The 72089-nt window shown below is 39.8% G+C and overlaps 3 protein-coding genes across 3 annotated transcripts; 1 reads left to right on the forward strand and 2 right to left on the reverse strand.

Moving 5' to 3' along the window:
* Positions 1-26175: 26175 nt before the first annotated feature.
* LOC149312133 (uncharacterized) lies at positions 26176-27536 on the forward strand. The gene is made up of 3 exons (XM_089527171.1): positions 26176-26680; positions 26793-26903; positions 26994-27536. Exons 1-3 carry the CDS (start codon positions 26387-26389, stop codon positions 27534-27536), a joined length of 948 nt encoding a protein of 315 aa, XP_089383297.1. The 5' UTR covers positions 26176-26386.
* A 10464-nt stretch (positions 27537-38000) lies between these two features.
* Positions 38001-38657, reverse strand: LOC149312134 (uncharacterized protein F54H12.2-like). Its single transcript, XM_089527172.1, has one exon. It carries the CDS (start codon positions 38655-38657, stop codon positions 38001-38003), a length of 657 nt encoding a protein of 218 aa, XP_089383298.1.
* A 2427-nt stretch (positions 38658-41084) lies between these two features.
* On the reverse strand, positions 41085-42441 carry LOC149312135 (uncharacterized). Its single transcript, XM_089526806.1, has 3 exons — positions 42023-42441; positions 41800-41910; positions 41085-41709 (listed from the first exon to the last, which is right to left on the reverse strand). Exons 1-3 carry the CDS (start codon positions 42314-42316, stop codon positions 41167-41169), a joined length of 948 nt encoding a protein of 315 aa, XP_089382932.1. The 5' UTR covers positions 42317-42441; the 3' UTR covers positions 41085-41166.
* Between the last annotated feature and the right edge of the window lie 29648 nt (positions 42442-72089).

The following is a 72089-nucleotide window of genomic DNA, read 5'->3' on the forward strand; positions in this document are numbered from 1 at the left end:
TGGCAGACATAGTGTCTAAAGATTGCACCTGGGGTTAAGAAAACAGTAATGAGAATTTTTATTAAACTTTCAGAAATACCTTGTTGCTGGGGAAGCAATAAATGTTTTTGCATTATTGTTCAGACAGCAGAGAAAAAAATCTCCCATTATACCTAGTGTAACAAATCATTTTTGGAAACTGCTTGTAAACGTAAAACCTGTAAAATCTAATGTCTGTGCATTCATCACTAGTTAATGAGCCATTCTCTGTATGAAAACTTTTCTGCCCGTCTTCTGAAAATTTCTGTCTCAAAAAGTGAACCTTTTCTTAAAGTGTCAAATGCTGTATATAGCTAGTGACAGTCACCAAATGGACTTCTCTGCAAGTTCTTCTTTATCACCCTTTAAAGCCAGATAGGTGTGGCTATTGACTGAAGGGAAGGACAAAGCCCTTTCCCTCTTCTGTTCCAACAAGGAATTGACCCTATCATCAATCCTACTGAAGTTACTTATGAGCAGAAATGTAGACCTATGCCTTTGGAAGTAAAGCTCATCATATCGGGATGTCAGAATGAAGATGGAATAAGCTTGTTTTCTGCTGTTTCAAGGACTGGCATAACATAAGTATATTACTTTAAGAACTGGACACAGATTGTGTCATGACCAGTGTGGCTATGAAGAAGGAGCAATCTTGTTTTCTGATTAGGACATGGAGCAATGGAGTCAAACTTCTGGAAAAGAGATTCCACCTATTGTCCAGGAAAGCAGCCAAATGGCTGATAAGCCAGATAGTTCGTAAACAAACAAACCCCAGATAGCAGGGTCAGTGCAAGCAACACAGTGTTGGAGATTGAAAGCAGTATCAGCAGAAGGATTACCAAAAGAGTTGTCAGATGGTCCGAGATTCAAGATATCAGATAGGCAGATTGATAAGGCAGTCCTACGTCAAGGTTTCCAGGTAATCAAGACAGTCAGCAATCTAGGAAACAAAGGCCCGTTCCGCACGGGCGTAATAGACTGGGTCCATACTAGGGTTAGAAAGGGGCGTCCCTTCTGGACGCCCCTAACCCTAGTACAGATTGAGTCCGTACAAAATGGCGGCGCCCGTTCCACATGAGGGCCGCCATTACAACGTCATGAACGCGCCACCTCCAAACAAGGCAGCGCGGATGTGATGTCTTTGCGCCGCACGAGGGTGCATAGAGCGCCCTTTCCACAGCGCTAGAAGGAGCTCTGAAACGGAGCTCTGAAACGGAGCTTCTTCCGTGATTTGCATCACTGGCATAGCCTTTAGACGGCTGTGCCAGCGACGCAAGGGAGAAAGGGGCTGAGCAGCCCCTTTCTCCTCCTCCACGCCTCCACTGGGTGTCCTTGGGGCTTGAAGCCCCAAGGACACCCATTTCCAGGCTGCGGGGAAGCGGCCTTTTGCCACTTCCCCGCGGCCTGGAAAGCAGCGGATCGGGACCCCAGAGGCTGCCGTTCTGGCAGCTGAGGCCCTGATCTGGCAGGGAAAGGAGCACCTACAGGCCGCCCCAAAGGGGCGATCTGTAACGCGCCAAAGATTTCTTCCAAGAAGTCACAGGAGACAGAGTCTTTCCTATAGAAAAGGCAGATAACCACTGGCAAAGAGCCACACATGCTCCAGCTGCCTAAATAGTGTCTGATCACAAACACACCTCTGATAAAGCCTCTGTGATCTTTGAACACCCTCTCTTTCGGCTCGGCGCTCCTTGAAGGTAAGCACATTTCCCAGATCCTCCTTTATGTCCACAGCCTCAGCCCCAGGCAAACTTGGCTGCTGAACCCCTGGAGGGGCCACAGACTCTGCTCCAGCAGGACTAGGGCCAGCCTCAGGCTCCCCAATTACAGGTTCAGGTCCCAGGGGCTCTGGCTCATCCTCTAAGTCCTTCGAGTCATCCTCCAGGCTGGGCATGACACTTAAACATTAGGAAAACTGTGAAGTTGAAGGCTTTCATGGCTGGCATCCATAGTTTTTGTGGGTTTTTTGGGCTGTTTGGCCATGTTCTAGAAGAGTTTTTTCCTGACATTTCGCCAGCATCTGTGTCTGGCATCCTCAGAGAATGCTTGCCTGGAAAGGAGTTGGGTATATCTATTGTGTGACTTGGAAAGGCAGGAGTGATTTGCATGTGGATTGTTCTGTTGCTAATGGCAGACCTCAGGGTGTGAGGGTCTGCAAAAGAGGATTAGTGTCTGTTTGATTAGTGCTCATTGTCTGCTGGAAAATCCCTGACCCTCGGAGATTTCTCATTTGCATTTGTTGAGTCTTCATCTTGCTATCTTTCAGGACTGGTAACCAAACCTTATTTACTTTAAGGGTTTCCTCTTTCCTGTTGAAATTGTCCAGGTGTTTGTGGATTTCAGTGGCTTCCCTGTGCATCCTGACATGGTAGTGGTTGGCATGGACCAGAATTTCAGCGTTTTCAAACAGTATTTTATGCCCAGGATGGTTTGTAACATGTTCTGCTACTGCTGATTTTTCTGGTTGACCCAGTCTGCAGTGTCTCTCATATTCCTTGATTTTTGTCTGCATCAGCACTGCAGAAATAATGCCATTTGACACCATTTTAACTGCCATGGTTCAATGTTATGGAATCCTGGGATATGTAGTTTGTTATGGCACTACAGCTCTCTAACAGAAAAGGCTCACAAAACTACAAATCCCAGAATTCTATGGCATTGAGACATGACAGTTAAAATGGTGTCATACTCATTATTTCTACAGTGTAGATCCAGCCTTAGTTAAGTCCTTTAGCTAAGTATAATCTGATATAGGATTCCAGCCATAATTAATTACTTAAAAAGTAAGTTCTATTGTCTTCCTAACATTTTGAAAATTTTGAAATCTGCAGCACATAATTCATGGAAGGGTGAACAATAACTGTGTATCTGTCTGGGAGGGGCAAATTAAGTTGGTTAGTATGCCAATACAAACAAAATTAATTTTGCTGTACCACCATATATATTCTAGGGCCTCAGTAAGTTTGGATGCAACCCACTGAAGGAAAGGAAGTTAAATATTTCACTCCTGTGCAGCGTGCCACGCGAGCTATTAGGTTTCTTTATAGAATTCAAGCCAATCTATTAAAACCAATAAGCATCTCCCAGTGCAAATAATTCTCAATTGGTGTTAGCTGCTGTCTCTGAACATTGAATGAAGGGGGGTATCCTTTGCTTTTCTAGCAATTTTCCATGTTTGAGATGACATTTTAGTCAGAATGTTGCAACAAGTGTGTAACCCAGGCAGAGGAATTTTCTGTTTATCTTACACAACAGCAGGAAATCCCCAGTTGGGTTTTCTTCCAAATTTCTGAAAGTGATTTGAAAGACCTGTAACAAAGAATTCCTTTGGGCTCTCAAACTAAAAGACTCATTCTTGCTATATTTCCATATTAATTGCTTGAGCTATTACAAATAGCATTTCTAATTGGCTTTTGAAGACTTATTGAACTTTAGTAATTGAGTCCATAAGGCACTCTTAAAAATGTTGGCTGTAGCTCACAGTCTACTTGTCTGCTCATGTGGTGAGTAATTCTTGTAGAATTAAATGCCCTATGTAGTCCATCCCATCCTTCTCATTATATTCTTTGGAATGTGCCTTTGTCTATCGTATCTGGCTGTGCATGCTATAAGAGGCACTGAGACAGGGGTTTTGATTAGTGGATAATATACTGGAGGTTCTTATAACCATTGGAAACCATGGCCTAAGTAAGGAAGAATGAGGTGGCAGGATAAGGTGCCACCATCTTTGCATGCTTATTTTAATGTGTGTTCTTATATCTAACTTACTCAAAGGTGAGCCCCACTAAGTCTAAAGAGCATACTATCATTTGAGTGAATTCAGACTCATTCAGTATATTTTGCAACATTTGCACATGTTGCTTAATCTTAAGAATGAAATTCTGATAATATTAACATATTAAACAATGAAGGTCACTATTTTTATGTTAAAAAGGATAAAACATTGCTTACATTTCTATTGCATTGGGTCTGATATAGGCGAGTTACAGATAGCCGAAAAGCGGCCCTCTGCTGCTGCCGCCGGTTGCAACATCTGGGAACCGCAGCAGCCAAACGGCGCGGATCCTGGATGCTGCAAAGAAGGAGTGCGAAAATCTCGCTCCTTCCTGGGCCCTGGATGTGACGCCATGAGGTGCTAGTTGCGCACTCGTGGCATCATATCTGGGGTGCGACGTGCGGACACAGAGCGTCCGCTACGTAAACATGGCGGCGGCCGTGTGGAACGGCCGCCACCATTTCGTACAGACTCAGTCCGTGCTAGGGTTAGGGGCGTCTGGAAGAGACACCCCTTTCTAACCCTAGCACAGACTGAGTCCGTCCTAGGGTGCCCATCTGTAATAGGCCATAGTTTTCTATTCTTAATTTTTTTTTTATCTCTTGCACTTTAAGCAAATAAAATTTATGTTAAGATGTCATTAGATCCTGTGCTGTAGAATAGTCTTCCTAGCCATTTCTAATCCAGCACAATTGAAAAGGGCCAATCTAGGGAAGGCAATTTGGAATCAGAGAACATTTTTGAAAGGGCCAATAATAAAATGTGCCACTGGAGGTCAAATGTGACAATCCACATGCCATTTGGTATAAACTTCATGTTTTGCTCTGAAAAGCAATAAATGGTAAAATTAATCAATACAAATTAAATTATTTTAGGTGTCAGTGTTACTGACAATGGGTTAAGAGCCTTGTTTCTAATATTCAACACCAATGACTCAACTTTCAAACCTAACCTTTCAAACTCTGTTCCATTGTCTGCAGGTGCATGGAACAATACAGAGGAATATAAGCAGCATATTATTCATTCACAGTAATATTAAAACTATCCCATGTCTGACTCCTGAATATGCATCAGTATAAATCCCACCCATATTTCAGTTTTAGGTATGTGAGTGATCTGTGGGGAACATCCTGTATCTGACAGTTATAATGCATGAAGACCAAGTTTTTTCACACTCCTTCACATCTGTGTCTACCTAAGTCTCAGTCCCAATGAGTTATACATCAGAAACCTCAATAAAAAGTAATGCTGGGGTGTCTGCCAGTAATGAGACATTCCCTGGCTGGAAATCAAACATCATCACATCCAGTCTAGGAGATGGCTTCCTCCCAGATATGTGTTGTTACACAATTCCCAGTTCCCCATGAAGTGAGAACTTCCAGGGGGAGCTCTACTAGGTTAAATTTCCCTTGGATGAGAGAAAGCCCTGGAGTCTCAGTGAACGACTGAAAAGTCATTGCAATATGTGCTTCATTGACAAATATAGAAGCAGAGTTTATGTGGAAGCAAACAGGCACTCCTACTAGGCAGATGATCCCTCCAGTGAAAAAGCTGGGCAGCTATCCAGTGCTGCATGCCCAGTTTCAGTTACTTCCAACCAGAATACCTTTTGTTGACTGTTTCAACCACAAAAACATCCAAACCATGTTCCCTCTCTCACACATATATCTACCTTCTCTCCTCATCTAGAAGTTATGGATATATGAATCTATCAGTTTCATGAAAGTTAGGGCTACCAATGATTACTTGCTAGGATAGGGTTATATCATATGAGTAATCAGTATTTCTTGGAGAAAACACAATAATAGGGAGAATACAAGATGAAGGATGTGGTTGCACCCATATCTTGTTGGCATGCTTTGCACAAACAATTGCTTGTACACTGTAAAAACACCAGTTGGAAAAATAGCCCCTGTGCAGTAATCAGTTGGCTTCTTCTTTCTATTCTACATTTCTAGGTTACATTTCACATTTTCCCCCATTCAGGTTGTTTAACTATCAGGTTTTTTCTAATCTGCTGATAAAGAAACTTTCACTAAGTTCTAAACAAAAATAAAATAGAAAATAAAAAGTCAACCCCAGTCAAATTCAGAAGTGCATATACAGTTACCCCTACTAATGCACGCATCTTAGATCTGTGACCTTGAATATACACAGAGGGATGACCTCCACTATTTGCTTGAATATTGGGGCTTGAATAAGTGTGAGCCTGCATTTGGGGGGGGGGGGGGGCTGGAATAGATCTCCCACAAAAATGGAGGGCCAACTGTATCATCTTCATATAGAGGGCTATGCTTTACTTGTACGCCGTATAGCTGTTAAAGGCAATGATCCTGTCAGAAAGAAGAAGTAGCAACACTTATTCAGCACTAGAAACATGACTGACTACACAAAGATTCAAGGTCAGACCTTTTAAAAGCCAAGCACACAAAGGCTTCTACTGAAATGACTAATTGTTAAATTTCATTTTCTTCCAAATTCAGTTTTGCAAAGGTAATTTCCACCATGTTGATGACAAACTTTGCAAATTTGGGAAAAGTCTTATTATTAATAGGCAAACTGAACAAAATTCCATCCCTTCTGGGATGTTACATGCTGAGTGTTTTCACATTACAATTATTGTGAAAGTAAACCATCATCTAACTATACCTCAAAAACCATCCCAAACTGTTAAGTAGTCACCTGCATAACAAAAAAAATTAGTCTGCAAGCAGCCATAACACTGTAATTGCTTTGCCTAAAAAATTGACATAAAGGTTGGGAAACCAATATTTTTAATGAGTAAGAACAGTGACAGAAGTGCTGAAAGCAAAATAATAAGGGAGGTAAGAAACTGAGATATTGTGTTCTGCTCAAGTGCATGCTCCTTGTGTAGCTAATACACATCATGTATTAGCCCACCACTCTGTCCTTGTTATATTTTTATTGGCATATATGTATATATCTGTATATGTTTTTAATCTCCAATTTTAATTGTATTGTGAAGTCAAAGGCTTCCATGGCTGGCATCCATAGTTTTTGGTGGGTTTTTCGGGCTATGTGGCTCTTCTAGAACATGGCCACATAGCCCCCCAAAAAACACAAAACACTTTAATTGTATTATTTTTAATCCTGTTTTAAGGGGGGCGGGATTTGAGACATAATATTGAATGTGGATATTTTAATGTGTTGTGAGCCTCTTTGATTGTCTCATCACAGAAAAGTGGGATAAAAATAAAAGTTTTATTTATTATTATTTAGACTCCAACCCATGTTTTAGAATTCACAATTAATAGGCATTTACTATTCAGATACTCAGGCTCCCCTCCCACCCCCACCTGCAACCAACATAACTACCCTTCTGGATTTTTTTAAAATCACCTTTATTAAACTTAAACACAAGCAAAATTTATATATTTAACTAAAATATCCATATACAAGTAGCAATAACAAAAACTAACTTACTTATACTATTAAACAAAAACAAACATACATTAATGACTTCCCCCCTCCCCAATTGAAGGATATATGCCACTATTACTATACTTCTTTATATGTAATAATATATTTATGCTACTACAACATACAAACTGTATTTTACAAAGCCTAAAACTGATTCATAACTCACCCACCCCAATTAGACTGTATATATGCCATAAACAATTCAGTCTTTCTTAAATGTTTATTTATCTTTGAACAGCATTGCCAATTTATCAATTTCTGTAGGTCTTAGCCAATCTTTTCCTGGAAATTCTAACATATTTTCCTTTCCCTCCAGGAAATTATAACTTTTTTTTCATGGAAGGGTGTTTTTCTTTTTCATCTCCTTCTCTAATGTTTCTGTAGTTCCCAAATGGTGGACATGCTGAATATTATGAATATGTGATGGGCATAAATATAAGACAAATTCAGAACAAATAGAAAAATCACAATAATTACAGTTGCTTAACAGTTAATATGTATTCTAGTTTTGTTCATAGCACCCATATAAACTCTTAATCTTTGGAGTGGTTTATTAAGAAAGATCATTATTCATGTGGATGCAGTCATACTGATTTTTAAATAAGCCATTTCTTCTGCTAGAGATGTGAAAATCATATTCATTTCTACTTGGATTGCATTATAAACAGAGATAGAGGTGACAGTACTGGAGGCTTAAAAGACTTCAGAATATTTCTGTAATTAGATAACTAGAGCAGAAGGTTTTATTTTCCTTAAACCTCAGGATGACTTCTCATTAGTTCTCTCTCTGATTTTTTTAATAGACAATGTTTTTATCTATATATAAAAAGGAGGAACTACGGTATTGGATGTAGTTTATCTTACTACATGAAAAAGTCTTCATAATTAATTTATCAATGAAAACGTAACTGAAAAACTAGTGGGCTTTGAAAACTGGCATGGTGTATTTTGTACCTTGTAGGCTATCCTAATAAAGGTAACACCACACAACATATATATTGCATTTGGTTCTACAATGAATCTGTCTACCATAGAGTCATAGAGTCACAGAATGATAGTGTTGAAAGAGTTAATCAGTCCAACCCTCTGCCATGCAGGAGCACACTATAAATCACTCCCAACCTTTGTTTAAAAACCTCCAAAGAAAGAGACTTCACCACACTCCAAGGCACCATAATCAACTGTTGAACAGCTATTGCTGTCATGAGGTTCTTCCAAATCTCCTTTCCTGTAGTTTGAATTCATTGCTTCATGTGGAAATCGACTGGGTGACCTTAGGCATGCTCTCAGACTCAGAGGAAGGCAAAAGCAACCCCCTTTCTGAACAAATCTTGCCAAAAAAAACCCTTAAGGGTTGCCATAGGTCAGAAAAGACTTGAAGGCACACAATAACAAAAAGTTGTTAAAAGTATATTTGCAGATAATTAAGGACAGCCAAGTGCAGATCATCCCTAAGAAAAGTATCCTCATGGCCAATGGAGATCCCTCAGAGCTCAGAGACCTTCCTTTAAAAACAAACCAAAAAGTGATTTACATTTGCATTAAGGTCCAGAGCAGGTGGATTTGTGTTCTCAGATGTAAAGCCAAACAAACAAACAAGCACCCTTCTTTGTTTCAACTACAGCAGTTGGCCTTTAAACATAAAAATCAGGGCTTAGAAGAGTCACTTTTCAAATGCTTTTTGAGCCCCCACCATGAAATGAAGAGACCAGACATGTAAATTGGATGTAAATAATGGGCCTTTATTAGACCTTAAACCTATTTAAACCCCAACTGATAACTGTAAACTTTTGAGACATCAACTGAGGGTGAAATCCTGATGCAGGTTTAGCTGAAGCCAGCTGTCTTTACCTCGACCTCTTCAGCCTTCCCATAGGGCAAAAACACCAGACTCTGAGGGCAACCGAATCCACGGATTGTATCTTCAGCCACTCATAGGGAGGTAGATATGAGGCACACTGTCCCAAACTCCTTCGAGTTTGTAAGAGAGGGCAAAACCCCCACATCTTCCCCAAAGGCTGTTTCATGAGCAGCCCCCATGGCCCTTGATATGTAAAGGCTGCCCTGATCCAGACCTTTCACCTCAAAGGGGTGCCTAGGTGCATACCAATCATTCCCCCAACCCCATTAAGGCCAGGGCAAACCTAGTTAACATCCTGCCCCAAGCCAATCACCAGTGGTTTTTTGTGGGTTTTTTGGGCTATGTGGCCATGTTCTAGAAATTTTTCTTCCTGACTTTTCGCCAGCATTTGTGTCTGACATCTGAAGAAAAACCCACAAAAAACCATGGATGCCGGCCATGAAAGCCTTCGATTTCCAATCACCAGTCCTTAGAAACAGTATGAGGTAGGCAAAAAAAAAAAAAAAAAAAAAAAAAAAAACCTAGGAAAGGGGGAGAAAATTCCTAACTGGCCTTGAAGCGACCGAACAAGTCCATACTGTCCTGAGGGCAGGAGGGTGGGATGAAATTTTCAAAAGAGGCCGATGAGGGGGCAAGACAGCTTAAATAGCTTTGGTCTTCTCCTTGTTGGCAAGGCTGGGCCCATGAGGCCCAGCCCTCTTTTAAAACCTCTGGGCTCTATTCATGGATGGCCTCAAACTCTACACCCAAGCCTATAGCAGCGAGCCACTGTTTGGGTGTCCATTATGCCTCTTTTATGACATCTTGTTTTGGGACTTTACACAGCACAGTCAGTATAGTGCACAATGTGAACTGGTGTATATGCATCACATTGGTCCTGATTCACCAATGTACATCAGGGATTCTTGCTGGTGTCTTGTTATGCATCTTTACAATTCAGTGAAGTGGTTTCTCAGCACATCTGCTACACAGCTAGGTATATTTGAAGGTACATAATGTAACATGTTATATAAGATTCCAGTGTATAATATACACAATGGTCTTGCGTCAGCCAACAAGACTTTCCAAGTAGCATTAAAACATACTAATACAGAGTTAGAAGGGTGTGGCGATGGGTATCTGTAGAAAGCAGAAGTGGCACAGTATGTTTCCATTAATCTTTCCATTAGGATGAAACTGTAGAGTAAAGGGATTTATGATATCATGCCTTTCTGCCAAAACATGTTGAAAAACTATAGCACATGAAGCCTTACCACTTGTATAATTTATTCTTTCCAAGTAACTTCAACCCTGTGATGATAGTGTTTCAAAGTATCAATGAACAGGCAACCATGCTGATTTAAATATTTAGCCTATAATACACAAAGATATCTTTTAACAAACACTAAAGAAAGCAAAATAAAACAAGTTTTAATCCTGTGATTCAGTTCTGTTTTTCTATCCTGGGAAACTTTACAAATCACTCATAAATTGTACATTCACAGTATTATTTTATCTTCTTTTCTATGTCCAGTCAAAATAAGCAATAACTTTAATTAAGAAAGCTGCAAGCAACCCAGTCATGTCTTGATGGAGAAAGAAAAGCAAGTGACTTTTGTATAATTATATGAAATGTGCTATGATCAAGGCTGGATCATAAGTGAAACATGAAACTGATTGACCCAGTGTGGGCTGAGTGGAATGTGAAGGGGGATGTGAAAGAATGCTTTAATGCATGTAAAGACTTTAAATGGATTCCGACGTGAATTACCAAAAAGAAAAAAAGAACAGTTTTCTTCAAGATAAAATTTTCAGTGTTCCCTGGTGAAGTGATTTGCAAATGTATACATATTAGGGGAAATATGTGTGTGTTCCTTATTATGTTTAAAAACAAATGTCCCAGTAGTGAAAAAAATGAATGAGGTTTATTATATGGAAATCTATGTATAGGAACCACTGGATCAATGGTCCAAGTGAAATTTTTGATGACTCTCCATCTATCAGCAAAGGAAGTTTACCAGAAACATGTGGATTGTTCATTTTAAGAGGGAGGGAGGGGGACAGATAATATAAAAGTTCATTTCTAGTACAAATAAAAGGAGCCATGTGTTATATGATCGTGGCAATCTTGGCAAATGTTCTATTTTTTATCATGACAATTGTTCAAATTTTAAAAATCTGGGGCAGAAAGTCTTCAAAATGCCTGTTGTCAGTATTTGACTTGATTTTTCCTCTAACAGATGGTTCAGCACATCACAAGAGCTCACTATATGACAGGATTAGTAATCTCTTGACTCATTATGTGTGATTTAATAATTAGGTTTGATCACCCTGTTACTCTATATGATCCAGTCAACAATATTATTCCATATATTTCTGTAAGAAGATCATGTGAAAATCTCAGTAAATCATTTAATGATATTTTTATCCAACTTCAAAATATAGCATGAGCTGTGCAAAAACCAAGCCATCAGCCCGATATTATAAGACCATCTTGCATTAGATTAGACCTGGGGACAAGTCATTTCCAGCTCAGTCTGAGGCTTTCATTGGCAGAAAGCCTTGATGATCATGAACATTTCTTTCCCCAAATTCAAAGACTCAAAATCATTCTTCTAAAGTCAACTGTAGACAAATTAATATTATGTTGGTGCAGTGTTCACAATTCTAGATCAGTCGAGAAATGTATTTAATCCTGTGTCTGCCTTAGATATTCTCCAGGACTAGGAGCGGTATGTTATGTTAACATTAATTGTACCAAAAATAAACAGTCTTCTTTGGTGAACACTCTTGGTTATTGTAAAAGACAAATAAATAGAGTCTGAATTGCAAAATTATACTTTACAGCTCATAAATGATGATTATATTCTTGTATACTCTCCTTTCTCCCAAGCTTTAAAAAGTTCCAAGGGCAGTATATCCAGATCTGATTAGCCCCGAATATGTTCAATAGATTTAAAATTAAATGTGCAATGTTATTTTTGCTAAATATGAAAATATTCAGTGTAGCAAACATGAGGAAGCAAATAAGAGACATACATACGTGGTGGCAAACCTGTCATCCTAGATTAAAAATCCAGAGAGTGTCCTTGTACCGTCCAAAATGCCTTCAGCCAACATACAGGACTCATTTGCATGCCAGTAAACATGTTCGCTTTCTACCTCTCTGTTTCTCCCTCTCTCTCATTGAAAATAAAAGCTATGGTCTCTGCACATGTACAAAAAATATGTTTGACTATCAGCCCATGAAATAACAAATAGACAGAACTTTGGATAAAATATGGGCCACTTTATTTAAACTATCACCTATTTAAATTTATTTCTTAAGAACTGCAAAAAAGGGTGGGAACCAGCTGTGGTAAGGGACCAGCTGAAGTCTCTCCTAGACTGCCTCCACAGTTTCCTTTTGGGAAAACACCTGTGTTCTGAGACAATAAAAAAATCTGGTTGTTTCCGGACCAACCATCTCCTGAAGATTAACCAGAGGATCCAACCCTCAAGTAGCACAAATTCTATGGCCAGACCCAAGGATAGCTTCCCTCTTTTCCCTCCTAGTCTCCTGACACATAGGGGTAGTTGCAGAGGCTTATTCTTCACCAAATGGGTGCCATAGAGGATCACTGAACTCGTTTCTCCATCTGCATTCCCTGCAAAGTGACCACCCATTTAGGACTCCACCCAGGTCCCCATTGCACAGTTTATAGGATAGGCAAAAACTCATATGGAAACAGGAAAAATTCTAGCACACTTACATTGTGTTACAGGCAGGAGGGTGGGTCAAAAAACTCAAAGGCAGGAGACGGGATGGTGGCGGCAGAGGTTTAAATACTTTCAGGTCCACTGCTAGCACATCTTTTCATTCATCACCAAGCTGAATGTTAGTATGGATTTTCCTCATTGGAGGGCATCAAATCCATAGCAGAGGAATACCTGGTTAATATAAATAAATTTAAAGGGGGGGGGGGGGTACAGATAGGCAGGAAAAACCGGCTTCAGGCAAAAGCTTTCTCAAGTTGAATTTAGTCCTGCCAAACACAGTGCAAGGTCTAATACCAGCCCCAATGCAGGTGAACCATCCACATCGGGCAGATAAACACAGCTTTGAGCTGCAGTACTCACTCTGTTAAATGTTTTTTGCTTCCGTTCTCTGCCTGCACATGATCAGAGACACAGGAAAAATGCTACAAAGGCCATGTTCCCACCCACAGCCCTATGATCCTATGTATCATCACAATGATGACATTCACATCAGTACCAGGAGCTAACCAATATCATGGATGCCATTTCAGCTGTGTGGCCTGCACTGGCACTAACCCTGAAATCTATGGGCAGAGTGGCCAACGCTACACTGCTCCAGTTACGCCCAACACAGAGAAACACTGACAGTGCACAGAGTTAATGATGTGCAGGTGCAGAGCAGCAATGAGAAAATGGTGCTGAAATTTGAGTGGGGGTCCAGCTGGGAAGTAAAAGTTAAATTTATGACTTTCTACTGATGTAACATCCGGTAGGCGAACTTCCAGCATCCTTTTATTCATACTGTGTATGTTCTTCCACTCATTATATAGCCACACCTCTTAAAACACATTTCTGCAATGATTCATTCACTCAGGGAAATATTAATCTTTTTAGCTTAAGAAGCATGCATCATCTAAATTTCCTGCCTCCAAGCGGGATTGAATCCATCTTATTTTGACTGTCTGTATCTCCCTACATCTCCAGGACCAGATGAACTACATCCAAGAGTATTAAAAGAACTGGCAAATGTAATCTCAGAGAGATAGGCAATAATCTTTGAGAACTCCTGGAGAACAGAAGTCCAAGCACACTGGAGCAGGGAAAACATTGTCTCCATCTTCAAAAAGGGGAAAAAAGAGGATCCCAACAATTATCGTTCTGTTAGTCTGATATCAATACCAGGAAAGATCATAGGGCAGATCACTGAACAAAGGGTCTGTGAACATTTAGAAAGCAATGCCATAATCATAAAAGGCCAATATGGCTTTCAGAGAAACAAGTCATGCCAGACTAATCTGATCTCCCTTTTTGATAAAATTACCAGCTTGGTAGACAACGGGAATGCTATAGATACAGCATATCTTGATTTCAGTAAGGCCTTTGACAAGGTCCCCCATGGTATTCTTGCAAACAAGCTAGTAAAATGTGGGCTAGACAAGGCAACTGGTAAGTGGATTTGTAATTGGTTGACTAACCAAACCCAAAAGGTGCTCAACAATGGTTCCTCTTCATCCTGGAGAGAAGTGACCAGTTGGGTGCCACAGGGTTCTGTCCTGGGTCCAGTGCTATTCAACATCTTCATCAATTTATTTTATTTTATTTATTTAGGTATTTATATCCCGCCCTTCAGCCCTAATGGCTCTCAGGGCGGCTTACATTTATTATTATTTTTTAACCAGACAGTTCCCTGCCCACAGGCTTACAATCTAAAAGACACGACACAAAAGGAGAAGGGAATGGTGAGGGGGGAGGGGATCAGGTCCAGCATTCTTCTCTCCCTCTGAGGCCTGGACCAAGGCAGATGGACCGGAGGGAGGACTCTGCTTCTTCCAGGCAGGCCTGGTGGAGCTAGCCTGCCTCTCTCTCCTTCAAGATGGTGGCTGAAGGGAGGGCTTGTCTTCTTCCAGGCAAGGCAGTTGGACCTCGCCTGCCCCTCTCTCTCCCTTCAAGATGGTGGCTGATCAATGACTTGGATGAATGGATAGATACCATGCTTATCAAATTTGCAAATGACACCAAATTAGGAGGAGTAGCTAATACCCCAGAGGACAGGATGAAAATTCAAAATGACCTTAATAGATTAGAAAGCTGGACCAAAACTAATAAAATGAACCTCAACAGGGAGAAAAGTAAGATATTGCACTTAGCTAGAAAACATGAAATGCATAGATATAGGATGGGGGACACCTGGCTGAACGAGACTACATGTGAAAGGGATTGAGCAGTTCTAGTAGACCATAAGTTGAACATGAGTCAACAGTATGATGTGGCAGCTAAAAAGGCCAATGCGATTTTAGGCTGCACCAATAGAAGTATAATGTCTAGATCCAGGGAAGTAATTGTGCCACTCTATTCTGCTTTGGTCAGGCCTCACCTGGAATATTGTGTCCCGTTCTGGGCACCACAATTCAAAAAGGATGTTGACAAATTGGAGTGTGTCCAGAGAAGGGCAACCAAAATGGTGAAAGGTCTGGAAACCATGCTTTATGAGGAAAGACCTAGGGAGCTGGGTATGTTTAGCCTGGAGAAGAGATGGTTAAGTGGTGATATGATAGCCCTGTTCAAGTATTTGAAGGAGTGTCACATTGAAGATGGAGTAAGCTTGTTTTCTGCTGCTCCAGAGACTAGAACATGGAACAATGGATGCAAGCTACAGGAAAAAGATTCCATATCAACATCAGGAGGAACTTCCTGACAGTAAGAGCTATTTGACCTTGGAACACACTCCCTTGGATAGTGGTGGAATCTCCTTCTTTGGAGGTCTTTAAACAGAGGTTGGATGGCCATATGTCGGGGATGCTTTGGTTGTGAGTTCCTGTATGGCAGGAGTTAGACTGGATGGCCCTTGTAGTGTCTTCCAGCTCTATGATTCTATCACTGCCTTCCATTTGTGAGTTGAATGCTGAATTTCCAGCATTCTTTATTCCATGGATAGCAAGTGGGTCTCATTTTCAGAACATCATCCTTCACATATTGGCCTGAAATGCACAGGCCAAATAAGGCTGCTTCCAGTGTTCAAATGATGCACACACTCAAAAACTGCTGCATGAAGCTCTGGTGCTGCGATCCGGTCCTTTGGACCAGATAAAAAGCAGAGGATTAAGTCTGATTTTTGGTGGCACTGGTTTTGCATGGCAGTGGCAGCTCACTTTGGGAATGGACCATGCAATCGCTACAATCCCAACCCAATCAGAGCTAGACCAGCATCTGGCCACTCCTTCCAAGCCATGTGCTTCAGAGGGTTTGTAGGGGAAAGTTGCTTCAGAAGAATCTGTGCCCTAAATACATCAAGATGTTATTGCAGTGTTATTGCAATGGGACATCCTTCCCATTTCCTTCCCCTTGGAACCACCTTAAAATCAGCCCTAGAGATTTTTCCAGTCATCCAATCAGGTTGGGAGTGTGTGTGCAGGTTTCCACAGTTGGGGAGGAAAGAGGAGATCCTTCCTGATTCCATTGGCAAAGGTTCAGTACTGGTTACTGCTCTGTGTCCTTTGCAATTTTAAAAGATAGAATTAGTGTATAAAAAATGGACTGTGGAATTTTCCCCCCAAGGATGTTAATTATACACAAAAACAGTTGTTCTCACATGCCATACCCTGGCTTTATCTCCCCCCCCCCATCTCCACTATTCACACTACACACATCTATACATTTCACATGCTGTTTTACATTCCAGACTCAGAAAAGTGGATTTAAAGAGCCCCCTATTTTGCAACCAAGCAAGATGTAATCCCTTATTCCTAGAATTTCCTTTAAAATTTTTTGTTAAATATCCTACTCCTAAAAACTGTATTCAGCATCCTATGAGTGAGTCACACATATATACATCTTTTTTCATGCAACACAGAGGGCTATCATCTTGCCTTTGCACTCCAATCAAAAACTTAACATATCTGGTAGCTATCATGTCCAGAAGGGGATGCTGCTGCTCTTAAGTATTGTAGGGGAATAGCGGGACAATGGAAGCAATTCAGACCATGATTATCTGGCTGTTCTGAGCTCTTTGGAGAAGGGAAACTAAGCTGCTTACCAAAAGCACCTTCTCATTTCTGAATATCTCCTAACTAAGGGGCTGTGCAGATAGCCCCGAAGGGGTGGCCTCCACCCCCCCTTTTACAGCCAGATGTGGCCTTTCCAGGGCATGAAAAGGAGCTTTTTGCAGCTCCGTTTTGCACCTTGGAAAGGGTGCAATAGCTATGGTGCTATGGCTTTATTGTGCTCCTTCAGTGCTGCGTTGTGCAGATGCAGCATCAGAGGAGCACCATGAGGCCACGTGCCATGCGGTGTGGTGTGCGGCATCACACCACCCTGGGGATGGAGCTGGGGCATGCATCATGTTGACGCTACACCCCAACTCCACCCCCAACCCAGCCCAATCTGCCAGTCTGCACAGAGCCTAACTAGAAGTAAGGGGCACACTGAGTTAATATTAAAGCTAAGTGTCAAAAGTGCTGTGCTGTTGATGCCTTCAAGTCATTTCTGACTTATGGCAACCCTAAGATAAATCTATTATAGGTTTTATTGGCAAGATTTGTTCAAAGGGGGCTGTCCCTTGCCTTCTTCAGAAGCTGAGAGAGTGTTTTTCCAAGGTTGACTAGGAATTCACACTTTCATCTCCAATAATTCTAGTCCAACACTCAAACCACTATAAAGTATCATGAGCTCAAAAAAGTAAGCTAAAATACTGCTTTCACTGTTTCCTTTCTTTCAGCTCTCTACAATGAAATGTTTGCTATATTGATGGAGAATACACTTACATAGATTCATGAATTTTTCTAAAGAAAAAATGTGCGGCAATCTTCTCTTCAGTTATCATAGATCCCAAATTCCATATAATAATAATAATGTCTTACTTTTATGAAACATATATTTCTCCCCTACATTGTGAAATCACAGATGAATACAAGGTACACCAAGACATTTTTCCAACAACTCTTTTCTAAAAAACATTCCAGATTTTTAAATTAATGATGATGATGATCTACATGAAAATGATTGGGGATTACAATTGCAAAAGATTGGTACCAAGGATCACTAGGCCAAGTCTCTGTAAAGCTCCAAGGATTTCTAATGCTCTCACTTAGGTATGGGAATTTCTCATTTATTCACAATCATTTTATGTTCTTTACTATAGTGTAGTGGTAAAATTTGAAGGCTGGGACTGCAACATGACAGTTCTTATAGCAAAAACCCTAAAGACACCCCCCTCAACCAACAAGAAGTGTTGATATCTATCATCTGTCTGTCTGTAGCAATTATAATCACTAGAAGACCTGGCTTTTTGTAAAGCTAAATGTGTCCTGCTAACTCAAGACCAAGCCACGCAATATATTTTAGATCACGAGAGAGATGATCATAGTAACACACTGTTGCTCAAAAAATCCAGGAGAAGAGACTCCAAAGAAGGTAGTGGTCAATGATTTCATAGTCCCTATTACTCAAAATTTTCTGTGGCTTTGTTGTTGTTTACTGCCTTCGCGTCAATCTCAGCCCATGATGACCCTGCTGATCAGACATCTCCAAGATCCCCTGCCTTCCACTGCTCTGCCCAACTCCTGCAAACTCATAGACCTAATCTCTTTAATAGAGTTAATCCATCTAGCATGCAGCTTTCCTTTCTTTCTACTTCCCTCCACCTTTAGTAGCATTATTTTTTTCCCCAGTGATTCATGTCTTCTTGTGATGTGTCCAAAATACACCAGCCTAAATTTTGTCATCTTGGTTTTGTTACATACAGTGGTTACCTGGATAAAGGACTACTCTTTGATATTAAGTGATAAGTGGGCATCCCTGTATGATCCAAGCCTCCATTTTCTCAGAGTAGGCACATCACATACACAGGCTTTCCTGGAATTGCCCAACAGGAGATGGCTCCCAAGAAGAGGTGGTAAGATAGTAAAACAAAGGGAATGACATCTGGCAGGGAACGTCGTACATCTATTTTGCCATCCTGTCTTGGAAACAGGCCTGTTTCATACCTTCCCTTCCTTGGAAGACTGGATTTCAAAGCATATAGATACATATCAAAGGCTTTATTTGATCTGGCCCATCCAAGCTCTGGAAGTTTATCGCATCAGTGCCTGAAACGTTTCTATTCTGTTCCCAAAACGTTTCAAGAGGTAACGTTATGGGAACAGATATTATCGCATTCCAAAATGTAAAACGTTCCGAGAACACACACACACACACACACATATAGTCAGCAATCTATATATACAAAAATTGATGTGTGTGTGTGTGTGTGTGTGTGTGTGTGTGTGTGTGTGTGTATATATATATATATATATAATATGCATATATATTATATGTATATATTGTGTGTAATATATTTATATTATATATAATATATATTTTGTATATATTACATATTTAAAATATGTATATTGTATATATATTGTATGTATACTTTTACACACACACACACACACACACACACAAATATATATATATATATATATATATATATATATATATATATATATATAATGTTATACATATACATAAACATAGGGTTGCCATCCCTGGGGACCTCCAAACCGGGGAAAATGTAGGACAAGGTTTTAAAATGTAGGACTTTAAAAAAAAATTCCTGGCCAGGAAATTAAAAAAAAAAAAAGTCCTACATTTTTAAACCTTGTCCAAGGCCTCGCTGGGGCCTGGGAGAAAGCCTCTCTCAAGCCCCAGCCAGGCTTTGGAGGACTCTGCAATCGAGGAGCCCCATCCAGGGCCAGGCTAAGGCTTGGGAAACAGAATGCAGGGAGGGAAGTCCTTTCAGCCAATCACAACAAGGCAGAGCATGGGAACGGAAGTAAGAATGGATTACATTACCGCTCTGACATTTCTTGGACCATTTTAAAAACGTTTCCACAAGCTTGGATCACTTTCTCATCCGTTCCCTCCGAGGAACACATATGGAATGCTTTCAGGGGTATGTAGAACGCGATGGGAACCCGATGGGGACAGAAACGTGCGGTAAAGTTGAAAGTGTTCCGTTCCAATCGGGTTCCAGAAATGTTCTCGGAACGCGATGCGATAAACTCCCTGGTTTCTTTTGCTCCAGGGCTCAAAATTCCTTTAAATATGGGAGCCTTTTCTTCATTCATTGTCTTGGTCTGGCCACAGGCAGAAACACTGTCCCCCAGTTTGGCCATGCTCCTCTCGGGTTCCCTCTCCTTGCTGGGAATCTTTGAGTCCCCTTCTCCTCCAGGATCTTCAGCAATAGAATCTCCAAACCTTGGGTAGTGTAATCCCTTTCCTTCCCTATGTAGGTGTGTGTGTGTACGCACAGATTTGTCTATGTATGTGTTGATGCAAATAAAATGTGTTTCATTGAGGATTTGCCTTTTGGTCTCTGTCTGCCTTGGACCTCCATAAACACTGGCTAAAAAAACCTATGGCTGAGTAAGCCAGCCCTAAATTTGAGCTAATACTTATTCCCCTAAGATTTTAGGACTATCCTCCGAGACAGGTCCCAAGCCCTGCTTCCAGCTTCCAGAGAGATTTCCAGCTTGATGTGCTCTAGGACCCATTTGTTTGTCTTTTTGACTGTCCACAGCATCCTCAGCACTCTTCTCCAGCACCACATCTCAAATGAATTGATTTTCTTTCTATCTTCTTTCTTAACTGTCCATCTCTCACATCCATACATGGTAATAGCCTTACTTGGAAGCCCTCCAAGGTTGTGCTAAATAACTGACTCAGGTGTGACATTGCAGTCTCCTTTGCTCATTTAAGACTTTGAGACCATAGACGTTTGAAACTAGGAAATACACATCAAGCCTCTAAATTCAAAGATAGTGTAAGTCTAGAAGTGCAGTCTTCAGGGTCAGGCAGTACAAGATTTAGGTGGTAGTGCAAGAGTTCGGTAGATTATTGGCTATCAAGTGAGTAATAACAGTTGGATGGCTCAATAGAAATAAGTACCACATTCCATAGGAACTGACAAATGTAGTTTAAAAGAAGCAAGATTTCACATCAAAGACAGCAACAGCAATAATGTATTTTCATAGGGACAAGAAATTTGCTCCAAACAAGCAGATAGTTGGTCAAAGCTAGGTGTGACTCAAGGGTCAGAGGAAGTAAAGACAATAGACAATGTCTCATAGCAACAACTTGTCCAAGGCTGCATCTGCAGTTCAGAAATAATCCAGTTTGACACCACTCAATTGCCATGGCACAGTGCTATGGAATCCTGGGATTTGTAGTTTGTTGTGGCACCAAAACTCTGACTGAGAAGGGTAAATATCTGACAGAATTACAGTTCAAATAATTCTATAACATGACAATTAAAGTGGTGTCAAACTGAATTATTTTTCCAGTGCAGATGTAGCCTAAGAGAATTGTGTTGTCAAACAACAATGGATAGAAACTATACTTTTAAAACATGGGTCTATGGTGCTCCCTGCCACTGATCTCAACAAATACTTACTGTTAAGTAGTGATCCATTAACTGTACAGTCCAAAAAAGTAACTATAACTACTGCTAGCAAAATGAACTCTTCTACCTTACAGAAACTGATTCCTATGGAGACAACCTTATAAGCTGGTTCCTATGGAGACAACCTTATAAACTGAACAGAATTAAATAATTTATTAAAGGATTTTACATAAAGATATAAACAGTAACTCTTCAAATAGTTGTCCAAGACTGCTTCAATATATTGTTTTAATATGCTTGTTACAGCTCTGAACGCATAAGAAAGTCTTCAACAAGTTAGTAAGTAGCTTCTTCCAAATATCAAATTTCCCTTAACTTGAACCAAGGGCATCACTAGGGTGTAGGAGGGCACAGACTGTGCTGGGTGACATCTCATCAGGGAGTGAATGCTCATGAGGTGTTTGCTGCCATCCATGCCAAGATTCTTCCTGAAGCTTTCTGGTCCTGGGTTCTGCAGCCTGCTTGAGGCTTCACAGAAACATCACAGTCCTGCTGTCCTCAAGAGCCAAATGTGGTTTCCAAATCCACTTCTAGGAGGATTTTCTCAGATTGGTGTGATTGTTCCTTTCTCAGATCTCTTAAACTACCAGCCAGCAACCAGCCATTTTGAACTGTCAATCATCAAAGGTCTAACTGACCTTTTCTGTAAAAAAAACAAAAGCAATATTATAAATGGAAAAATTTCTTGTGAGAATATTTGGCAAGTGATGGGTCTTCATAAAGAACTGATCATGTTTTTATGGATCTACTAATCAAATTTATTGACCCCTGGCCCACTTGAAATTTAACTTTACTGTCTTGCTTGGGCCTCAATAAACAAAGACACCTTCTTCCTATAGTCATTTCCACGCTCTCAGTTTAAATTCCCTCTTCCATAGCAACTGCAACCAAGACAGCCACTACTGTTTTATCTGAAGCCCAGCTCATAGGAATCACAGCTTCTGAACTGCCTGGTTTTATTAAAACCTCAGAAATATAAACATTATAACATGTATTAAAAGATAAAAATACTGGCTGGCATCCTGTTGCTGAATTATGATAGCATAAATAAATGATGTAGATTTGAGTCAATTCATTTGGACTCAGGTCAGACTCAAGTTACTTGAATGACTTGACCTGGACTCATCTTGACAGTAAATGAGGCAGTGACTCAACTCAACCCAAGCCTTGTATATTTTTAGCAGCCAACCTGCTGGCCTAAATTCATTCATAAACATTCATTCATGTTAGGAAATGGGCTTGATGTGGGGGATTGAAGTCTACTCAGCAGCTTGTCTCCAATGCACATCAGAGAAAATGTCTAAAGCTTTTAAAAAGCTTTAGAAGGATTCTTCCATCTCAAGCCTTTCCTCACACTCCACTACCTTTTTTCTGTTAAAGTTGGCCCCCAGATTTGAGATTTGATTTGAAAATATCTTGCAAAGACTTGAGACTCAACTTAAGACTTGAAGGTAGGAAACTTCAACTGGATGATGATGATGATGATGATTATTATTATTATTATACCACTTTTCCAAAAGATCAAAGTGGTGTACACAAAATTTAAAACCAGTTACAAACACATCATAAAATAGATAAAACCAATAACACAATATACAATATGCAAATCTAAAAACAATCATTCAAAAAGGTGAGGCAGAAAGTTGATGGGATCAAAGTACACTAGTTCATTTTCCAGAGGGGAAGGCTTGACAGAAGAGTAAAGATTTTAGCCTCTTTTTGAATGTTTCTAGGGGGATGATCAGGTGGAGTTCCTCGGGAAGACTGTTCCAGATTTGTGGGGCCACTACTGAGAAGGCCCTCTGGGATGTAGTAACATATGCTCAAGTTGTCTGACACTGTAGCCTATGTGGCATGTCTGCATTATGAGCAGAGAGCTGATGTTGCAAATTTAAGGCACTAGGATCAATTCTGGCAGTTGCAGTCCAAAAGGGGAATTGTTCCAAGCTGTGTCAGGCCTTACTATTAATTTGGATAGCAAGAGATAATGTAAAGAATAATTTCAGTGAGTTCCAAAGGACAAGGGATATTGATACAGTTTTATTATCATTGCAGAAAGGATGCAGCATTTGGATTTATTTATATTTTTGTCAGAGTTATGAAAATGGCCCTTGGTACTCTTCCAGTTGCTGTACTTAGTTCATTTCCTTTCTAAATATAAAGGTTTTCTGGATACACTGTTCACAGGCTCACAGATAACCTTTTTTGAGAAAAAAAGTTCTTTTTTCATTTGGAAAAGAATGTATGCTTACTAAAAGACAGGAAATGAAAGCAGAAAGCTTCCAGCAGTAGACACCTGATAGCAAATAGGCCATTAAAATGCAACATTCTTGCTTCTTTTATCTGTGATTTTAGAAGACATCAAAACACACGCATGTTGCTCAGAGATACTAAATGACAATTTAGCCACATGATTCTGGAAGTTGATCAGCTTGTTGTTTGAAATCTTAGGAGCATGTGTACAGCTATAACAGCAAGACAGCTACAAACAGTTTATGTTTAGTAACTTTCAGGTTATATAGAAGGGAATTAAACTTTGAACAGAGCTTTTTCTTTCCCTAGAGAGGGACTTCAATGAAGTATATAGACACTCTGCAAGCAAATATTCTGAAATTTTGAATTATTGCCATGGCTACTTCCAACAGTGCTATGTTTCTTTCAGTAGTCCCACAGAGTAACAAGAAATACATTACTCTGCAAGCAACCCCTCTTTTTCCCCCAAACTAAAAATGTTGCTTTTAAAAATTCCATCTAGGATACTGTAAGAAAGGAAGGTTACCTAAGGAAGGTGCAATTAGTATTCTTATTATAGAATCACATTTCTCAAAATAGTGATATGTTATCTGAAAGACCTGTAAACTTTGCGCAGCCCTTTGAAAACGTAGGTATATGATTTGTATCTTTCCAGATCCTTTTACATTCTATCTCATTTACCACAACTGTAAAAATATGCTATGTTACCTGAGGCTTTAATCTTACTCTGTATTGCATCTGAGAGCCAGCATGGTGCAATATTTTGAGCACTGGACTCTCATTCTGTAGACCAAGGTTTCAATAACTGCTCAGCCATGGAAAGCCACATTGTCTCAGCCTCAGTGGAAGGCAAAGGTAAACCCCTTCTGAACAAACTTTGCTAAGAAAACCCTATGATATGTTCAACATAAGGTGAAAATAATGTGAAGGCACACAACAACAATTGCATCTGAAGAATTGAGTATATATCCATAAAAGATTGTGCTAAAATAAAAACCAGTTAGCTTTAAAGGTGCTGCCACATTCCCTTTTTCCTGCAACTCATTTTCCTTTTACATATTAACATCAACATCCTCTTTTCCTAAAAGAAAATACAAGATGAATGTAGAAGTTGCTACACAGGCAAAATATCAAGATATTTCAACAAAAGTTTAAAGTGTTGCAATAAAAGTAGTAAAATATCCCAATGAAGTTTTAGAGAACTACTCCAAGCTAAAATTTATTCAAGGGAAATCTGAAGTTTCCTGCTAGGACAAAACATCTGCAGAATTCAAGGAAACCTGAAATGTTTTGATACAAGCAATGAGATTTCTCATAGGGATTGCAATAACATTGGCCACATACTGCCTCCTCATAACTCATGTGCTAATAATTGAACTGCAGCCTTCTTTTCACCAGTCCTGCCAGTTACAACCCAGTCTGTGGAGTCAACATGCCCAGGGTAAGGAGTGCCTCTTCTTAAGCTTTGATATTTTTCCAATTTAACAAAAGGACTAGGCAGACTGTCCACCATCTATAATGCCCACAAAGCAGAGACAAACAAATAAAATATATCTAGAAACTTGCTCAGAACATATAAAGCAGAAGTGCACAACCCTTTATATAGCCCCCCCACATCTGTCATTATATATGTCCCCCCATATTATCCATACAAGAATCTTAGTGGACGAAAAGGAATCCATCTTTACAACCTTGCAGTGGTCTCTCGTTTTCTTAACAAGTACAGAAGGAGATTTATATGTGTCTGTGTCTTTGTAAGTTTCTTTGTACTCCTGTGCATGCAAGTTTCTGCCCATGTGAACATACAGCCTCCCCTAGGTAACACTTAACACTTTTGATTTGTCTCTATATTGGAGGTTCACAGCCTTTTTGGAATCTAAGGGGCAATACAGATGGACAGCTCCGTGCTGTCCATTTTTGCCCCATGACTGTGCTGTATCATCCCCATGCTGCAGCACAGACGCACTGCAAAAAAAAAAAAAAAAAAAAAAAAAAAAAAAAAGCTGCCTGGAGAAGCTTCTAAGGGATGTCACATTGAGGAGGGAGCTAGCTTGTTTTCTGCTGCTCTAGAGACTAGGACCCAGAGCAATGGATGCAAGCTACAGGAAAAGAGATTCCACCTCAACATTAGGAAGAACTTCCTGACATTAAGGGTTGTTCGACAGTGGAACACACTCCCTCAGAGTGTAGTGGAGTCTCCTTCTTTGGAGGTCTTTAAGCAGAGGCTTGATGGCCATCTGACGGGGATGCTTTGATTTAGATTTCCTGCATGGCAGGGGGTTGGACTGGGTGGCCCTTGTGGTCTCTTCCAACTCTCTGATTCTATGATTCTATGATAAGGGGCGCCATCATAATGCCACTTCCTGCCAGCAATGTCTGATTGCTGTACAGCGGTGGCGGCATCATTGTGGCCCCCGTATGGATGGAAGGCTGCCATGATGCTGACGTCCATATGTATTAGGGTTTGGGAGTGTGTGGTGCCTGTGTGCTCCCGAACCCTAAAATTGCTGCTACCATACCACAAAGCGCCCATGTGTCAGGGCCTAGCTTTTCCAAAAAGGCTGTGAACCTCTGAAACATAGACAAATCAAAGTGTTAATTGTTCCCATTTTGTTGCTAGTAGTAAAGGGTGGCACCTCTCGTCAAACTCATAAGCCCCGCCCACTGACAGGTGCCCCGCCCCGGAAGTCCCGCCTTAACAGGAAGTCCCGCCTTAACCGGATATCCGGCCTCCTGCCGGAAGTCCCGCCCTCCCCGGATATCCGGCCTTCTGCCGGAAGTCCTGCCCTCCCCGGATATCCGGCCACGCCCCCCGCTTGTGGCCCCACCCCAGCATGAAACCCCGCCTGTAGGTGGAGCGTCTGAAGGGACTCATGTGACCATGATGATTCAAAAGGGCCAATCAGAAGACGGTTTTAGCAACGCTACAGGAAGCCTTTGGGCAAGCCCAGACATGTTCAGAGAAGACAACATGGAGGCCCCCACTACTTCTGCAAACTCTACAGAGCAAGAAACAGGGGATGTGAAGCCAAAAAGCAGAAAGCGTTATCCTAGCAATAGTTCAGATGATGGGCTTTCTACCTATGCTGACCTGGCTAGCGAAGAAGCTGATGAGATTTGCAAAGCATGGAACCGCCTGGTGGATGCCGTTTCAGCAGAACCAGCTGTAATGCAGGTAAAAAAGTGGGTTTTTTTTATTTTTAAAGGGTTTTGACTAGCCTTACAAAGTCGGCTCCCCACCTCTCCTCTAAAAAAACAAAAAAAAGACTATTTTCTTTATATTTTAGCAACCTCAGGCCAGTAGCAGTTCTGCAGAGAAGTGTGCTGAAGCATGTGGAGGCAACACATTACCTATAGCTCTGTGGAGGTTTGCAAGCATTGGCTGGAATGATATTCCAGTAAGTCATCTTTTAGAAGGGGATTTTGGTATTAAGTGTGTGTGTTTTAAAAATGCATTTTAAAGGTAATCTATCTTTTTTCTTTTTTAGGATTTCGTCGAGATGTCTACAGCTCAACCTAGCCCTGTGGTCATGGCTAAAATTCTTGGACTAGATGTTCCAAAAGAACCATTAAATTTTTCTCCCAGAGAATTGAAAGTTCTCATGCGGTCAACAATCAGAGCTGTGTGTTATGGAATCATCACCCATTGTTTGCAGCAATATCGCTATGAATCCTGTGTTGGCTGTGTAATCTCTGCCCCTGCTCAAAATTCCCATGACTGTCTGTTGTGGTCAAAACGTTATCTGTGTAGAAAACTGAGCTGGTTATGTGGGCAAATAGATTTTAAAAACGTGTTACACGTATATATTCTTGTAGCTTACAGTTTCAATGGCCTATTGATAACAAATGAGACTGTAGACCAAATCTTGCAACTTGTAACTAAAGTAGAGAGCTCTGAAAATTCACTGAAGGAATTAAATAACATTTTGAAACCCAGGGATAAGCCTATTTTGGAGCATGTGTTAAAAGTGATTAAAAATAGATCTTATAAAACATTTCTAACAACTATTAACAGACCATCTGATCCATAAAGACTGACTAGAAGTTTGTTTGAAAACTGTTGGCTGCTTTGATATTTTTTTAAAAATGTTTGTTAAAAGGTTATAAAATAAAAAAGAGTTTATTTTAAAAAGGTGTTTGTGATTTTCTTTTCAAAAAAGTGACTACTCTAGAGCTGGCTCATAATGAGTATTTACAATGGGGGGGGGGGGGTATCAGTATTCATGCACCACTCAATCTCCCTAGAAAACATGAGGCTTTGGTGGTGTGGGGGATACAAAATGGAGGGGTGGAGGGTGGAGATGGCTCTTTAAATTAAACAATGAAGAGGGGGTGGGGGGAAGCCTTCTTACAGAAACCCTCCAAACTTCCTGACCCTCCTTAGCCTAAAAACAGAAATAAAGCAAAGGAGAGATTCTTACAATTAAGCTGTACAGCTACCTCTCCAACCCCCCCCCCCCACTTCAAACAAAAAGCAGAAATCAGGGTGGCTCTTAAATAATGTAGAGGGTTGAAAATCATTTTTTGCAACCCCCCAAGGCCCCCTCCCAATGTCTCCTAAACACAGAAACAAAAAGCATGGTTGAAGTTTTAAACAGACACTATATTTCCCTGGTGGGGCCCTCTGCAAAAAGTTTTTTAAAAAGAGAAAAGGGGAGGGGGGTGGCTTACCACATGGCTATGTGCCCTGCAACATGTACACCTTAGGGGTGGGGGGCCACCTTAGGGGGATGGAGGGACATAGATCCACCCCCAAGGACCACCTTTGGGTCATAGATCCACCCCCAAGGACCACCTTAGGGGGGGTGGAGGGACATAGATCCACCCCCAAGGACCACCTTTGGGTCATAGATCCACCTCCAAGGACCACCTTTTGGGGGAGGGGGGATAGATCCAACCTACCCTTTTTCTTAGGGGTGGGTGGGGGCAGGTCTCAAGAGCCAATCACAGACTGGTTACCTGACGTATAAAAGTTCTGCAGAGAAGGGGGTCTGTCCTTTTCTGGCTGCCATACCTGTGAGACTCTGTGGTTCTTGGTAAGTTTTTTCCTGTATATTCCATAGCATTGTTTTTTAAAAGAAGGCCTTTATAACTATTGCCTTTTCCCCATTTTTAAACTTTATTCAAAATGGGCTGTTGTGGGCCTTTTCCCTCACTAAAGAATAAATATTTGATGAATGTCCATTAATTTGGGGGGGAAAACTGAGCAGCTTTAAAATTACAAGCATAACATGCGGCTTTCTCTTTTTCCATGGACTTCATCTAAAATCTGGGGCTTTGGGCCATAAAAACATTGGTATTTATGCATTTTCCTGTTAAATGTTTTTAATTGTTAGCATGTAGTTCTGTTAGAAAGAAATTTTACATGTGCTACAAATGTTTTAGAAGCCTTTTTAAAAAATACTTTTCAAAGCTTACTGAGAGTAGAAATGTGTGGATTAGGATATACGGGTTTTTAAAATGTCTGGCAAATGGTTTCACTTGGAAACATGTGCTCAGCACTGTTTTAAATTTTTTTTTTTTTGTTAAATATATATTTTTAACAAAGCTCTTTTTGGTATTTATGAAACAAGGTTTAAAATGCTTTAGAAGCCTTTTTAAAAAAACTTTGCTTTGCTTACTGCTGGGTATGTTTGATGGGATTAAGAAAGATGTGTATTAAAAAGTCTGGCCCCTGTTTCCACATGCAAAACATGTGCTTGGTACATTTTTAAAATTTTTTGTCAAATATTATTTTAAAAAGCTCTCTTTTTGTGAAACAAGGTTTAAAATGCTTTATAAGCTTTTTTTTAAGAGTATTCTGGAGACTTTGTGGGAAGATTTGATGGGGGTAGAAAACAAAGCTCCAGAGGTGTTAATGGGTTTATGGTCAAGAGCTGATTACTCATACGCAGCAGAGTTACAGCCTTTTGTATTGTTAACTTTTGGCTTGTTGGTGCTAAAAGTTCATTTAATTGTTAAATAAGCCTATTTGGAAAACTTCTTTTTGCCATTTTCCCCCAAAAAGTTCTTTTTTAGGTTTTAAATTGTCTAATGTGCCTGTTTTAAAAGCTCTTTTTTTTGGTTTTTCTCAAATAAGTGCCCATTTGGAAAATCTTTTTATTCTGTTTAAAACTTTTTTTTTTTTGCCAGTTTTTCTTAAATAAGCCTGTTAACTACCATTGCTTTGAGCATTGCTTTGTGTGTGTGTAGGGGTTAGGAATTGATGGTGACTAGGTAATTTCAAAAGATTTTATTGGGTGGATAGCTTTGTTATAGGACATTAGCATACAAGAGCTTATGCCGGAAATAACAACCACTTTAGATATAAAATATTGTACAGACGGTTAAAAACAGCTGTTCTCATATTTCTGGGTGTAACTTCATGCGTCATTATTAAGCCGTTTTCCTGAAATAATGAAAAGAAAAAAACTGTTAGGGCAACACATTTTTCTCAATTGATCACTGGTTCCATAGGGTTTCCTAAAGAATATGTGTTAAACTTACCCAGCTGCCATTTTCCTTCATCCAGATGTGTTTCTCCATTATCAAATAGCCGGCAATGCAATTGGTAATTTGCTGTACATTTCCTGTTGTGAGAGGCACACCTCTGGTCTTCAGCTTTTTGGCAATAAAACCTCCAAATAAGAGAGTCATCACAATTCTTCCCCAGTTGATTTTTCCATCAGAAAATTGAGACCTCATAACTAAATGGATTATTTCACAAGCACGAGAAATATTTGGAATTTCCAACTGTGTTATTAAGGGTTCCATTTTTTCTTCCACGTGCTTCTGAGTTGAATTGGCCAATTTTTGTAAAGTGTGGTATATTTTTTCATCTATTTGTTCATCTGGAACTTGGTCACATACTAGATTTAAGTAAACATGAACAATGCTGAATGTCTGCCTCTCCATTTCTTGTCAGAAGCAGAAATGTGGCAGCTCAGTCTCAACAGTATAATTCTGTGGGGTTTTCTGATATGCGAGGGGTGGGTTTAGTGGGCATGTCTCAACATGTTTGTGTTCATCAGGCACAGCTGGTACTTCATAGCCCCTGCAAGCCATGGAAAAACAGGTCCAAAACGTTCCTTCAGAGGAGACTGCACAGGGCACAGGAGGGCTGGCTAAAACACAGGCCCCAAACCTGACACACCCAACAGATGAAGAATTAGGTAAAATTTGTGCTTAACAATATTAGCACTGCTTTGTGGGTCAAAAAAAAATAATAATTTAGAGGTGGGGACTAACAACATTAAATGTGTTATTTTGTGGGTTTGTTCTTTCTGAAATTAGTGTCTTTTCTTTACAGAATTGATGTTTGCTGAAGGCAGCCACGAAGGCAATGCGGCACCTGAAACTCCAGTGACAACAAATAAAAGTGGAGGTACAGTGTGTGTGTGTGTGTGTGTGTGTGTGTGTGTGTTGTGGTATTTAAGGGCTGGGGGGGTAATGAGTGAGTGAGTGAGCTATAATACTTCTTATTTTGTTTGCTTTTAGACAAATCTCTGAAACGTAACAGAGAAGAACCCCACGATGCTACACCCCAGGCTTCTAAGAAGCAAAAAAATAATGAGCAGGTGATGGTGATTGACGGAAATCTCTTACAACGCTTTGAAGCCCGCAGAAAGAAAGCTGCAACGTTATCGGCCTGCTTTGTGGAGATGCAGAAAATGGTAGCGAAAGGTTGCGCGATCCTTAGACGGGCCAAGGGCTATGAAGCCCATTTGAATTATATGTGGGACAATCCAGTAACACAAGCTCATATGGATGCTTTTTACGAGAGTATTAAAAAATATAACGAGTACATGGTGGACAGGTCCCTTGAACATCGGCAGATAGGCAGAGGTAAACTACAACCAAGGATCAAGAAAGGCCGGAATGGTAAATGGTGCAGGGTGGCGGGGTACTGGAAGAAACCTGCCAATGGTAAACTGTACTGGAGAAGAAGAGTAACCACCCTGATTAACAGATCAAAAAAAGTACTCCACACTCGGAAAAATAATAGGAAATGTAAAGGGGGCCTGAACTCGAGGAGCCTGGTAAAAAACACTAAACATAGTGTTGATAATAACCAGCCTTCTTGTTCCAGCACCCCTTCTTCCGTGGCCTCTGACCCATCCAGGGCTGAGAACCAAAACCCCTGTGACTCTGTTTCTGATAATAACCAGCCTTCTTATTCCAGTGCAGAACCTCAGAATGATTTGGAGTCTTCTGAATCATCCAGGGATGAGAGCCAGCCCCTACCTGCAAACATCCCAGGCTCCCCAGATGATGAGGGCCCCCCTGCCGTGTATGCAGAGCGTGTACGCTCATGGCAGTGGACCCACAGGTTGTATCGTACAGTGCGTATCGGTGAGGAGTTCCGATTCAGAAACTTAGAGCATGTAACATCGTACACGCAAGCTATACACGCATTACACAACTCAATACAAAATATTCTAGACGATCTTAACCAGCGAATTAGTCTGGGAGATTGTGTTCAAATTAGACTGGAGGCTGATGGCCTAAGAAATCCTCTGTATTCTGTTAAAAAAAGTAAGGACCTTTTAAATGCTGAGGATTTTCTATCACAGTTGAGTAACCTGTTGCAAAGCAACATGGAAATCTGTGCCCATTCCAGTTTTCGTCTCATAATTACGATTGTGAAACCCCCAGGGGGCGGAGGGCATAGATCAATAGGCTCCATCCCCTCTAGTGAAATAGTTGCCAGAAAAAGAAAACATTTGGTTGATTTAAATTATACAGGCACTAACCTCTGTTTTGGCGGTGGCCTGATTGCTGTCATGAGTGAAAAGATTCCCACAGATGCAAAACTGCTGACAGCAGCCAGGCAACTGTATAAGGAGCTTGGCTGGTCCGATCAGAAAAAAGTGACCTTAAGTGATATTTCACATGCTGAAAACCACTTAAAAATTAATATTCATGTGGCACATTATTCTAAGAAGGGGTGGAGTCTGTTTAAAACCCAAGGCCCTCAATATCAAAAAACATACACGCTGCTTCTGCATGACGAACACTTCTATGGGGTAATCAATGTAAAAGCCTTATTCGGGGTACGAAATTTTTGCATATTTTGCCAGAGCCTATATAACCATAACAATCACACCTGCTTATATTTCTGTCGCCTCTGCTTGAGAAAAGATTGTGCGGTTGTGGTAGATCAACAGGCTAGGTGTTTTGACTGTAAGCTGAATTGTAGGTCTAAAGAGTGCTTAAAAATACACAGGCAGCTGGTCTCAGAGGGAAAGGTACGCTGTGAAAGCAGGAGCTATTGTCCTAAATGCTCGCATTACCAGAAAAGTTACCATGATGAGGAAGAGTGTAAAGGCCGGCAGTGCACAGTCTGTTGGGGGTTCATCACAAAAGATGATGAACATAAATGCTTCATGCAGCCCCTAAAAACCCCTGAGGTTTCTGTACAGTATCTATTTTACGATTTCGAGTGTCACCAAGCAACTGGTGTACATGTCCCTAACTACTGCTTTGTAAAAGCATTTCCAGGGGAAACTGTAGAGTGCTTTAAAAATGGTAACAAAAGAAAGCGGAGGTATAAGAGAGGGGCTAAAAAGCAGTATGACAGCGATGATGAGGATGAAGATTATGAGTGGCCCCTTGCTGGCAAAAGTTGGGAATTTAAAGGGGAGACATGTTTATCTGACTTTATTACAACATTTATAGACCGCCAGTTTTCTGACTGCACATTCTTAGCACATAACTCTAAGGGTTATGATGGTTACCTGGTGCTGAATCAGCTGGTGAAAGAAAAACTTGATGTAAAAATTATCGCTCAGGGTGGGAAACTGATTTCTGTTACAGTGGAAAAATTGAATATAAAATTTATTGACTCCCTGAGTCACCTCCCTATGGCCCTCTCTAAACTACCCAAAGCTCTAGGCTTTGAGAGCTATAAGGGATATTTTCCCCATTACTTTAACACACCTGAGCATTGGGATTATGTAGGCCCAATGCCCTCAGCTGAAGATTTTGGTGTAAAATATATGATGCCTGGTGAAAAGGAAGCCTTTTTAGCATGGTATTCAGAGAATCAGGATAAAATCTTTGACATGCAGAAAGAGCTTGTGTTTTACTGCAAAAAGGATGTTGAAATTTTAGTAGAGGCCTGTACCAAGTACAGGCATGAAATTGTAGAACTGACAAAAGAAAAGAAGTTAGTGGAGAAAGGGAAGAAAGGGAAGAAAGGGAAAAAAGAATATGAGGAGTGGTTTGCTATAGACCCCCTCCAATTCCCCACCCTTGCAAGTGTCTCTCTTGCGATGTATAGATTTAAGTTTCTGCAAGAAAACACCATTGCAATTCCAAGTTTTGTAAATTACCACAATCAGTTTAAGCGATACTCCACACCGTCTATTCAATGGCTTTTGTATATTGAACATGAGGAAAAGCTTGAGATTCAGCATGCCTTAAATGGTGGAGAGGTTAAAGTTGGAGATTATTTTCTTGACGGGTATGCCGCTGTAGGTAATAGGAAAATAGCCTTTGAATTTAATGGTTGCTTTTATCGTGGATGTGTCCTGTGTTATCCTCCCCAGGAGAAAAACCCTGTGGTGGGGAAATCTTATGAATTTCTCTACAATTCCACACAGAAAAAAGCAGCTGAACTCAAAAGCCGGGGTTTTGATTTGAGAACGATTTGGCAACACGAATGGGATAATATGGTAAAAACAGATGTGAAACTCCAAACGTTTCTTGCTTCATCCCGCCTTCCAGAACCCCTACACCCCAGAGATGCTCTCTTTGGGGGTCGTACAAATGCCATCTGTCTCTACTATAAACCTAAAAGTGGGGAGACAGTGAAATACTACGATTTCACCAGCCTGTACCCTTATGTTAACAAAACCAAACAATACCCTCTGGGGCATCCCAAAGTCATTTATAAGGACTTTGAACCGGTCACAAACTATTTTGGCATAGTGAAGGCAAAAGTTATTCCTCCCAGAAAACTCTATTTTCCAGTTTTGCCTTCCAGGATCTCTGGAAAACTTATGTTTGTGCTGTGTTCAACCTGTGCAGAACAGCGGCAGTTGGACCCGTGCAAACATACAGATGAACAAAGAGCCTTAAAGGGGACGTGGTGCTCCGTTGAGTTAAATGTGGCTCTAGAGAAGGGGTACAGGGTTGTGGAAATCTATGAGGTATGGCACTTTGCACGCAGGTCTTCTGTGTTGTTTTCAAAATACATCGAGATGCACCTACGACAGAAGCAGGAAGCTTCAGGCTATCCTCACTGGTGTGTTACCGATGAGGACAAAAACAAGTATATAAAGGAATATCATATGAGGGAGGGGGTGCTTTTGCGCAAAGATCAGATCGCTGTGAACCCTGCAAAGCGCCAGATTGCAAAGCTGTTTTTAAATTCTTTGTGGGGGAAGTTTGGGCAGAGAACAAACCTCCCTCACACTCAGGTGTTGAGAGACCCCGATGAATTCTTTCAGCTGCTTTTTTCTGATGCTTACAAGGTTTCAATGTTTGAATTTGTTGACGATGAGGCTGTTTGTGTCTCCTGGAAATATTCCGACGACCGGGTGACAACCTCGGGTAGAAAAAACGAATTCCTTGCCTGTTTTACAACGGCCTATGCACGTTTGGAACTTTATGCACTCTTAGACAAGCTTGGGAGACGTGTTTTGTACCATGACACAGACAGTGTCATATTTGTGAGTCGGGAAGGAGAGTGGGACCCTCCTCTCGGAGATTTTCTCGGGGATCTCACAAGTGAGGTTCCTGCAGATCAGACCATTACAGAGTTTGTGTCAGCAGGGCCTAAGACCTACGGTTATAAGTTGTCTAACGGCACAGCCTGCATGAAGGTCAAGGGGATTACATTGAACAGCGCTAACTGTGAAAAAATTAATTTTGACAGTCTCAAAGACCTGGTATTCTCCTACGTCTCAGACAAGAAAGGTTCCACACCTCATGAAATTGTGGTACAGCAGCCAGGTATTGTAAGAAATAAGCAGCATTGGACACTTCACACTAGAAATCTCAAAAAAACACAAAAAGTTGTTTTTGATAAAAGGGTCATTACTGAAGGATTTAGGACACTTCCTTATGGCTACTAAAATGGAAACACGCTGGCAACACCCATTCTCAGCTATTCTCGCTGGACCTAGTGGCTGTGGGAAGACGTTTTTTATAAAAAATATGCTGGATCATGCTGGTAGTGTGTTCTCAGAAATGCCTGAAAATATTGTCTGGTGTTACAGTTGTTGGCAACATTTGTACAAAGAACTCCAATGTAAATACCCTATTATTCAGTTTGTACAGGGGATGCCTGATAAATTTGATGATGATGAACTGTTACCCCCCAATAAAGTAAATCTTTTGGTTATAGATGATTTGATGATTCATGGTTCTGAAAATAGAGATCTTGAGCGGGTTTTCACCCAATTTGTACATCATAGGAATCTGAGTGTATTTTTCATTACCCAAAATATTTTTTGCAAAGGAAAAAGTAGCCGGACCATCAGCCTTAACGCTAAATATATGGTGCTCTTTAAAAATCCTCGGGACAAATTACAAATTGCTACTTTGGCTCGACAGATGTATCCGGGAAATGTCAATTTCTTCATGGAGGTGTTTGCTGATGCTACAAACAAACCTCATGGGTATTTAGTGCTGGATCTGAATGCTAACACCCCTGATTCTTACAGGCTAAGAACTTGCCTTTTCCCTCCAGATTTGCCTGTGGTATATATAATGAAGAAAAACCATTCCCACCACAAAAGGGCCCGGTTTTAACAATCCAGGGCTCTGTTGTTGTCTGCTCCTCCATGGGGAAACATGTCCAGTCGCGTAAAGAGAAACTTGGCACTTTTAAAACTGCTTATTACAGTGCCTCCTCGTCAAAGAAAGGCCATTTTGTGTTCAGCTTCGGATGACCTTGTTGCAGCCATTTCAGAAATAGCCCTCAATACTTTAAAAGGCAACATTCCTTTATCCCCACAGCAGGTGCGTGTATTAAAAAAAAGACGCACCCTTATTAAAACTCTGGGTAACAGTAAATTGTCCCTGAGAAAAAAGAAGTACCTTGTGAAGCAGTCTGGGGGTTTTTTGGGGCCACTGCTAAGTTTCGCAGTTCCTCTAATAACAGGCCTTTTAACTAAACAGTGATGGAATATGCTGAAAAAATGTATTTGGTCCCCAGCCATCAGCTAGAACAATTAAAGGGCCCAGCTTCTAAAGATGAAAACATCAGAACTACAGCAATCTCTTCCTTAGATACTGAAATGCAGGCAATTCTACGTAGGACCGACTTAACTGAATATGAGAAAGCCAGACGTTATGATGCTTTACTCCAAAAATATCTAACTCATGTAAAACAGAAGGAGGCAGAGAAACAAAGTTTAAATCTGTTTCTACCCGAATCCCCTTCTGAAGAAGTTGTGATGAACTCCCCTGATGGCATGATTCAAGAAGTGTTGGACAATCTGCCTGTCAGGTACAAAAATAATGCAAGATTGTTACTAAACAAAATGAGTCAAAACAAAAATGTTTCTTCGTGGGATGACAAGGGCGTCTTTGTGTATAAAGGAGAATCTGTAACTGGATCTAATATATTGGACTTAGTCAAAAGTATAATACAGCCTCATGCTTTACCAACCAAACGCCTCCCCAAAGGCTGGGATGTTTTTTTGAGGGCCATGGCTGAAATAAACGCTCCAACTTCTGTGGTGGGTAACACTGCCAATAGAGAACTTTTGAACCGTTTAAAGAACCCTGAAGATTCTTTGTCACTTACACCTGTACTGTCACACAGATCTTTTAAAAAACAACGGCATGCTGCTTGTACCTGGCTCACTTTATAACGCCGCTATTTTTTAGAAAAAGAAATAGAAATAAAAGTCTTCTTTTTAAACTATTTGATAGTCTGTGAGTGTTTTTTTAAAATGAAAATAAAAGCCAGGACACAGATTATGTTTTAATAAAACCCTCTGAGGGGGTGTGTTTATTAGGAAATGCGGTGGTGAAATTCATTACAGGATACACATCCCTGAGTAGTCTGGAACATGTCTGAGACAAGCCCGGGCAAGTTCTTCTTCTTTTTCACAAACTGTACAACCATCTCATCGTTTTTTTCCAAATTGTGAGAATATAGGTCTTGAATATTTTTAAATGTCAGGCCCTTGCCGCGCTGTTGCAGAAAAAACACACAATGATATCCACAAACCACAGAGTCTGGGGCTTGTACTGGATGACCCTGAAACACAGTTTTGTAGCCATTTTTTCTTAAAAAATTCATGATTGTTTTAGGAAACAGAGGGTGGTCTGGAGGGTGTCCGTAGGAGTCAAAAAATTCGCCATTTTTTTCTTCTGTCAAGTATATAGCAAGCCAATGTTCTCCTGGAAGGTTGTGAGGATGGGTGTTTATGACCAAGCTCAGGGGCCTTTGCAGCAGCTTCTTTCTGGGGAGCATGTCACAGGGGAAGACTCCATAGAAGCTCTTCCGAGTATAGGGGTCAGAAGTCAGTATGCGGGTTAACTGCAGGCTATCCATGTTACATATAATCAAACAAGACATTTCTTCGTTGATTTATTTCTATCACATTGTCAAAAACTCCATAAACAACCATATTGACAGTGGCTGGCAGGGGCCTGGCAAAACGCAGCTCTGCCCTCAGGTTTCCAGTTTTAATCAAAGAGTAGTGGTCACCTCCTTCTTGATCTGGAGTCAGGTCAAATGCAAAAAGTGTGTAACCTCTTGCATATTCTTCACGGTTAATTAAAAGAGACCTGTCTTTCATATGCTTGCCCGCCGTTTGTACCAAACTCATATACTCTCGCACACAGTTTCCCTCTTGAAAATCGGGCTGAAACGGTTTCATTGGATTCTGTTCTCCATCCAGGTAAAGGGCCGCAAAATTAATATCATAATGTTTAAAGTTAAACGGATTTTTGTTGTAAATACCGCTAAAGGCATCATTGTCCACCAGGCCTATAACCACCTGTTTAGGTAATTGTCCCAGAAACAGGTTCTCCTGATTAGAGACGCGGCTGCCTCTCGGGATGCTGAACACTTTCATACTCACACGATCCACAGGATATTTGGCATTGGAAGTCAACAGTCTCTTATTTGGAGGTTTTATTGCCAAAAAGCTGAAGACCAGAGGTGTGCCTCTCACAACAGGAAATGTACAGCAAATTACCAATTGCATTGCTGGCTATTTGATAATTGAGAAACACATCTGGATGAAGGAAAATGGCAGCTGGGTAAGTTTAACACATATTCTTTAGGAAACCCTATGGAACCAGTGATCAATTGAGAAAAATGTGTTGCCCTAACAGTTTTTTTCTTTTCATTATTTCAGGAAAACGGCTTAATAATGACGCATGAAGTTACACCCAGAAATATGAGAACAGCTGTTTTTAACCGTCTGTACAATATTTTATATCTAAAGTGGTTGTTATTTCCGGCATAAGCTCTTGTATGCTAATGTCCTATAACAAAGCTATCCACCCAATAAAATCTTTTGAAATTACCTAGTCACCATCAATTCCTAACCCCTACACACACAAAGCAATGCTCAAAGCAATGGTAGTTAACAGGCTTATTTAAGAAAAACTGGCAAAAAAAAAAAAGTTTTAAACAGAATAAAAAGATTTTCCAAATGGGCACTTATTTGAGAAAAACCAAAAAAAAGAGCTTTTAAAACAGGCACATTAGACAATTTAAAACCTAAAAAAGAACTTTTTGGGGGAAAATGGCAAAAAGAAGTTTTCCAAATAGGCTTATTTAACAATTAAATGAACTTTTAGCACCAACAAGCCAAAAGTTAACAATACAAAAGGCTGTAACTCTGCTGCGTATGAGTAATCAGCTCTTGACCATAAACCCATTAACACCTCTGGAGCTTTGTTTTCTACCCCCATCAAATCTTCCCACAAAGTCTCCAGAATACTCTTAAAAAAAAGCTTATAAAGCATTTTAAACCTTGTTTCACAAAAAGAGAGCTTTTTAAAATAATATTTGACAAAAATTTTTAAAAATGTACCAAGCACATGTTTTGCATGTGGAAACAGGGGCCAGACTTTTTAATACACATCTTTCTTAATCCCATCAAACATACCCAGCAGTAAGCAAAGCAAAGTTTTTTTAAAAAGGCTTCTAAAGCATTTTAAACCTTGTTTCATAAATACCAAAAAGAGCTTTGTTAAAAATATATATTTAACAAAAAAAAAAAATTTAAAACAGTGCTGAGCACATGTTTCCAAGTGAAACCATTTGCCAGACATTTTAAAAACCCGTATATCCTAATCCACACATTTCTACTCTCAGTAAGCTTTGAAAAGTATTTTTTAAAAAGGCTTCTAAAACATTTGTAGCACATGTAAAATTTCTTTCTAACAGAACTACATGCTAACAATTAAAAACATTTAACAGGAAAATGCATAAATACCAATGTTTTTATGGCCCAAAGCCCCAGATTTTAGATGAAGTCCATGGAAAAAGAGAAAGCCGCATGTTATGCTTGTAATTTTAAAGCTGCTCAGTTTTCCCCCCCAAATTAATGGACATTCATCAAATATTTATTCTTTAGTGAGGGAAAAGGCCCACAACAGCCCATTTTGAATAAAGTTTAAAAATGGGGAAAAGGCAATAGTTATAAAGGCCTTCTTTTAAAAAAACAATGCTATGGAATATACAGGAAAAAACTTACCAAGAACCACAGAGTCTCATAGGTATGGCAGCCAGAAAAGGACAGACCCCCTTCTCTGCAGAACTTTTATACGTCAGGTAACCAGTCTGTGATTGGCTCTTGAGACCTGCCCCCACCCACCCCTAAGAAAAAGGGTAGGTTGGATCTATCCCCCCTCCCCCAAAAGGTGGTCCTTGGAGGTGGATCTATGACCCAAAGGTGGTCCTTGGGGGTGGATCTATGTCCCTCCACCCCCCCTAAGGTGGTCCTTGGGGGTGGATCTATGACCCAAAGGTGGTCCTTGGGGGTGGATCTATGTCCCTCCATCCCCCTAAGGTGGCCCCCCACCCCTAAGGTGTACATGTTGCAGGGCACATAGCCATGTGGTAAGCCACCCCCCTCCCCTTTTCTCTTTTTAAAAAACTTTTTGCAGAGGGCCCCACCAGGGAAATATAGTGTCTGTTTAAAACTTCAACCATGCTTTTTGTTTCTGTGTTTAGGAGACATTGGGAGGGGGCCTTGGGGGGTTGCAAAAAATGATTTTCAACCCTCTACATTATTTAAGAGCCACCCTGATTTCTGCTTTTTGTTTGAAGTGGGGGGGGGGGGTTGGAGAGGTAGCTGTACAGCTTAATTGTAAGAATCTCTCCTTTGCTTTATTTCTGTTTTTAGGCTAAGGAGGGTCAGGAAGTTTGGAGGGTTTCTGTAAGAAGGCTTCCCCCCACCCCCTCTTCATTGTTTAATTTAAAGAGCCATCTCCACCCTCCACCCCTCCATTTTGTATCCCCCACACCACCAAAGCCTCATGTTTTCTAGGGAGATTGAGTGGTGCATGAATACTGATACCCCCCCCCCCCCCATTGTAAATACTCATTATGAGCCAGCTCTAGAGTAGTCACTTTTTTGAAAAGAAAATCACAAACACCTTTTTAAAATAAACTCTTTTTTATTTTATAACCTTTTAACAAACATTTTTAAAAAAATATCAAAGCAGCCAACAGTTTTCAAACAAACTTCTAGTCAGTCTTTATGGATCAGATGGTCTGTTAATAGTTGTTAGAAATGTTTTATAAGATCTATTTTTAATCACTTTTAACACATGCTCCAAAATAGGCTTATCCCTGGGTTTCAAAATGTTATTTAATTCCTTCAGTGAATTTTCAGATCTCTCTACTTTAGTTACAAGTTGCAAGATTTGGTCTACAGTCTCATTTGTTATCAATAGGCCATTGAAACTGTAAGCTACAAGAATATATACGTGTAACACGTTTTTAAAATCTATTTGCCCACATAACCAGCTCAGTTTTCTACACAGATAACGTTTTGACCACAACAGACAGTCATGGGAATTTTGAGCAGGGGCAGAGATTACACAGCCAACACAGGATTCATAGCGATATTGCTGCAAACAATGGGTGATGATTCCATAACACACAGCTCTGATTGTTGACCGCATGAGAACTTTCAATTCTCTGGGAGAAAAATTTAATGGTTCTTTTGGAACATCTAGTCCAAGAATTTTAGCCATGACCACAGGGCTAGGTTGAGCTGTAGACATCTCGACGAAATCCTAAAAAAGAAATAAGATAGATTACCTTTAAAATGCATTTTTAAAACACACACACTTAATACCAAAATCCCCTTCTAAAAGATGACTTACTGGAATATCATTCCAGCCAATGCTTGCAAACCTCCACAGAGCTATAGGTAATGTGTTGCCTCCACATGCTTCAGCACACTTCTCTGCAGAACTGCTACTGGCCTGAGGTTGCTAAAATATAAAGAAAATAGTCTTTTTTTTGTTTTTTTAGAGGAGAGGTGGGGAGCCGACTTTGTAAGGCTAGTCAAAACCCTTTAAAAATAAAAAAAACCCACTTTTTTACCTGCATTACAGCTGGTTCTGCTGAAACGGCATCCACCAGGCGGTTCCATGCTTTGCAAATCTCATCAGCTTCTTCGCTAGCCAGGTCAGCATAGGTAGAAAGCCCATCATCTGAACTATTGCTAGGATAACGCTTTCTGCTTTTTGGCTTCACATCCCCTGTTTCTTGCTCTGTAGAGTTTGCAGAAGTAGTGGGGGCCTCCATGTTGTCTTCTCTGAACATGTCTGGGCTTGCCCAAAGGCTTCCTGTAGCGTTGCTAAAACCGTCTTCTGATTGGCCCTTTTGAATCATCATGGTCACATGAGTCCCTTCAGACGCTCCACCTACAGGCGGGGTTTCATGCTGGGGTGGGGCCACAAGCGGGGGGCGTGGCCGGATATCCGGGGAGGGCAGGACTTCCGGCAGAAGGCCGGATATCCGGGGAGGGCGGGACTTCCGGCAGGAGGCCGGATATCCGGTTAAGGCGGGACTTCCTGTTAAGGCGGGACTTCCGGGGCGGGGCACCTGTCAGTGGGCGGGGCTTATGAGTTTGACGAGAGGTGCCACCCTTTACTACTGTTGCTATGTGTCTTGAAGTAATTTCTGACTTAGGATAACCCTAAGGTGAACCTATCTTGGGATTTTCTTGGCAGGTTTCTTCAGAGTGGGTTTGCCATTGCCTTCCTCTGAGGCTGAGAGTGTGTGACTTGACCAAGGTCACCCAGTTGATTTATATGCCTGAGCCAGAATTTGAATCTAATCCTAGTCCAATGCACAAACAACTACATCACACTGACTCTCCAAAGATTCTCTTAGTCTCATTGAAAGAATTACCTGGGAATCCAGAAATCTCCTTTTACATTTAGGCATGTATATTTAGGCAAGTGCAACCACGTTTTGTCTTCAGAGTAGATGGTTTTGTCAGGCTCATCTCTTATGAACAGCAAGAGTTCATTGTTATATTTCTGCCACTTCCATCACATCTTTTTTGCAAATAGCATTAACTCAGTACTCACAATTCAAGAGTGCTTGAAACGGTAACATGACATCCAGAAGCTGTCTTTAGCCATGAACAAAGATATTGTCTAAGCTTGGCCTTCCCAAGCTTTCTACTATAGACTATAAATCCTGATGGCTGTGCTGATTCGAGGATGATAGGAGCTGTAATATAATACATATGGAGGGCAGCAGACTGGAGAAAGAAGTGTAATGTTTCTGGGGTTGAGAAACTACTCTCAAACTCAAACTCTCAGGGGAAGAAGATGGTAGCAAGAACTTTACTGTCTTCCTTCCTTTTTCTTGCCCTACTGAATTTTTTCATTACCAGCACTGTAAAATGTACTCTGCATACATTTTAAAGCACATAATTATATTGATTGTTGGGTGGAAAGGAGGAAAGCATAGTCTAATGTTCTGCAATAATTTTCTAAGCACTGAGAATCTGATGGTTGCCAGTGACCATCATTATTGTAGAGAAGGGTTTATTACACATATATATAGGTTGATCATAACATGTGAGTTCATAGCATTAACACCCAACAGATACAGCTCCTCTGTCGTTTGTTTATTATTATTATTATTATTATTATTATTATTATTGGGGGTAGTTTTTGCATAATAGAGGTGTCTGCAGAGTTCCAAAATAACTCTCCCATCTTCCATTCTTATCTCACTTACTAGCTTCTTTATAGACTCACAGTTTAACATTCTCAACAACAGAGAAGGGAATAGGGAAAAATGATGAAAGTAAGATAAACCCTCTTCTAGAAGAGCCATCTGTCTCCTTCAATGGTAATCTCCATAACTAAGGAGGATAGTGGACACTTTGCTTGAATTAATACCTGCAAGTCTAAGGCGCTGAAAAGGCCCACTGACAAAATAAAATAAATAAACAAATATAAAAAAAATAAAAAGCAAGGAATTCTGAAATAGTCCTCTAAAATCTAGAGAGCCAGAAATGTCCTCCATGGGACCATCAAATTCAACTCCAGACCTCATTACAGTGTTGTACACGCATAGGATACTGATTGTATCAGCGTTTGAAATACAGACATCCCCACATGCTCATCCACCAATGTCCATAATATTCGGGTCAGTGAAGACAAACCTCAAGATCCACCTTGAACTAATACTCAAATGTGTGTCTAATCTATACCATGAACATATAACAGTAATAACATTTTGTTTCTTACAGTCTCAGTATGTAATTTAAAAGGATTAAATTCTACACATGTGCTTTCTGGTAAGTTTTTTTTTTGGGGGGGGGGATAGTAGGGTGTATGAAATATAAGTTGTTACGCTGAAAATAGTTTACTGATAGGGAAAGCTACTTGGTTAACTCTCCTGAAATTAGAGAATCCATGATTTTGGATCACAGAAGACAAATGTCTAATTACAGTCATTGGGGATTTATTTATTTACTTACTTACTTACTTACTTACTTACAGATAAAGAATAACCACTCTATCCTGCCAAGTACTATGTGAAATTTTGTGTGACTGAATCTTTTGGGTCGTGAACAAATTACCCCAGCCTTTTCCCAATCATGTTAATGGGGCTGAGAATAAATGAACAGTTGTGGATTCTATTTTAAACTTCCAATGGGAAAAAAAGCATCTAAAACCAAAGATACATCTGAGACATTCAGTTACTCTTCATGCACAATGAACACATTTTCTTTGGCTCTATTGAGAATCAGATCAGTAAATTATGATTATGGGCATTACTGGAAAATGTTAGTGGGAGGGGAGAGTTTTTCTACTTGCATTTTTTTTTTCAATTTTATGCTCATGTTTACTTGCTGGGACACAAGCATGTTTCTGCAATAGTCGTTGAGAATTGAAATAGGGAGAAACAGTGATGCCAGCAGGTTGGACATCAAGGTACTGAACCCATTTCAAACCAGTTTCAAGGCAGGATACGGAGTTGAGACGGCCATGGTTGCCTTAGTCAATTATCTCCGTCTGGGCATCGACGGGGGAAGTGTGACCCTGTTGGTGCGCTTGGACATCTCAGCGGCCTTCGATACCATAGACCCTGGGACCCTTCTGGAATGCCTGAGGGAGTTAGGTATCGGGGGCACTGTGCTCCAGTGGCTTCACTCCTACCTCTTGGGCAGATTCCAGATGGTGATGCTGGGGGACAGCTGCTCTTCTAAAAGAGGGCTGACTTTTGGTGTCCCTCAGGGCGCCATCCTGTCCCCCATGCTGTTTAACATTTACATGAAGCCGTGGTGTGAGATCATCCAGTGTCATGAGGCGTGGTGTTATCAGTATGCTGTTGACACCCAAATTTATTTCTCTATGTCTCTGACTGCTGCAGTGACTGAAGATGGCATCTCTTCTTTGGATGCCTGCCTTGAGTTGGTAATGGGCTGGATAAGGGAAAACAAGCTTCTGGAGCAATACAAGGTGTTGGTCATTATCTTTAAAGCCCTACATGACTTGGGCCTGAGTTACTTGCAGGAACACCTCTCCCTACATAATCTGCCCCGCACTCTCAGAATAACTGGGAAGAATGTGTTAGAACATCAATCAACCAGGCTGATATTAACCTCCCAGAGAACCTTCACAGCGGCTGCTCCAAAATTGTGGAACCGTCTTCCAGGAAAGATCCATCTTATTACTTCCTTGGAGCCATTTATGAAGGCACTTAAGATGGATCTCATCTGGTGAGCTTTTATATGTATTTTATTATTAATGTATGTGTTTTAACAGCCTGTAATCCCACCTCGATCCATCTGGGAGAGAGGGGAAAATATAAATAAATCATCATCATCATCATCATTGTTATTACTGTACCTAAGAGATGATGATAGTTTCGGACTTTCAGTTGCAACGCCAAGGTGCTTGGAGGCGAGAAACTTTGCTCCGTCTCCCACTCAATTGCCGTTTACCGTCCCGACAAACATCTGTTGGTGACACCGAGGGTGCCCAAATCAAGTGAGGCTTGGGTCGAGGGTCCGAAGGGGGCTTGAGAGCCCTACCACAGCTCCTCTGCTTTGTCGTGAAGAAGGGAGAGAGAGGGGGCTCAGCGAGAGCCGTAGAGCAGCGGATGCGGCGCTTTGTAGTCAGCTAGACACCAACTTCAGCAGCAACTTTTTAAGTGTGCGAGCTATTCCTAGTGAGGCCCCAAACTGGAATATATATTCAATTGCAAGAAGACTTGGAATTAAGAGGAACTTGGTAAAGAGCCATTTGAAACCGGCTTCTGAAGGGAGAAGGTTGGGAAAGAAAATTAAAGTGGGGAGTGCTCAATTGCTGAGAAGGATACAATTTACTTCTACTGAAAGAAGAATTGGCTGGGAGGAAGATTAAGAATGCTATGTCCTTTCCCAGACTGTTTAATTTAAGGAACTTTGAGAAATCTTGAGTTAGGGAGTGAGTTCCTGGAAGCGTGTTGTGAACTCTTGTGAAGGAATTGCAGGGTTTCCCCCTTTTCTTCATCTTTTTTTGTGAGAAAGGGAACTACAGAAGAGGATTGCTTTCTCCTTTTGCTCCTTTTTTCTCCCTTTTTCCCTAAAGCTGACATGAGAGAGGAGCCATGAAATGAAAATGTAAATGTGAATTCATATATGTACTATGACTTGTGATGTAAAGTTGTTTGTATGCTACAATGTTTGGACTTGTTTGCTTTAATACATAAGAAGATCAAGAAGTGGGGAACAGTTACTTTGTAATGATAATGAGCTCTTCCAAATTTCCAAGAACATAAGGAAGAAACGAAACGGTCATGAAGACACAAGGATTATGATAGCAATGTCTCGTCATTGTGTCTATATTTACTTTATTTTTATGTCTTCGTTAATGAATAAAGCAATAAAAAGTATTTTTTTAAAAAAAAGATGATAGTTTCTACTTGAGAAACAAGCTAGCTCAAGACATTTTGTTGATTGAGACCAAGGAGAAGATGGCACCCATCCCTGTAGAGAAATAAAGAGAACTGGCAGCTGAATCTTTTGGCAACTTCAATAATAGCAGTGGGATCACATATTTCACTTTATCTGAACACAGCAAGTTAGCTTAGAGAAAGTTAGCAAAATGTAGCCATACAAGTATGGTTTTATAGCCCTCAGCATCTCCAAAATTCCCAGATCAATCTTCATCTGAGGCTGAATTGCTGTTGCTGGAAGCTTCGAGGTACAGCAATGTATCTTTTAAATTGGTTGCAATGCTCCTTATATAGCTTAGGATCAGAAATATTCATTTTTGAAAACCAGAAGTTGACTTTTGGCCATTTTGGAGGTTTTGTTTTATTTGTAAGCAGTCCATGAGACCCTTGGACAATCCCCTAGACCTGTCATAACTGCCAATCCCTGGCTTACAAGCACAGGGCAGAATACATAACATACAAAGCTATGCCTATTCCTCAACCCTAATCATGTGATGTCTGAGATTGCTATGTCATTCTGTGTTTCAGAACTGATGGTCAATTAGAATGACAAGTTAACTGCCAGAAACTCAGAAACCAGCCTGAAGCCATTCCTATGTTTCACAGCTAAGTCAGAACTAGGTTGGGAGAAGAACCTTAGTAGGGTTCTGAGAAACAGAACTTACAAGCAAAACATATAGTGCCTCCAGATGAGAAGAAAAGAACTCAGAAGTCATAGAATCATAGAGTTGGAAGAGACCACAAGGGCCATCCTGTCCAACCCTCTGCCATGCAGGAAGTCCTAGGCTTTCTTTCTGTACAAACTGATTTTATTTTGGGGAGCCACCTGATGTTTTCTTAACCCTGAAGTATTTTCAAAGATCTCCCAACATTACAAAAGAGTTATCATTTCCACTCCCCAGATCAGTTTACATTAACACAGTGCTTCCCAAAGTAAAATGTATCTGTACTTGCTTGTGTTTGTACTATCTTGGAAACTGTAAAAGATATGTCCCACCAGCAATCATAGATATTGTTTCCAATACCCTTATTCAAAAGAGATCAAGAGAGGGGAAGAGGAAAGTTAGCACTAAAACAAAATGATCTAATGCTTAACTACTGTAATATCTTCCATCTTCCTTTGCAGTTTTCTGCCACATGCAGTTTGACTATAGCACCTGAATAATAATTTTAAAAAGTCTCAGTGGAAATGGGTGAAAATCAATTTCTGAAATGTTGCATGAGACTGGATGTAGTACATGATCAGTGGGAGGGAGAGGAGGAAGACACAAGGGAGAGGGTGTTAGGGAAGCCTTGCATATATCAAGAAAGAAGCTGGATGCATCTCATGAATATGCAGGTACAATCAACACAAAAAGTACTTGCAATTCTCAAAATTTCTAAAGATTACTTCCTCCCATCTGGACATACCATTATCCAATGTTCATATCTCTTCCTCAGGGTGTACATGATGTTTTCAAACTTACAAAATTATTTAGTTAATTGTTCTTGTAGCAAGGTATTGTTCTGTATGTTACACTCCCATTTTTATTTTTATTTTATTTTATTAAAAAAAACTCCTTACTAATTGTTGCAATCAATGGTAATTTCATTGAGAGAAAAATGAGAGAAAGATGTTAATGTAATTAAGTTTTGAGTCTGGATCAACTGTCGCTGCAAACACTGAGAAGTAGTCTGATAAATGAAGACCACAAAATTGGAACTCAGGCTCATAATAGTCTCATTTTCTGAATTTTAAGGCAAAGAAATGCTGTGAGGAAAACATCCAGACATTATGAGCAAGGGAAACTTGTAACCCAGGCTTATTATTTCCTAGCTAAATGGCATCAGCGCTAAAAATAGATAATAATGATATATCTTGCTATAATGAAGGGCATTCTGAAGACACCAACTAATCCAGACTGGAAAACTCAGAGCACTTTGGCTCCATCATGGAAAAGTAAAATATCTATTTTTTTTTTTAATTTACAAAGAAAAAAAGGTGTATTTATTGTGCCATTTAAAAAATTAATTAAAGCATTAGCATTTTATTACGAACACATGGGTTACATATTAGGCATGCTACTACTGAAGAATTCATAATACATTTAAACAAAACTTGATCTAACATTCTATTGTGCATGTCTGTTTATATATCACTTTAAGAGTGAAAAATCAACACAACATCCATGAGTAATTATCTAGAGATTCTGGATAGTTTAAAAATAAAATTCAAAACAAATTGTTGCTTGGTTGCTTCATAAATATTTGTTGTTTGTTGTTTGGCATGGGACAAAGAAAGGGGAAAATAGCCCTAAAACATTCCATAAAATCAAATTCATTCTTTTCCTTGCCCCTTTATGGCACCAGTCAAAATCCTGCCCTAATTAAATACAACTAGCCATTTACTTTGAAGTACAACATATTTTTGGTCATGCCAGACCACAAAAAACATTAGAAGGAAACTAAAATGTACATTGCTGTCCAGCAATACATCTGTGAATGTGCAATCACTGTATGCAACACATCATTAGTATGCAGTACAATTTTAGTATATGTGCTGCCAAAGTGATATTTTATCCAATAACGTCTGGTTTCATTTTCCCATTTCTGGCCTTCTTTGTGATTCCTTTGTCACCTATGAGCAAGTGTGTCAGTAATATATAATTTGTTGTACTGGTTGCATCTCCCTTATCCAAAATGCTTGGGACCAGAAATGTCTTGGATTTTTTTAAATTTTATTTTATTTTGGTATTATGGAATATTTTCATATGCATAATGATATATCTTGGAGATGGAATAGAAATCTAAAAATGAGATTCATTTATGTTTTGTATATATTTTATTACATACATTTCCTGAAGTTAATTTTATATATGTCTTAAATAACTGTGTCCATGAAACAAAGTTTGTGTGCACTAAACCATCAGAAAGCAAAGGCTTCACTATCTCAGCCACCCATGTGGACAATTTGGAGTTTGGAATATTTTGGATTTCCAGATAAAGAATACTCAACCTGTATAAGATTTGATATGATTTGTAAAATCATACATACTGTCCTATCAGTATGTAATATATGTTTCTTTATTTCTCCTAACATGTCATTTTAAGTTTCACTATAAACATGCAATGGGAAATCCACATAGAATCCACTCCTCTGAAATATTCTATGAATAAATAAACATAAGAACCTATCAAATAGTCAAATCTCAAATCCCCACCCAATTATTAATAATCTCAGCCCTGCATCCAGTTCAAACAACAAATATAAATTCAGAATTGTTATTGTGGGTTTATAATGCAGTCCTATTCCTTGGTACTCTTTCCCATAAAAATATAGTCTAAACACATCCAACATGCTTAAAAGTACCAAATTAACTAGAACTATAATGACTAACAATCAAGATATGGAATATGCACCAAAAGTCTAACTCAACATGTAACTCAAAAGGAAATGTAAAAACTGATTCCCCTTCTTCCTACTCAAGACTAAGTACTTGCATGCTGTGTTGGTGCAATTGTTTTCAGAGCTGAAACAGGCAGTAACAATAGAGAGGACATCCTTGCTTATGGCATCCCACTTATGAAATGTTAACTGCATGAAGGCTCATGTAGCACCAAAACTGTTACCCTTTTTGGAGCCAAAGATGTAAAATTTTGGTTTACAGACATCACAGGTTAGACTTCCTTTGCCCACAAAATGTTGGAATGCTTGCTTTTGTATATTTTGTATTGCATTTCCTTTGCTGATTGTGGTTACTATTGTTTTTCATATACTGGTTTGATTCCTGCGCCCCCCCTCAATAATATAATCTGACCAGATAATGTGTTATAATGTTAAACTAAGGCCCTATACAGACTGGCACTTTATGCTGGCTTGTGGGCAGAGTTAGGGCACAGCATCTGCACGCTGACACCCTAACCCTGCCCCCAGGGTGCCATTTTGGTGTGTGCTGGTCCACACAGCATGCACCATCAAAATGCCCCTCCGGTGATGCATCCACATGGTGCAGAACTGAAGGGGCATCTTAAAGCCGCACCACTGTGGCTGTGGTGCGTCTTAGAGAGCACAAAAAAGAGCTGCTTTTTGCGGCTCCTTTTTGCTCTCTCCACAGGCCGGATCAGGGTCATGGCATGAGATGGCTGCAGCCCCAGTCCAGTCCGGCCAGTAAAGGGATGGCTGAAGACCACCCCTTTAGAGTGGTCTGTATACCTCTAACTTGCAAAAATAGAATTTGGAGTATATGGCATAAATCCAACTGCTAGTCATAACTAAAGCAGACCCATAAAATCAATGTGATTTACAAAAGTCTTGATTTACCATTCAGCAACTGATTTGATATCTTCTCTCACTAGGATTATCAATTTGACTAAAGATGATTTTGACATTTAAAAAGCAGAAGTGATGAACTATCCACACCCACATAAAAGTAGCATTTTCGGAATAATAAAATTGCATAAAAACCTTGTATCAGATTTGAATCTTCTGGTTTCCTGCAAATCAATACCTTCAAGGCCATTTAAATTTTTATGTTCACTCTCATGCAGTGGTGTCACTAGGGTTGGTGTCAACTGCTGTGGTAACTCATGATGTCATTGCCATTGATCTCCTCCCATACCACAGCATACAACTTGCTGCTCACCCTCCACCAGCACTGTGGAACCAGTGATTCAGTCCTTCCCTGGTGTCTCACTTTCCATCCAGACTTAATTGTTCTACTTGCCATGGCAGAGGGTGGAAGGGGGGATGAACAGCACAACCAGAGAGGGCCAGGGTGTTCATTAATGGCAGGCCTAACAGTGGTGGCAATTGTAACTTGTTTAATCCTGTTTTAAGGGGAGGGGAATTTGGGACATAATTTTGTAAATGCGAATTTTAATGTGTTGTGAGCCACTTTGATTGTCTTGTCACAGAAAAGCGGGATACAAATAAAAGATTTATTTATTTATTTATTTATTTATAAATAACATGAAGGGAAGTGCAGTCAGTGTGGCAGCACTTAACAAACAAATGGGCCCTAGAGCAGATCAAGCCAGAAATATCCCTAGAAGCCAAGATGACAAGACTTAGACTGTCATACTTCGGACACATCATGATAAGGCATGAATCATTGGAAAGGTGGAGGGAAGTAGAAAGAGAGGAAGGTCACTTGCTAGATGGATGGACTTAATTAAAGAGACCAAGAACATGAGTTTGCAGGAGCTGGGCAGAGCAGCAGAGGACAGGGGGACCTGGAGATGCCTCATCCATAGGTCGACATGAAGGCAGTTAACAACAACAAATTCATCACTGACCACTGCATATATTTGTTTAGTCCTCACACAGCAAGTATAGTGCAACGCAAAGTAACTGTATTTAAACCCATAGATTCAGATGATCTCTCTGTTGTGGCTTTTTGAGAACAGAATTTAGAACATGCATAGATACAGATGCATTAATACTCACATTAAGCATACACACACAATCTTTAAGTAAAAGGAAACGATTTGGGAATGTGGCTTCAAAAGTGAGAGCAAATCAACCCACTTTGTTTACATTTTGTAATAAAGGCTTATCTCATTTCACGCTACAAATTAATTCCATTCAAATTTCATCTGGGATAAATCATCAGAGCCATGTGCTGAAGCTAAATGTCTTAGAGATTCTTGTATAGTTTAGTTTAATTTAGCATAAGAAAAATAAAGCCTTCTCAACTGTGCCATATTCACACAGAGAACAGCAAGGCAACTGCTGGTAGAAATGAACATTAGGACCAGGTGATACTGCTACTAAAGCAGCTCCTCACCTCTTTTGATTTTACTGTTTCTCTCACTGAAGTATACAGAGCAACTCTCCACTTCCTACTGTCTTGAGAACTATTTAAAAATGAAATATTTAATGCATTTACCATCTCTGTAATATGTATTGAGATATACAGTTATTCAACATGTACAATCTATGTATAGATAGCTAATAAGCAAGTGCATATGTTCATTCTTACATGATTAAGTGTGTTGGATGGGCTTTCCCAGCTGACTTCCTGATTGCCTGGCAACTTTCACTGATGAACTGTTTGTCTAATATAATATTGTCTCAAGAAGACACTACCAGTCCATGTCTGACTTCTGCACAATAGAGACTAATGAAAATCTGGAGTAAGTATGGCTGACAACTGTATGTTTCAGAAGGGGTGAGACAAACATAATATTCAGGCTTGATGGAATACATGTATATTTTTGATGTTGTCTATATGTTGTGGAGTCTGCATGCAAAAAGCCCACAAGTGAATCTGCTAAGGAGGCCCTGAGAACATAGCTTCTTTCTGTCATAGTGGGCGAAAAGGACCATTCTATTCCTATTGTTCCTGAAATATTCAGGAAAGACTGTACCTGTTCTCACCATGCTCTTGTTTTCATGTTTCATTTGGCAGTTCCACGATAGCTATGGCCTCAAAAAGACTGGTGGTGGGAATGCTCATTGGCAATGCTTTCTGTCAAGAGCTATTACTTCCTCTTTGTCTCCTTTCTGGGACTAAACAAATGACCCTTTATAAGAGGATAACCACCAGAGCCAGCATACATAATGGACTGTGACTCTGGAGAGCAGTGTTTGACTCTTCACTCAGTCATGAAACTCACTGGGTGATCCTAGGAAAGTCAAATACTCCCAGCCTTAGAAAGGCAATGGCAAACCTTCTCTGAATAAATCTTGCCAAGAAAACCTCATGGTATGTTTGCCTTAAGGTTGCCATAAGTTGGGAACACCTTGAAGGCAGACAAGAACAACAACTACAAGGGGAAAGCCCTCCCCTTTCCCATCAGGTTCCATAGCCTCTAAGTAGTTGGTGCATAGTGTTTTTGTGGGTTTTTCGGGCTATGTGGCCATGTTCTACAAGATTTTCTTCCTGACGTTGTGTGAGCCTGGGAATGCAGGAGTGATTTGCATGTGTATTGTTCTCTCAGGCTGGGAGGCTAATGCAAAAGAGGATTAGTGTCTGCTAATTGGTGATCATTATCTGCTGGGAAAGCCCCTGACTCTGAGTGGTGCATGTTTCAAAAGAGCCAGATGGGTAAGTTCTATCAGACAGAGCTGGCAGCCTTGGACTGGACTACAGCCAAGAAGATGTGAGGGTGCCATAGAACTGGTGGTGACCTGATCACCTCTCTATTTGTTGTGACTTATACTGCCCCTCCTCCCCACACAATAAATTATTGATTCCTAATTTATGTAATATGTGAATGATGGGCCATACAGTATAGCTAAACACTGCTATCCCAAGTGTTACCTATAGTTTCCTAACCTCCTGAATTCAGTTGCGTGGAGAAACATAATTTTTTTTTTTGCTTAATGTGACTGGGCTTCTCTTTCAATTTTCATCCAACAAATGGAGACTGGAGTGGTGAATTTGGATGGGGCTAGAACTCCTAAGTATTCCTTGGTGTCATTCATGGTGTTGTCGATGGGTGACTTGAAGGCACATGCACACAAAGGAATTAAAGCATCGTTCTTCTTATTCTTTGCATGTCACAAGTCAGCTTTTGATTGAAAGGCAAGTGGCAGTTCTGTTTCTGAGCCTAGTTTTCTTCTCAGGCCTCTCTGGTTACAGCTTAATGTTATTATATTTTTATTCCACTTACTTGGGATGTAACTAAACTCATGCTAACATGTTTCAACATTATATAGCATTTCTTCTTGTAGCCCTCACTAGAAATCCTCACCAAATAGCTACTAAACACAGGCTAGTGAGTACATACAAGTCAGGCTGAACTCATTGTCAGACATGCTACTACACTGGTGGATCACTTTGCAATCTATGAGAAGCATGTCTGTAACAAATTCAATAAGCATCTTTGGCATGCACACTACTCACAGATCAGATATCAGCAATAAAAAATATAGCATCACAAATTCTGAGCTATGGGTCTCCACATGAAGATCAGTTTCTGAGAAATATATGGTGTCAGAGGCATTTTCATCTTCCTTTGCAGTTTTCTACCACACACAGTATATGCCTGCTGCGTGCACTGATAGGAAGCTTCTAAATGTGAGCTGGGGGATTATAAAAAGGGGCATGCTGTCTTTCAAACTGACAGCAAATCAAAGGCAGCATTCATTTCTGCTTACCAGAGCTTAGATCCTGCAGTTCTTCACACTCCCCACCACCATCTATGTTATACATAGAATTCATGCCTGTGACACCCACAGTGATTATTCCACTGCATAATCCTTCTCTATGAAGCTGTAGGATCTAGTTGTGGTGTCTGGTTTAAACAAAACAAAACAGATAGCTTGAATGGTATATAAACATTGCATAGGTTTTAGTCAACAAATCTCACCAAGGCCCTCCATGGTGGTGTACATTTTAAATTTGATTAGACATGGGGAATATCAAAGTACCAGAACTCCTTATAACAATGTCCATCATCATGCCCACCACAGAGAATTCAAACATGCAGACAATCATGTAAATCCTTCTCACACATTCATTCACTTAATTTCTCTTTTATACACACACATACACTATGTAAAGAGCAGCATACCCCAAAGGGATAAGTTCCTATCTGGTCTTGGAAGCTAGGCAGTGTCAGCCCTAGTGAGTACTTGGAAGGGAGATAACCAATGAATATTAGGTGTTGAAGGCTGTATTTCAGAGGAAGGAAAACCATCTCTGAGTATGTATTGCCTTAGAACACCCTACAAAATTTATGGGCTCACCATAAGTTGATGGGTGATTTGAAGGCACATACATGCATGCAAAAGCACAAATCCCAATTTAGTAGTCTTAAAATAATAAATTGGCAAAAAGCATGGTATTGGTTAGTATGTTGATCTTGGGCTGGAGTGTCCTATGAATACCCAAGAGATAGAAAGAAGAGGTAAAACATGTACCTAAAGAGCATAATTCCAGCAGTTCTAGCAGTTTATATTTCATTCAAGAACTTAATTTTATTGCCCAATTCAATCTTTATTGCCCAATCCAATATTGTTGTTGTTGGCATTAGGAATAGTATTACAACACAGCTGCTCACAAGAATTTGTAACTGAAAATCTATATCTCCTTGGTACTGTGAACTATAGGTTTAGAAGATTATGGGAGCCAGGAGAAGGAAGACTTTGAACCTAAACAGGTGGGCTTAAAAAGTCAGCTTCTGTGTGGCTTTGGGGCATAGTGATGACCTAAGGTGGCCCAAAAAGGAACAGATCTTTTCCGCTTCTTGCTGTGGTCAATTTGGGACCATGCCAATGGACACCTTGGGGGCCCAGCATGTGGTTGCCACAATCCTGGGGTGATCAGACTGGGGACGTTATCAGGCAAGGGAAATTGGAAGTATAATCCAATGACAATCTGAACACAATCATGGGGTTTAAGGTTATTGCGTGATAGACTACCACATGCAAATTCGAGCAATGGGAAGTCAGTCCAAACCAATCGTAGGGTTTCAAGTTATTGTGTGAGAGGTGATCACACACAATTTTGGGCAATGGCAAGCTATTTTCAGGCAATGAAAAGTCAGTTCGAATGCAATTCGAATTCACGTAAATTCGCTGAACTAGCGAATTCATGTGAATGCGTTCTGGCCCCACTTTCTTTTTATTTGAAATTAAGAGAAATTCCTCCCGTGTGATAAACTCCTGGGAGCAGCTTCTGGCCATTCCTTCCTGCACATCTGTTCCACCCCAATGTCATCATTCCTTGTTTGGTAATCAAAATCCCTTACACTTCAGTTCTGCAAGCCCTGATACCACTACATCTTTGTTTATACATAGGTCTTGGGAAGGATACTCTCAGAATTATCAACAAAGGCTGAAAGAATCTTGGAACCACAGTAAAACAAGGAACTTTCCAAAGCTCTGCTCACACCGTCTACCTGCATTAAATCAGGTACTACCTGCAAATAGGTACACCAGTGTCACCATCATCAATGGTTGGGATTGTCCAATTAGTTCTTTAAATATGGTGGATGAGAAGATTTCAAGAGGTTTATGGGACCACTTTTCTATCCTCCAAGCAGCATTTGCCATGGCTAAACTAGTTGTTACATTGACTGCACTTAATGTACACATTTAAAAATAAAAAACAGATAGTAGTTTTTAAATGTTTGCTAATTAGCAGTATCACAGCAAGAGAAGACATACATCTTTCCACCACCAGATAACACCTTGAAAAAAAGTCACCCGATCAAAAAAGTCACTGCTTCACTCTTTTTGTTTGTTTCATAATGTTTGAATGCCTCCTATTCCATGTTTTTTTTTAAATGTAACATTATGTTCACCATTCAAAAATCTGTAATGCAATAATGATTGTTTAAAAAGTTAAAAATAAATATATAAACCACTAGGCAGGTGAAGAGAATTTACGATCACTTGACCATATTCCTGAAAATGCAAAGAAGTATTTGAATACCTTTTGCAATCAATAGGAGCCCTTTGACACTATACAATTAAAACACTATGATAATTGTTATGGCAACATTGTATGGAATCCTGGGGTTTGCAGTTTAGGGATATTTAGAATACTCAGCCACAGACCTCTAATGGCCATAGGCTGCAGCTATGATGGTGGAAGTAGAATGTAGCATGTGGAAGAGTCTCTGTTGAGATTACCAATCAGTGATCTATGTTTATTCAATAAAACTCAGTATTTAGGTTAAAAATGTTTTTCTTAAATAATAGAAACCTTATTTTAAAGTTTTGGAAGTAAGGGCTGTTGCAGAGGCCGTTGAGGGACTTTCCTAATGCATCAATAAAACATCTGTCATCCAGAGACATTTGGAAATGCTCTTTCTATCCCTAGACTACATCTAGTTGTTAGTCTTAGCTGGAATAGACCCATTTCAGTCTCAGCTAGAATGGACTCAATTTATTTAAGTTTTATTGTTTCAGTACTCCTACTGAACTTTGGACTAGCAACTGGTTTTAAGTCACAGTATCTATTCTATAGTGCATTTTGTATAGGTGCAGTTTTATTTTTTTCTGACTACATTGTAAATTTAAACATTTACAGCTCTTTGGATATAGATACAAGAAGGCTTGGAGGTAGACATCATGGACCATACAGTTTGTAAACTTGGCATGCATTATCTACATTGAAACAGCCATAGATTTACACTATGACATACTAAAAGTTATCAGTGGAAAGTCTCAGGTTTCACTGTTCATTGCATATTGTAGATACTAAGGATACAGATCTGATATTCACTTGCTATTTCCTGTGAGCTGACGGAACATTACTGATCAGTTCTTTAGTTCAGCTCAAGTGATTGCTTTAACTTAACAAAGTCCATCTGGACAGAAATCTGAAAATTTGCATACATCTGTGCACAATAACATGTTGCTATAAAACTGATTAATAATTATATTTATAAGACCATAATTAGCTGTATTTACATTCTGGTGCCAGTGGGAATGGAGAAAATGAATATTTATCATTCTTCTGTTACTTTAATTTGAAAAAGATGTCAGCCAAACTGAGTTCCTACATATATGGTATTTTTGAATTACTTCAGTAATACTACAGATGTGATTTTAAATATTTTTTTTCTTCAGCTCCCCTTTCATTTAAATAGCAGGATCGCAAAAACACACACATTGATTTCAAACTCTGGAGGAAAATTGGGTTGTTTTCATTGATTGATCACTAGAAAGAGAACAAGGGCAGTGAATGAGAGGTATGGATCAAACATGTTTCTTGTTAGCAAGTATGTAATATATGCTCATTCAGAAATAAACATGTATGTTTGTTGTGGTCAAACACAATTCTGACAGAGTCTAAACAAAGCATGGGTTGCCCACTTTAAACAGCAAAGTTATATGGAGTAAACAGAAATTTGCTTGTGATCTTGCAAACTTCTAACATGAGATTCTGTGAAATAAATAAGACAGTAACCCTTTTTAGTTAAGTCCTGTATCTTCAGGCTATCACAAACTTTAAACAGATCTTGTAGCTGACACTTTAACTGTCAAATACTAAGGAGTTAACTGACTTTCATCTTTTACACTTTTTTACCTTTGTTTCATACTATAAAGTTGTCAGTTTTAGAAAGCATGTTTAAAGGTCTAAACCAGCTGCCTATATCTACACTGGGGTGCTATCAAAATATTTTTTTTATCTCCCTTTTTTCAGATGGGTCTTAGGGGTCAGGAGGGCATGAAGGTATACAAAGTCAATGCATTCCTCTTGTTTTTGTATGTGAGTCTGACTTCAAAGGCACTTTATAAATCATCTAAGGGGGGAAAAGGTCTCCGGCAGGTTTAAGTGTGCCCTTTGCCTTTAGCAGTTGTTCGGATTTTGTATAAATGTGCATCACACTTGAAACTGCTCACCATACATGGGTTCAGCTAACAGCAGATCAAATGATTATATTGTTTCTTCAGTGACACTGAATAAATGTCAGCCTCCCTGAATCATACAGGGAGATTTCACCTCCTACCCCTCGAAACACTTTAATCATCAAAATAGAAACACATATATTTTCCCTTTGGTGCTGATGTAATATATCTAGATCAAGGAGGTACATAAAGTTAACCCCTTGAGACATTTTTTAAAGTAACCCCACCCAAATTAATAGGCATATGCACTACAAAACCTACCAACAGAATAGTCTTAATTACCTTGCAGTAAACCTAATAGCAGGAGACTTTACTAGCCTTTAAGCATGTTAACAAGATTAGCAAACAGCTGGCAAAGACATTAGTATTAACTAAAGCAGTTTATAATCTTTCCAGACTCAGGGGTAAAATGGAGGGAACTGTTTCTTACCTTGTTGTTGTGTGCCTTCATGTCATTTCTGATTTATGGCAACCCTAAGGCAAAACTATCACAAGGTTTTCTGAAGCTGAGAGAGTGTTGCTCTCTCAAAATCATCCAGTGGGTTTCCATTGCTGAGCAGAGAATTGAATCCTGGTCCCCAAGATCTAGTGCTCAAACCACTGCACAATGCTGGTTCTCTTTCTTACCTTACTGCTTTAGGAGCACTCCACTGTAGGTAGTCTGCAAGTTAGGTAGTAAAGCTGAAGAACTTAAGAACATCTGGAAAAGATAGATTGGATCAAATCAAAGGCATGTCTGTTCCCACAGTGTTGTAAACCCACAATTTAGACATGAGTTCAACAGTACTTAATGGTCTCCCTGGTGGTACAGTGGTTAAATGACTGTACTGCAGCCACTCGCTCACAAACCACAAGGCTCACAAAGTTGTGAGTTCAATACCAGCCAGGGCCTCAGAGTCAGGCTCAGCCTTGCATCCTTCCAAGGTTGCTAAAATGAGTACCCAGCTTGTTGGGGGCAATTAGCTTACACATGGTAAACTGCTTAAGAAGTGCACTTATAAGCTGTATAGAAATGTACTTGCTTGCCTGAAAACTGCAATGAACATTATTTATACTAATTAATTGTATTGGCCTGTTGTTGACTGGAGGAAAGTCTCCATGATCTCAAATAGGATTCCCCAGTCCTGCAAGTTGATCTTTTTGTAGCTTAAGCTGTCAAAAACTGAACTGGGATCTTTAGCTACAAATGAACATAACAGTCCATTGATCTACAACTTTCTGTCTTGTGTATAACCTGAAATTAGAGCACCTTTTCTTCACAGATTTCAGATCCTGGATAATGTAGCAGTTAGAGCAGAGATAAAGAAGTTTTAGCCCACATACCAAACACAACACCTGGGAATTTCTCATTTCCCTCACAGCTTCAGCTTTTATCTCAAATCACAGATAACAGGGTACTTAGCTTAATGAAAACTAAGCTATGCACAGCCTAACATACTTCACCTACTTCATACTTTTGTGGAAACAGGGAGAACCAAATGCACTGCTTAAGCTCACTGGAGGAAAGATAGAATATAAATTCAATCAATCAACCAATTAATTATCAATCAATTCAGTGAAGTTCTGATTGCTGAAAATTCTAGGGGCTTTCCCAGAAGAGGACAACAAAAACTGGAAGAGAACAGAGTATCTCTGACTATTTTTTTCCTTTTAGTATCCATCTGTGCTTTCTTTATCACTCTAGATAAGCTAATTACTCATCCACTTCCCACCACAAATCTTGGACAATTAGTGGAGAGCTACAATAAGCTAGGGTTACCATATTTTGAAAACTTAAAAAGAGGATACATTTACCAACTGACTACTTCAAAGCACTGATCACTATGATGACGCTCTCTTTAAATAGCCCCACTATATAAGCTGCGATCATTGCTACTAAAAATATTCCTAACCATTGTATTTAAATAGCAAGAATTTTGCCTTCCCTTTCCCCCTTTCCCACCTCTTCTGACAGCCACCTCACCTGTTCCATTCCCCCCGTGTAGCCAGAGTCTTTCTGAAATATCCGACTCAGCTAGGTTGCCTTCCTCCACTGAGTCTGTTTTCCTCCCAAATTTCTGTCTCACTCTCTCTCTCTGAGTTCTCTTCTGGGTGGCCTCCAGCCCTTCTTCTTGAAGGAACCAGAGAGTTGGCAATGAGAAGGTGGGGAAAGTGGTGCGGAGGTGAAGCAGCATTGGACATTTTAAAAGATCCAAGGCATTTTTAAAAACCCACCCAGACAAATATTTTAGCTCTGAAAAAGAGCGTATCTCTGGAAAAAACAAGAGTATGTAGTAACCTTATAAGAAGCATAGAGAAAGAACATCAAAGAGAAAGGTTATGCTCAACAACCTACAATGAATTCCCTGTCCCCCTTCAATTCCCATCAATTAAATTCCCATCAAGTGTCTATGAGGGACTTCTTAAAATGCTAAAAAGTGGCATCTTGCCACATAGGTAACTACTAGCTTTCAGATTATCTGCATGCAACACAGTGAATTTTAATTATTTCTTAGTTGAAGAACTCCAGTAAAATGGTGCAATATTCTGTAGAATTGCAAATACCTTGCTTCATTTCCCACCACATGCATATGTTTAAAAAAAAATCAGAGGAAAAAACTGATTATGCATAATTCATTTATTTTTTTAAAATTACCAAAAATAAAGAGAGACAAGTATATGAATTAATAATTATAGCATGGAACACTAATCAATACAGTTTAAAATTTTCTTGGAAACACTGGAGACTGCTCATGCAAGCCAGGCATTCCATTGGAGGGTGGCTGAAAAAGACCATTGTGATGTGGCACCGGGATTCCTAGTCACTTCATACATTGACACAGAATCCTTTGGTTCATCTCACTGCTTGCAGTAGAACCAATGCTAACCAAATTCCAGAACCTCACTCCCCTGCAGGGCTAGGAATCTCTCTGAAGGATATTTTAGCTGCCACATTGAACTGCATTAAGAAGGAAAGGATGAAAATCCCAGTTCCACTGACATTAGATATAGGACTAAACAACTGGATTTTGGACAATGGTCCTGTGGTTTCCATGGGCTTCTTTCATGATGTCCTCACCCTGGAGGTGGTAGCTTTTGTGGAATTGCAACAATGAATTCTGAGCTTTTGATTCTAGAGCTCTGGTGTCTGTAGCTGGGAGCAGGCGGAGTGGTGGTGGCAACAGTAAAGGTAGATAGATGATAGATAGATAGATAGATAGATAGATAGATAGATAGATAGATAGATAGATAGATAGCCAGGAATGGCACCAGCAGCTGCCTAGTCCCTCCCGTGTCTCCACACTGGTGATATGACTGCTCACTCTTTCTGACTTGAACCAGAGTAATCTGGGATTTGTTTTGCTCCAGTGTTAAGCTCTGGAGCACTTGGAGCATGGGGCTGTTTTCCTGCTGTTTCAGCCATGTGTGTTATCTGCACATGTGAGTTCAAAATGGGGCAAGGCCATTTCTATCAGGCAGGTATGTACACCTCCTCTCAAAATGACACAAGATCTTCCTCTCTTGCTTGGCCCATGACAATAGACTACACTGCAGGTGTGGAAGATTTAAACCTTGGCATAGAATAGCCTATCTCAGTTTTGTAACTTTTCAAATTCTCCTCTTTGATTGTAGCCTTCTGCTATCTGTGCCCTCCAGATGTGCTGGTTTAGTCAGTACTAGCAAAAGATAATGGAAGCTATACTCTGAAATGTCTGGACAATGCTAGTTTGGGTAAGGTTGCTTTAGTTCCTAGAATGGCTTAGGTGAGGGAACAAAATTCCCATTGCAGAATCAGCACATCATCTATCTTAATACTGTACTGCTTGACAAGAGGCTCTCATGAATGCACAAGAGATTCTCCAGAAAAAGGTGGGAATTCTTTGTGGGCCAAAAAGAACTTTCATCATTATTATAAAATGTTGTTGTCTTATTAAGTTTCTTGTTAGCACTAAAAGTATAGCTTTATGGCCTCCTGAATAGACCACACAGCATCCAAAGCAGCTGCTTAGTCAAAAAGCAGTTAGGCAAACAAAATAATATATTCTCTGTTACTATTCATACATTTTTCATTTGGAATTAAATTAGGAAACCATAGACATGTTCCTGTCATGGTTTTCATTTTTTAAAATAGTGCTGGAGACTTTCTATAATGAAGTTGATTTTTAAACATTGACCTTTATTGTGATATCTGTCTTAGAGAAAATCCCATGTATACCTGTTTCTGCCAAGATGCACTTGTTGAATGACACTGATGGGTGTCGCCAAAATACCAAATACATCACACAAAAATGTTATCCACATGCCATGCCAATATATAATCTAGAACTCAATCTTTCAAAAATAAAACAGGTTGCAGGGGGATTTTATAAATAGACTGTACATTGATGATGACTACAGCATAGCATAATGATAAAGGAAGAAATATCTTGAAGGGCTGTGAGAAGGGCATGACAGAATGGCTAAAAATAGCAACTGTGTATTAGCAACAGACTACCATCCTTGCACTTAGATGTGGATCATTCTAAGAAATACAAAAAAATATTATTTATTGATTTTATTCATTTGTATCTTGACTTTTCCCCAGTAACGGTATCAAGTTATCCTACCAGTTATTAAACCAGTAATAATTATGCTACTAAACTTTTTCTTTCTTTGGTAAAATGTGGTATTTAGGACATTTTCACAAGTGATGCTATAAAAGTTATTTAGTGACAGGGCAGGAAATGTGTTACCCTGCAGATTTCAGCCTGCAACTCCCAGTATTTTTCAGTATTGCCTATGCTGCCTAGGGCTGCTGGGAGTTGCAGTTGAACAGCATCTAGGGAGCCACACAATTGCTCTCCTTGCTTTAGCCTATCTCCTAAAACATTTCTATCCAGGCAACCATGATCCTTTTGTAAGAAAACCCAAGCAAACATTTTATTTCCATTAGTGTCTGATGCAATTTTTAAGTCTCATTTCAATATATGTGCCCCCTGGAGTACTGTGCATCAACAGCTGTCATGTACACAGAATGACTTCATCCTATGATGAGGCTGTGGCATCTTGTAGGGGGGAAATGGCAATGCTTGCAATATTTTAGATTATTTCCTTGTGTCAATTTGTATGGTGATGTGACTATCAAATAGGCATGAAGTAATGGTGCATTGTTTCAGTGATTTGTGAAAAGTCTATATAATTCTTTTCAAAATAATTTGCATGGTAGTACCACTGTTTCCTTCCAGCAGTGCTAGAATAACTCAGAAAATGACAGGACAGAAAATATTGCCCTTATTTACATTTGTCTGTACCAAAAGCATCTCAAGTTGTGGGAGGGTTCTGTTTCCAGCTAGAGCAGGAAAAAAAGGATCAAATGTGCAGTTGCATCAGGAGCAATTCTTTTGAAGTTGATGAGGGTTGTACCCTAGGAGCCTGTTTTCTTAGACAACAAGGAAATGTGTGGTTCAACATACCTTATCAGTGAATGAACTCCTATCAGTTTTTCATTGTTTCATCAAAACTGAAAGACAGGCATATGTCTAAAATGTTAAAACTACATCATACCTTAGCAACAAATGTTTCATCTCTATATGGCCTCACTTTTATTCCAATAATATCAAAGAGAAATCAAAGAGTTTACAAACTTTGCCTGGGATCATATATCTGTGGTAGCTCTGCACATCCAGTTCTGTGTCCTCCCACTGCCTGGTACCTGTCAAGATGAGGGATTTGAAGAATGTTTTAAAAAATATTTGGAAACAGTGGTTGAAAAACATATTTTCCATGACAAGAACCCCTGATGTAAAGGATCCTGGATTGATGAGAATCTTCAGGATTTATTCTGGGTAACAATCACATGGTTTTTTTATTATGTGCCCAAAGCAGCATTATCTGTGCAGGAAACAGCATTTCAGATCATACCCAGGAAATATGATTTTTTTTGTCAAGATAACGCTATGTCCTTTGCAGGAAAAAAACACAATTTACTGCACAAAAATGCTGCATGCAGATATTCAGTTTTAAAAGATTTTCTCTCAGTGAGAAGAAAGTTGCTAAAATTAATTGTCCTTTCCTTTGAGAATAAAACTAATGAATGAGTGTGTTTGTGTGTGAGTAGTCAAGCTCCAAAAAGGGCTCCTGCCGCTGTTGCTTATCAGTAAGGAGGGGAAGGCAATCGAGATCATGGACAAACAGCTGGTCTTGGCTTCTTGGAGGAGTGAGAAAAGTTAGTGTGCGCTCTGAAAATGGAGTGCACGTGTCTTTTCCTTCTCCTGGTAGCCCAAAATATTTGGATCTTCACATCACCTTTCCCTCCCCTTTCATTTCCTCTCTTCTTACCAGTAAGAGATAGAACTGGGGCCCTACTCAAGATGTAACAGCTGTGGGGACACTGAGAGTTTTTTTGGACAGAATGTGAAGGCAAGAGAATAGCCCTTTCCACCCCATCTAAATGTGACTTGGGCATGAATAGACTGGATATAAACATGCATATGTTCCTAATAGAATTAAACACTCTACCCGCATTAGTTTTGACTGCTTTTTAAAATAACTACCACCTTGACTTGTCAGAAAGTCAAAATGAGGAGAGAAGAGCTTTGCTTTCATGTGATTTACCCTCTTCTCTTGTGGCCGAAATGCTGTCTCAGTGGCATAGGAGCCCATTCATGAGATAAATAGCTTCCACACAACTGTGATAATGAATAATGGCCATCATATTCTCATTATTTCCTAAATGATAATAAAAACACCACATACACAAATCTTTCCTTCACACAGCTTTGCATTATAGCTTCTTTAAAAATGCTAGTGAAAGAAAAATGGAAGGATAGGTGAAGTACCACCAGTAAACCTTGAACTGTGAATATAGCAGCTATATGCACAAGGGAATAGAACAGAAGGTTGCAGTTCATCAGTCACACTGTAGTCACAATCAAAGGATTCATTTGCACCAGCAGTCCATATTTTATTTTGTTTTATTGTTGAACTGGGAAGGAGTGAGGAAAGCTTTCCATTCAGAGAAATGGCATGAAGACTGATGTCTAGGCGATATTATTAGGACAGTTCATATGAGAAGCACAACAGGAGATTTTCAGATGGCCATACCAAAAAAAAAGCCCCAGAGTAGTTTGTGAAATTATATCTAAGAAAAATAAACCACATGTGGAGTCACTCTTGGACCACCTGTTATGGTACAAACCAAGCTTGATGAGACTGATGCTTTCAATTGGCCTGCCTGGGGAGATAATACTGGAAGCCCAGTCCACCTTGGGGAACTCCAAGGACTATTTCTTTTTGTGATTTAGACTTAATTGTTGACAGTTTCTTACAAACAACTCTTATGTGTACAGCATCTGTGGAAATGTTCAAAGTAAGTCCAAACTGAAATTTAATAGTACCATTAAATGGAATTAATGATAATTTGTCTGTACTAAAAAGAGAAGTATTGCAGATGGACAATAAATGAGCACTAATTATTTATTCCCTTGGTACAGAGGGTAATTGCATGCATCCTGGTGAACCCATTTGGTTTTAATCAGAATGCAATATAGCATGTAATTCCATATGAAGACCCATTTAATTTAACATTAATGAATGTCAGAGGTATTAGCTATTAGCTGCAAACTAACCATGGAGAAAAAACTGTCCTTAAAAAAGATCTCTCTCTTAAAGGTCATGATCAAGCAACGATATATGAACATTTGATTCAATGCTGTAACAATGGAAATGACATAGGATTATTTAGGGATATGTGCAATTGTGTGTATGCTTAAATATATCTGGTTTTTACTGAGGGAGAGAAAGCAAAGGAGGTATAGATATTCAAAGTCATATTGTCCACCATCTCAGCCTATCTATCTCTACAAAAAGTTCATATTTGGATAGATCTCTTCTAAAGTATAGTAAATTATAATTTGACACATGAGGTCAGAAGGCAGATGCTCTAGAAATCACAAACAAGAGGGGAAACGATTTACAGTAAAATGATAGAATACTAGTAATATTAACTCTCTGAGAGGGAGAAAGAGAACTTTACATATGGAGGATATCATCTGTGTAAGCAAGGATACAATTATACTGTTTTTTGGGCTCCTCCAGACAGGAGAAATGTTGGTCGAAGTTATGGTATTTGAGTGCATCTACACTATAGAAATAAGGTAGTTTGAAATGCTGCAGGTCCATCCTATGGAATTCGAGGATTTGTAGTTTTACAAGTTCTTTAGCCTCGTCTACCAAAGAGTTCTGGCATCTCACAATACTACAAATCCCAGGACTATGTAGGATGGAGCCATTGCAGTTAAAGTGGTGTCAGACTGTGTTATGTCTACGATAGGTATACCCTAAGTTATTTTCCTTTTTAAAATAAATAAATAGGTAGTGTTTCTGTTTCCTTGGACTATTCAGTGGTAATTTCTGGCACTGGCAAGAATTAAAAAGAGAACTGCAGAATATATTGAAACAAATATATTCTAAGGGATTTGTGTAGTTCAATAATTGTAGTTTGTACTGGGTTATTTGACTAATTCTCATCTTCACTTCTATGGTGGAGCAGTGCCTGGCAACAGGAATATTCTCTTGCAATTTAAATAAAGGTGTTCTAGACCACTGTTACTTTAAAAGGAAGTTGTGCCCATACTAGATCTCAAAATATTCAAACCCAATAGGTATAGCAATGAGTAAAATCAATGACGAGATCTACATGATAATTGCCAAATTGTCTATCATGTCATAAAGCTTCCTTCATCCTCTCCCCTGCCACTGCCTCTTACAGGGACTAAAGAAAACTCAGTGAGACTGGAAATAGGCATGTAGGTGGCAGCAACCAGAAATGCACAGAAGACAAGGAGCTGTGTTGTGAAAGCTCTTGCTTCTTTGCACCTGTCCTGAAGAGTCCTTTGAATACAGGTATATCTCAGATTATGAAGTAGATATGTTTTTGTGGGGCTGAGTAGATGGGCCAGGAAATCACAGACTCAGCCCATGCTATCTTGGCCCCAGTGCTCATCCAGGTTTGTCTCTGGATGGTACATGGATGGGCAAATAGTCACATACCTATCCTCATACCGACCCATGAACCATAACTGGCACATGGTCCTTACCTTGCCATGCAATCACTTTAACTCAGAAGCTCCCCTTCTTGCCACATCTGATGCAGAAATGAGGCAACTGGTCATGTGGATTCAGCCAGGTGACCTGTTGCCATGTCAGACATGGCAACGGTGTGTGTGTGTGGGTGTGAAAGAGACAGCTAACAAGGTAAAGAATGTCTGTATGTGTGTAAACAGCCAGGTTTTATCACTAAGTTTTTAGAAAATCCTTTGCAAAATCAGGGTTATTTTAGCTTGGACTAATGAAAACCCACTGGGGCCTGTTACAGACAGCCAAAATAAAGCTGCTTCGACTTCGAGTCACAGTGGAGGTATGGTGTTTCAATGATGCATGCATCCTAAGAGTCCAGAAATCGCACCAAAGCTACGCTCCAGCCCTAAGGACTGGAGCGTGGCTTTGGTGTGGCTTCTGGACTCTTGCATCATTGAAACACCATACCTCCACTGTGACTCGAAGCAGCTTTATTTTGGCTGTCTGTAACAGGCCTGGGTCACCTTGGGCAAGTCACACTCTCTCGGCCTTAGGGGATAGCAATGACAAACCCCCTGTGAAGGAACTTGCCAAGAAAACCCATGATGGGTTTACTTTTGGGTCGCCTTTAGTTGGAAACAACTTGAAGGTGCTCAAAAACAATAATAAAAGTTTGTTTGCCCCAGGATCCTGTGAGATCCTCCAGATCTGCATCTAATCTGGGAGGATCAGGCCTGATCTTGTCCCAGGGCTTTTGGTCTGAACTAGGTGATGTGAAACTGGGGAGAAGCTGGGCCTTTTGGCTTGTGCGAACAACCCCTAAGCATTACTTCTTTAACAGGAAATTTGGTACTAGAGGCCGTAATAACTTGGAAAGAATAAGGATAGCTTCCAATACCATTTTAAAAAAAGAACAGTAGTTCAACATGTTTCAGCAAACTTTCTATCCAAAACTAACAATACACACATGTGAAATTAAATTAGAGACTCTAGTTAGTAAACAAAGACAATTTCTTCTGCCATTGCAGAATTAAGGCAGCTCGACGCTGCTCTAATTGCTATGGCTCCATCCTATGGAATCCTAGAATTTGTACTTTGTTGTAGCACCAGAACTCTCTGAGAGAGAAGGCTAAATATCTCACAAAACTAGAAATCCCATAATCCTATAACATTGAGCCATGGCAGTTAAAGCAGTCTCAAACTGCATTAATTCTGCAGTATAGATGCAGCCATTGTGAAACTTCTAGAGACCACCTGAAAGCTTCTCCCAAAATGTATCCAGGTATTATGTCTTTTTCTTTCACAAGCCTCTACCTTCCTTATGGCTTCCATGGTAGGCAGGAACACATGTCTACAGTAGAATTTTAAAATTAGAATTATGTTTTCTCCCATCTCAGACTTTATGGGATTGTTTACTACAGACATGCTGCTTCAAAACAAGACCAACACTCTGTTTAACCAGCTAGTCAGAGGATGAGGAGAAAAAGAGGTCAAAGAGCATAAAAGGACTTTTTTTGCCAAAGGCTTTGTTAAATGAGGTATGCCTAGATACTCAAAGAACCTCAAAATGTGAATGTAACCAAGTTTGTAGGGGGTTTAGATTCTCATTTTTCTACTCCATGCCTCTTATTCCCAAATTGATTAATCCTAGGAACATTCTGTAGGGGCATTCCTACATGTAAAATATTATAAGATACAAGGCAAAATACAGAAAATAATCTACTGCTAGGGTAACAGTAACTTTGGTGTATATTTCGCAAAATATTTTCTACATGATTTAATAAGTCTGTCTTTATGGTTTATCTTGCTGTCCACTGTTCTTTAGGAATGAAGCAACCTCAGAAAAAAGGCTATGAATTCATTTGAATAAACTTGAGAACCATAGCAGCAGGAATCTTTCTTTTCTGCTTTACACAGCTGAAAGGTTAGAGATGCAGGCAATTAAAAGGCTTAAAATTAATGCTCTTTAAAGCATCAGATAAAAATAATGAATTACAGGCTTAAGTAGATTATAATTTTCCATTCCCAAAATACCACCTTTTCCCCAGTATGTAGCAAGTATCCCTTTCAAAGAGGCAATATTTTCCCTTTTTAACTAGACATTGAAGAACTGTAATTAACATTCAGGATAAATAAATATATAAGAGATTGTAATTACTTATTATTGCTCACTCTGAATGAATGCCGTGATAGAGACAAAGATCAATTAGTATTCTTCCATATACTATACATAATTCAAGTATACAATTAGTATATTTCTAAACCTTATCGCCAAACTAAAAGGGCAGCTGAACACTCAAATTTAGCAAGTGTACATGTGGGGTTGCACACAAATATAAACCAGTGGCCTATGGTAAGATGAGAGCAAGCACTCACCGTTCAAGAAGGCATTCCTGCTTGGACCACATGCTACTTCTCTGTTTTTGTGTGTGTTAAAAATGGAAACAATATTCAGTATTATTTCCTAGTTTTTAGGGGTTCCCAACAGTAAATAAACCTCACTGGGAAGAATAACAGAGTAGTGACATTTCCACTCAGTATTTTCCCATCATTTAAACATTGCAAAATACTACAGAGGATTTTTCTACACAGAAAGACATATGGATTGTGTGTATGTGTGTGTTTGAACAAATGCTCCACATCTCTGTATTCTGTGATTTTTTTTTGTATGTGTGCGTACACACATAAACATATTCACACATCTTACTGCACACAAATGCCTGTGGAACACTTTGAACACTTGAATATAGGAGAATACTGCACATATTTTTCAATTTATCTCCCAGCTGAGAGAAAACTACAGTAATTATTCTTCTTTACATGCTTGGGATTTACATTCCAGGTGTGGATATGCTTGCTTTTGTATTAGCTGATGCTTTATATTGATTGATGCTTAACACTGATTGATTGATTTTATTTTGCATTCTACTGTACTTAGTTGTTAACTGCCCCCACATCAGCCCTGGCTCATGACAACCCTCTGAATGAGACATCTCAAGACAGGGAACTTTATTGCACGGGCCCTAGAACAGGCCCATCGCGTTCCAAAAAGGGAGCGTGATGAGAACAGGATGGGGCTAAGAACGGATCTTACTGCACAGAGGAATGCTGCTACTGCCGCCGGATGTTCCCATTGCCTTCTACATCTGTCCCAGAGGGGGCAATTTTTGAGAACTGTTCAAAAGTGTTCTCAAAAATTGCCCCCTCTGGGATGGATATAGAATGTGATGGGAATGTCTGGCAGCAGCAATGGTGTTCCTCTGTGTGTTAAGATCGGATCTTAGCCCCATCCCATTCTCGTCACGCCCCCTTTTTGGAATGCGATTGTGACAGACCCATTCTAGGGCCCGTGCAAATAAAGTTCCCTCTGTCTTCCTCTGCTCTGCATAGGCCCTGCAGATTCATGCATGTGACCTCCATGATTGTATCTATCCATCTGGTGTGTGGTCTTCCTCTCCTTCTGCTGCTCTCTACCTTTCCTAGCATTATTGTCTTTTCAAATGAGTCATGCTTTCTCATGATGTGACCAAAGTACAACAGCCTCAGTTTTGTCATCTTCACGTCTGTGTCCTGCAGCAATGACAACTTATGCTTTCTATGCCACTGGGACCATGATTCTGTTCCAGAGTTTTGTCTAAATGTTAAAGGAGTTATCACAGGTGAAAGACACTGTTCCCAAAATAAACTCAGAGCCTTTTAAAGCTCTGTCACAGCTCAGAATAAAACTCTGAGTGGATAAACCACATTCATGTTGAACCCCTGGCTGCCATTTCCTTGTGTCCTCCCCTGGAACCTCCCCCCATGAACTGCTACTGAATCCCCCAACAATTCAGAGTAAATTTAAAAATGTGGCTAAAGAAGGATAAGGGGTCA

Source organism: Sceloporus occidentalis, unplaced genomic scaffold (assembly GCF_023333645.1).
Source record: "Sceloporus occidentalis isolate IW3139 unplaced genomic scaffold, rSceOcc1.0.p SCAF_5, whole genome shotgun sequence".
Taxonomy (NCBI): Eukaryota; Metazoa; Chordata; class Lepidosauria; order Squamata; family Phrynosomatidae; genus Sceloporus; species Sceloporus occidentalis.

Excerpts from the sequence above, each read along its gene's own strand:
- LOC149312133 (XM_089527171.1), top strand. The coding sequence starts at position 26,387 with ATGATGATTCAAAAGGGCCAATCAGAAGACGGTTTTAGCAACGCTACA. Across the intron at positions 26,681-26,792 it reads CAGAACCAGCTGTAATGCAG|CAACCTCAGGCCAGTAGCAG; the intron begins GTAAAAAAGTGG and ends TTTATATTTTAG. Across the intron at positions 26,904-26,993 it reads TTGGCTGGAATGATATTCCA|GATTTCGTCGAGATGTCTAC; the intron begins GTAAGTCATCTT and ends TTTCTTTTTTAG.
- LOC149312134 (XM_089527172.1), bottom strand. The coding sequence starts at position 38,657 with ATGCAATTGGTAATTTGCTGTACATTTCCTGTTGTGAGAGGCACACCT.
- LOC149312135 (XM_089526806.1), bottom strand. The coding sequence starts at position 42,316 with ATGATGATTCAAAAGGGCCAATCAGAAGACGGTTTTAGCAACGCTACA. Across the intron at positions 41,911-42,022 it reads CAGAACCAGCTGTAATGCAG|CAACCTCAGGCCAGTAGCAG; the intron begins GTAAAAAAGTGG and ends TTTATATTTTAG. Across the intron at positions 41,710-41,799 it reads TTGGCTGGAATGATATTCCA|GATTTCGTCGAGATGTCTAC; the intron begins GTAAGTCATCTT and ends TTTCTTTTTTAG.